This window comes from Trachurus japonicus, chromosome 9, assembly GCF_045865225.1.
Source record: "Trachurus japonicus isolate A0001 chromosome 9, Traja_1.0".
Lineage (NCBI taxonomy): Eukaryota > Metazoa > Chordata > Actinopteri > Carangiformes > Carangidae > Trachurus > Trachurus japonicus.
Genome location: NC_140915.1, coordinates 32417832 through 32478779, shown reverse-complemented (window position 1 = coordinate 32478779; position 60948 = coordinate 32417832). Strand labels below are relative to the sequence as shown.

Sequence of the window (60948 nt, the reverse complement as noted above, 5' to 3'; positions counted from 1 at the left end):
CAAAGAATCTCCTCACATTTGATATGACGGGTGAGGGAATTTTCCAGAGATATGAGGAGAATTAGAGGCAAGCACCTACAGCTTAGCTCAGAGCTCGGCCACAAAATAACCATGTGAAACAGCTCAACTTATAAGCTTGGAAGCTGTTCAACTAGCTGCAAAATGCATCTCTGGCTTGCAGAATAAGGCCAGTCAGTGTGTTTCAGTCCTCTAGCTCTGTTAGAATTGTCAATCACAGGCTAAATTAAAAGACCGTGGGTCAGAGAACCATGGAATAAAAACGATTATCGTTGCCTTGTAACTATTTTCAATGCTGAAGTTCGAAATCTTATCTGAGGGTATAATTTACAAGAAGAAGAAAAAAAACGTTTTCTTGATTATAGCTTTGGCCAACAACAAACATCTCAAAGTGCTGTACCCCTATGTTCAACAGTTCTGTATTTTTCTAAATAATAAGATTCAATAATGGCTTTCAGTCACGGTGTTGTGTTGTACAGTGCTAAATTCACCACAAGCTGCGTTTTAAAGCAGCCACATCACAATAGGTGGAGAAAAAAAATTATCATCCTGTCAAGGAAAACAACAAAAGCATTGGATGGCTGAACATTATTGACAGCACCATTTGGCTGACCACGCACACACACAGACACACAACCCACACACACATGATGGGCAAACACAAACAAAAGGCTAAGTGGGCTACCAGGTGTCAGCCAGCAGCTGTAAATTACTTCACTGGGCAGAGAAGGAGGGTGGTGTGCTATGTGTGATATACTGACCATGATGAAACCACATTAAAATCAAAGCCAACGGCCTCATTGATGGATTTTCAACACAACTGATTCCTGCATATTTATGCTTTTCTGATCAGTTATTTGTGTTGTTTGCATGAAGGGTCCACACAGCCAAATCATATAGCTATATTCAGTGGCATGCAAAAGTTTGGGCACCCCTGGTCAAAATTGCTGTTAATGTGAACAGTTAATCAAGGGAAAGATGAAATGATCTCCAAAAGGCATAGAATTACAGATGACACCTTCCCTTTACATTTCCTTTCTTTTTTTTCATCTTTTACATTTTCAAAATGCCATAAAAGTAACTGTGGAAACTATCACAGCATGTAAACAGTAAAAAGATTGTCTGATACCTTGGTCAAAGTTATCTGAGAGCACAAGTCTCTTGGGTTTCCCATTATTTTGCAAGCTGCTGCTTTGTTTCCCATTTTCACTCTCAGATCACAGAACACAAAAATAATACACAGATATTGCTTAAAATATTGCAAAAGGGTGTTCCATATTTAACTTTTATGCCCTTTGGAGATCATTTAATCTTCCACTTGCTTCACTTACCAGAATTTTTTATAAGGGGGTGTCCAAACTTTTGCATGCCACTGTGCCAGTCCCAGGTCTACTCTCTCAGAGTATTACTGATGGTCTCTTTAAAGTCTGCAGTGTGAGCAGCAGCAGCAGCAGCAGCTTTCAATTCAATCTCATTTTAAATTAAAAACAATAACCTGGTAATAATTTATTCATGACACGGGTGATTTAGAAGTCGGGTTTAGATTAATTGTTCTCCTCTAGATTGTCAAAAGCGCGTGTCAGTGTAGTTCTGAGACTGAGGTGAACACCATCAGGAGTCCTTGAAGCAAAAACGACGGAGAGTTCACTCACTGTAATTTCTCTAAATTCAATTTTAGCTCATTTGAGGATTTATGAGGACTTGTTACAGGTATCGATTGACTGGCGTCTCGGGCAGAAGAAAGAAAAAGCTCCTCGGACAAGGTTCTCCCAGACTAAGCCATGATGAAGTGAGTGTCTGCTGGTGCTGTAATGTGCTGGACGTGTGTTGTTGTTGTCGTCCTGTGAGTGTGTGTGTGTGTGTGTGTGTGTGTGTGTGTGTGTGTGTGTGTGTGTGTGTGTGTGTGTGTATAGTGAGGGAGGAGGGGTGGTGGTGGTTCACGCCTATCCCCTTCACTCAGCCGTGTGTGCCCTCCTCTCCTCTCCCCTCCTCCCCCCTCCCCTCCCCGTTCACAAGTCATGATGGCGGAACTCTAGATCTCTCGGTATGAGCAGAGTGCACCGCCCGTCCTCGCGTAGAAACTGTACATAGTTATTTATTTATTCAGCCGAGTTCACATCTTTCCGCCACGCAATGACCCGTTGGATTCCCACCAAAAAAGAGAAGTACGGAGTCGGTAAGCTCTTCCATTTCTCCAGAAGGTGTGTTTTGTTGGGGGGTGGAGGGGGGAGAGCTCGCCGAGTGAACTCCCAGCAACTTCACCAAACAACTTGAAAGGAAAAGGGGCTCGGTCCAGTTGGGAAAGAGGCTGCTTGTTACAGGCGACTTTGTTATTGTTGTTGTTGTTATTGCTGGGACATGGCGGGTAAAGCACCAGTGGTCCAACTGGTTTCCACTAACTTTTCCCTTGTTCCAGGCAACTTGATATTACTCTCCGCGTTGTCCCAGTGACTCCAGATATTAAGTTGTAGCCTATAGGAAGAAAATGCTTTTATGGCAGTCCATAATAGGTGGTGAGGAAACATGGAAACGAGCCAAGAGTTCAATGAGCATACCAGTGATTGTTGCACTTCACCTAAGTAAGCTGACTTGCTGTACTTACAGTGAACTTAAATGAATCCTCACTTAGCTGGAAGGTCCCTTAAAGCCCCCTTCAGGACTCCTGTAGGGCCCCACATGGGAGCCACTGCTATAGGCCTATTTGAGATAAGAAAATTAAATTTGCATAGCCATTGGGTTTACAAATGGTAGTATTTGACTATGCTTACACAGGACTTTGCTGTATCAATGCAATGAACTAGATCTGTTAAGCATATTTAAACTTAATTTTTCATGTTTCTAAACTTATAGTTTAGCTACATTTTGTTGTGAGATTTGACTCAGTGGCTTGTATTAAGGTGTGGCAATGATACCTGCATGTATGTGGGTGTTTATGGGCTCACATATTACTGTGCATGCATGTTCATGCATTATCAGGTAGACCTCCACGCCCTCAAAGCAAATTGACACAGCCGCTCAATCTCTGTCTGGTTTACAGACTTTATGACTTTGTAGCGACACAGGTAAGCTGGTCATTGGATACCATTCTGACTCAAGGCTGTGCTTGCTGTGGTTTAAAGCTACAGACACTTGAGCAGACAGTGTTTCCTGGTGTGCAGCAGATGTTAATAGAACGCTGCATGTGGGAATAGTGAATACACCTAGTGTGTAGCTTTTCTGGCGTAGGTGTGAATCAGAGCCCAGGACTCAGAATACCTTGCCTTTGCTCGATCCTCTCACTGACCTCACGTCAGGTTTTAAAGACAGTGTTGTGTGCCTTGCTGTTGTGACTAAGAAATCATTATGGAACCCACTGTTCGGGTAGACTGGTTGTGCAGAAAAACACTTGGTCAAGTACGACCTTGTTTTAGCAGCTGATGTAGGGGATTTTTTTCTTTTCTTTGTGTTAATCCTTTTAGATCCCCGTAGCCTACGACGTTCACAAATGTTTCTCAGCAGGATTCTGTACACTGTGCTGTTCTCTTGACATTGGCATCAGAAACAGGGCAGGAGTCACTAACACTGTACTTAATCCTTAAAATACCATTGGACCTTAGGTCTTACATTTTTAATCCGATTAGTCAACCCAGGCTGCGCTCAAATACAGGCAACTACATTTTGAGATGAAAGAAGAGATCGCAAGGTTTCTGATAGTATCAGTTATATCATGTTAGCTAACAGGGAAATATGGATAATATGCAGCTTAAGATATCACTATCTTTTATGGTGAATTTGTGACACCATAATAAAAAGCTTCTCAATTTCCTTAAGAGAAACACTGTGCTGGATGCTTAAATGAAGCACAGGAACCAGCAGGTGCAAACACATGCATCTCCGTTTGGAAGTTATTTGCATCTATAATGGCATCCTGTGGCTTTATTAGATTTCATGGCAAGGTCTCCTTAAGTAGGAGCAAATGCTTACATGAATTTAAACAAACCAAGATGCAGCTCCAATTATTGACCGCTTCCGTCACCAGCATTACACATCTGCGGTTCACAGATGCCGTCACTAATAACATAACCCAAGTTTAAGAGGAACTCTGCGGATTTTTTTGCACGTCATCATGTGTGTTGTGTGAGGTGTTGAGGAAAACTACCTAATACATAGCCTATGAGAAAAGTTGTGTAAAGCTTAAAGCCTCTGGCTGCAGAGAAAGCTCTATTAAATCATCCCAAATGCTCTGACTTGAGTCCGACTCAGTTGGGTCCACAAATGTCAAAATTAAAATAAATAAATAAAATGACCTCTGTAGCCCATCTTTAGGGTAGTGGCTTCTGGGTACACAAGCCTCTTTTAGCATGGCATCATTTTTAAAGACTATGGGACACACCTGATTTCTTTAAAATGCAAACATACTTAAATTCAAAAGTTAACCAGTGACACCCTTCAAATGTTGAACTCCTACTTCACTGAAAAGTCTGTAAAAGTGATGTGATAAATCCTCCTTGTATGTAATAATCTTAAACTAAGGTGAGGGCAGAGAAACCTTTCTCTTTTGACAGACGAATGTGAGAACATACTTCTACTGTCAAACTGGCAAAGCACATTTTGAGGGAGACTTAATTGTACCAATCATTTTTTATTTGGCTTTACTTTCTTATATATTCTATATTAATAAGCTGCACTTCTCGCTCCTATTATTACCATCAGTTTTCCTCGGGGAGCTGCCTTTCAATCCATCCAAGTCCTAAAGACTGACTTCTGTTTGAGGCTGTGTGAACTCTGTTATCACCAACCTTCTCTTGGTGACATTTATGCAAAAGGTTTTAATTTAATGAGTTTTCTTAAAATAATGCACAGCTTCAAGTTGTTGTCTGGGCGGGTGTTCCACGTCTTATTACTAAAACAAATCTGAAGCGGTTGAGATTTGCAGCCTCCATCGATCGCAATCAATGTCAAACCTGATTGCAGCAGGTGATTTGGAGATTGGAGGTGTTGACCTTGTTCTCAGTTTTGATGGACTGACCAGATGGTTGGTCAGCCGGTGACTCTTCTAAAACTTTCAGAATAATTCTCTAACACCCTGAGGAGAGGCATTTGCCCCCCCCCTCTCTTTGCCCCTGCTTCAGATAACACGGTTTTAATTTTCTTTCTGTGAAATGTTGCAGCAGGGTTTTTCTTTCTTTTTCTTTTTACCAGAATTAAAAGATGAGCCTGCACTGGTCTCATTTTGTCCCTTTTGCACTGTTAGCTTAGGACTTGGGAATTAACTTCCTGATTTATGGATAACCTATAAGGACTTATCATCTGGAGCCTAGTTTTAAGAGCTACAGATCGTTCCGGCTGTCTAGACAGTGGACGGGGAGGTGAAAGGCTTCTCTGCAGAGGTCTTAATGTTTTGAAGCGTCCTGCCTGAAGAGATTTGGCTGAAAAACAAGCTTTAATAGACTTGCTTTTATCTAATGACTTTTTGTTGAGAAACTGTACTTCTTTCTGCTTAAAGTATCACAAATTTCTCCGCTTGAATACAAATATTATAAGAAATACATGGTATATCACAGAGCAGTATCTTCCCGAGAACCTTTATGAATTCATAAATGAGTTTTCATGTAATACCTGTATCTGTTTGGTTTTAAGTACAAACTTCCAATTGTATTATTTTTCATTTTTCAAATAGTTTGGTGTGTGGAATGAAAGTGAAGGTTGCTGTTTTTGTTACATCAGGCCCTGTTTGTGCAGCATAACATATGTCTGCTCCATTACTGCTGTTATAATTCAGTTTCTTTCATGTGTTGGACTGAAGGTTTTCAGCTGAGAGTTGGACTGGGTTCAGCACACCCACCTCTTTGTACAATTGTATGTTCAAGGGTTCATTCTTGTACCTCACATCATTTTTTCAGGGTTTTTTTTCTTCTTCTCACTTGCGTTATTCGTCGGTCCGATTTTTCTATCAGGGCCATGACTTGGAAAATTTGTTTATGTTTTGCTTTTCACACTCAGCCAGTGATGAGGACAATAGATTCTCGTTGCATTGTGTTAACTTTGATGAGCTGCCAACAGCTGCTCAAACTGTTCAGCCCTGCTGTTCTTAAATTGTTGGCTAATCCACTTCTATGTTAAATCATTTGGAGTGAATTAGCCTGACTTTGATTTAACATTAGTATGCACATTAATTTGAACCTGAGCAGATAGAGGTTTTATTGGAATTTACAACACCAGCTCCAGCCTCAGTATTTCAAGTTTAAGAGGAAGATAATGCGTCTCAGCGTTGCACAGATGGGGCGGTGCTGCAAAGGCCTAAACTGCTGACTTTAGTTGAGACAGTGTGGCATCACAACACGCTCAACTGGGTCTCTGCCACTGGCGTGTTGCCATGCCGTTGCCAGGCCTCTACACTGTGTCAAGTTGGTGAATGGACCATTGTCACTCTCGGCATGACCAGAGGCAGATGTCATTTCTTCACTGCACGTTTTATTTCCTGGTGAAAACAAATACTCTTTTCAAGAGCATCCACACCATGCCAGTGATTCTTCTTAAATAAAACGACACATACTGTGTTGTTGTAGGGCTGAACTTCTTGCTCTTAAAGCCCCAGTGTGTAACTTATTTGGCTTTTTATTAGCAAAAATCAAATATGTCTTTCATAAATACGTATTCCACTGAAGTTGAATCACAGCCGCATACAAATGAAAGCTTTCTGGTACCTTAGAATGAGTTGTTACAAGTCGTTACAAATACATAAGTGGGCGACGCACCAAACCGAGGCGGCCATGTTGCATCGCCATTTTTTACGTTGAGTGGCAGCGTGACCGTAGGTAACCACGGAAACTCAGCGGAGCTGTCGGCTCGGCCTGTTAAAACTGTCACCACTGTGTAGTGTGAGGAAGGACGGAGGCACTGATGTTGCATTTAGGTGCAGTCAGGCAGACGGCCGTCAGCAAACCAACCGGATGTCATTTTACTCCACCAGAGAAAGACGGTAAAACAATACCACATCACCATGACAACTTATTGTCTCGCTTGTATTGTTTTGCCTCGTGCTGGCGGACCACTTGTTTACATAGACGCTTGTTTATCCTGTTACATGCAGCGTCTGTTGTCTGTCTGACGTCTGCCTGATTTCACGTGAATGCAACATCAAGAATACGTTCAGATATGCAACCGCACTGCTAGATGGGAGGAATTCCTACATATTATACCTTTATGGCTTCTGTTTTCAGAAATGATAACCACCATGTGAAGCAATGGTGTTTTATAAAAGTAATATAAATAATAATAAAAGTATAATAAAAAAAATGTATAGAATAATAATAAGTATAGAATAAAAGTAAAAAAAAAAAAACTCATTTGTATTGCAGGGGTATTTGTTTTCCACATCCACAGGAACCAGTTCAGGTGATCCTATCAGCACAGCCAGCATGGTTGTAACCTCGTATTAGAAGAGCCCACATGCCTGTTACAAAGCAGAGTGTCAGACTAAAATCTGATTCCCTGTGTTGATGTATGTCCGTGCAAATTTCTTTTATTCAAAGTTAGAAAAACATGTCAGCGAGGAGGAGGTCGTGGAGAGAAAATGGTCGTCGCGTTCACTGTTTTGTCAGGTTTTGGTATTCAGACTGAGGTGTGATAAGCCGAGCCAGTTGAAGCGTGCTCAGAAATCTGGCCTGGAGCAACGAGCATTATCACCATGCAAGTCAGGGCAGAGCTCTGCTCATGGTTCCTCTTTCTGACGATGAGAATGAGTGCCTTTGCGTTATTGCAGCTCCCTCAAGTCATGACAAAGACCTTTGCTACAGTATTGTTAGGCAAGGTTTGCCTTTTGCAATGTCTGTCTGGTTTTTGCGTGTGCGCTGGTCTTATCCGACCCGTGTGCATCCTGGTTGGAGAGTTAAAGAGGAAACGGCAGGAGATGCCTCCAGGAAAGCTGCCAGGTTAATAAACTGATAGAGGGAAGGGCAAGGCTGGCAGGTGAGCTGTTTAGCAGAAAGGAAACTTGTGACCGAAGGCCACAGTGGTGCGATGATGTCAGAAATATAGAGTGTGATACCGTCACCTTCTTTTTAAACTCTGCCTCTCACTGTTGACACTGAGGATACCCGCTCAAGAGCAGTCCATTTGCTGAAACATTAAACACAGCCTCGGGGCTTCCATTTCAATTAAGAGTCATCAAAATGCTTTAGAGGTTTGAGTCGCACAGTCTCTCTGCTCAGCTCGCAGTCTGCTGTAAGACAGAGCACCGAGATGAGGAATAAATCAAAGATCAAGATCCTCTATGCCTGAGAGTCCAAGTTCTGTGACAAGGCGGTCGAATTGGTTTCCTTTTCCAGGGAGAGAAGGAAAATCTCTGATCCAAAACTTTTTAAAAAGATGCTCCCTCTTATGTGTTAGCGGTTATTGAAAAGGGAATTTGGGGTTTTTATTAATCCGCTGGACCTTGAGGAGAAGGAAAACCTGTCAATCAAACTGTCGACCGAAACCTTTTTATTATCAGCTCAGTTACTGGATGTTGTGTGTGTTTCTCATAATGAGACAGCCCTGTTTTTTTTTGTTTTTTTTACCCCAGCAATCTACAATTATGATCCCAGTGGTGAGCAGGAGCTGTGTCTACAGGTGGGGGACACGGTGCACATACTTGAGAAATTGGAAGGTGAGTGTAGCTGAACACAGAACGTGCCCCGACACATCCCCGTCTTCTCTCTCTCCCTTTCTGTTGAGCTGACTCAGGAACTTAGATGAGATGTTGAATTAGCCGGCGATCAATATGCAATACATAACAATGTAAATGAGTTCCACATACACACATTGTCCTCTTGACAGGTTGCACTGTCATCACTCCTACCTTGTCCACTACGTCTCCCTCACTGTAATTCGTTTCTCTATTAATTTATTTCTCCTCAGGCTGGTACAGGGGATACACGCTACGAAAGAAATCGCACAAGGTAAGGGCTTAATTAGTGCTCCGTTATCTTATAACCTGTACTGTCTTTTCTATTTGCATATGCTAATAGTGCCTCATTGTTTCCACAGGGCATTTTCCCAGCCTCTTACATCCACTTAAAGGAGGCAACAGTTGAGGGAATAGGGTGAGATCATGTATCAGTAAACATATCATCTTAATAATAATTCATTTTGCTTTTGATTTGCTACCCTGCCTTGTCATTTGCCAATAACGTAGCGGCGTTCTTGTAATTATCATAAGTGAGGATTCAGTAATGCTTTACTTGGCCGTGTGAGGAAGCCATCCAACTATTTATCCTGAATAGAAATGCACTTGAATTTGTCCAAATAATGTGACATGATGTTTGAGCGATGAGCCACTTGTTAAGTATCTTATTATTCTCTTCTTGTGGCTGGTAGCCAGCAGGAAATAATTATTCCAGCAGATTTACCCCTGGTGCAGGAGCTCGGGGCAACTCTGAGGGAATGGGCGCAGATATGGCACAAGCTCTTCGTGGTATGTGCAGATTGCCTCTCTCTTATCAGCCTCTCTGTTTCTCCTACACACAGTCTTGTTCCCGTCTCTGATCTGCCCCACTTCTACTCAGTTTTGTTTTGTTTCATCCCTTCTGACGGTTACGTTGCCATAAGTTTATTTCTGTTTATCTGACAGGCGAACAAAACGACTCTGTTCAGGAGCGTTCAGCAGATGGCCTACAGCCTCATCGAATATCGATCTCAGATAGTGTCAGGAACGCTGCCCAAGGATGACCTTGTGGAGCTGAAAAAGAAAGTCACAGCAAAGATTGATTATGGAAACCGGTATGAATCCTGCTCCCTCATTGTGCTGCTATGAAAAGCCTTTTGACATAAACACCATTGTAAATTTTTATATGCCTGAGTCATCGCTCTGAGATTGTTGCTGTAAACTCATCCGATGCTGTTTGAACTTCTGTGCCGCTCAGGATCCTGGGCTTGGACCTAGTGGTACGAGATGAAGCAGGAAACATACTTGATCCTGACCGGACCAGCACGGTCAGTCTGTTCCGGGCGCACGAGACCGCGTCCCGCAGTGTTGACGACAGGATACAAGAAGAGAAGGCACAAAGCTGATTTATTGATTCTATCAGTCGTTGTGCTCCATTGTAACTGTGCATTTAAACTAATATCTCTCTCCACGCTCTGCCTGGGGGTTTTGTTTTCATGCAGACACGGCTGCAGAACCTGGAAATGAGGCGTCAGACACTGTTCAGCACAGTGCACACCTACAGTCTACTCATGAACCTCAAGAACTTTGTATGCAACATTGGAGAAGATGCTGAGCTGCTCATGTCCCTGTATGACCCTGACCAGTCTGAATTCATCAGGTTAGCTCCTCGCTTTTCTCGTCATTCCACATTTAAGTATCAAGTTCAAGTTGTTTGTCTGTGTTGGGTCATTACATTGACTTATGTGTCTGCATTTTTGTAGGTTTTGTTGCAGTGGTCTGTTAATCAAAGAAATGTCAAACTCCCTTTAAGTTGCAGGGCACAGAAGGCAGAGAGTGTTCACAGTTATGTAACATAGAAACACAGTGTTTCTTCCAGCATGACACAAAGAATAACATCACTCCCCGCAACAAAACTTATCTCAGTGTGACGCAAATTGTTGTTGATGTACCTCACATGTCAAGAATTAAAGGGATATTTCAACTTTTTGGAAAACCCGCCCATTGCCATAATCCCTATAGTCATAGCAGTAGGTTTGTTACCTTTAATTGTCGGTGCATGTTTTTTTTCGATCGGCGGGGCAGAGCCGTGAGCTGCTCAGAGCTACGCTACGGAGACTCATGGGATTTCTTGGTTTCCCTCATCAAACTCATCAAATACACAATCCAACAACTCCAAAACAAGTTGTGACCTGCACATTCACCACGCTAGAGAGATAATAATGTATAATAATTATTTAACATTACGACATACAAAGCAAATACTCTGAACTACTTGCACTTTTGAAGTCACTCTGCCAAGCAGCCATGTCTGGGATGTAGTTCCGGCTACGCATTTGCGAAAACAACTCCGTCTCGTCCATTATTATTTCATAGCGTGGTGAATGTGCAGGTCACAATTTGTCCACCAGAGCGTTTTGGAGTTGTTGGACTGTGTATTTGATGAGTTTGATGAGGGAAATACCATATGCCTCCGTAGCGTTAGCTGAGCGGCTCGGATCTCTGCCCCGCCAATTGAAAGAAAGCTTGCACCGACAATTAGAAGTAAAGAACCTACCCCTAAGACTACAGGGATTATGGCAATGGGTGAATTCGCCAAAATGTTGAAATATCCTTTTAACAGAGAGGCAATTAAAAAAAACACACACAGCCACTCTCATTTCTTATGCTACAGTAATTACTACTACTTTGACACTTTATAGCTCAAGTTACAAAGAATTAAGAATTATAATTAGTTGTACTATGGGGATAATGAATAATGATGACAGGAGGTTGTGCATTATTGTCAAATAAGGCTACTCAGCTCTGATATAGCAGAAATGAAGGTGTGAAGCTTGAACGCTGCTTGTTTCAGGCGTTTATTAAGCTGCTGCTGCCTCCACTGCCCGCTAGAGTAGAGAGGTAACATCTCTGTTCCAAGCTTGGTAAAATGGTGTCAGCATAAATGATGGAAGAGATTAAAAGAAACCCCTAACACATTTAAAATATTAATTACAAAGTTTCATAAATGTTAATGGTGTAAAACTTGAACACTGAAAAACGCTCTGTCACCTTGAGTTTGTAAGGCGCTGTTCAACAGCTGACCTCTGACCTCCCTGGAGGAGGTGAGGATGAATAAAGACAAAAGGTCACATTAAACAGACAGTTGGATGTTTCATCGCAGAAACATTACACATCTAACTAATACCTGGTTAATTGTGTTAATTTCAGTCATGATCTGTGTATTAATGTATATAAATAAATTATCAGCCAGGATCAATACACTCCTACATTATAGATTTTTTCCAGATATTTAACTGTCTTAGGTTTTCTTTTCCTCAGCTAAAATCCACACGTTCACATTAGTTACTTTTACATTTTTGTATTTCTCCTGATAGCTTCCATAATGTGAGCTCTAACTGTGTTTCTTATTTAAATTCATGCAGCGAGAACTTCCTGGTGCGCTGGGACAGTATGGGGATGCCTAAAGAAATTGAAAAACTCAACAACCTGCCAGCACTATTCACGGTAACCAAATCCCAACACACTCGCTGTATTCCCTGCGCTCAGGATTTAAACAATCCAAGCGTTGCCTGAAATCTGTTACAAAGAGAACAATTTGTTCCTGGATTGCTCCTAATTTACTAAAAGTTTCGCTGAATGGCTCACATTCATGGCACATCTTTGGAAATTTGAATACATTTGCCACTATTGTGTTGCTGCTGTTTATGCAATGACACAGGCAGCAGTTCCACCGCAAACAAGTCATTGTGTTAACCTGCATCTCTGCCACCAGGAATTAGTGGTTCAGAATGTGATAAAGCCACATTAATTAAAGCTGAAAATTTAGAGTAACACTGCACTTCACACTGACTTGAAGAAGCACCCAGAAAAATAAACACACACAAAGATGTTGGGAAGGTGATATGTGTGAGGATTTTACTGCATGCTTTCATCCTGTAATACTTTCCATCTGGTCTGCAGCTCCAGCACTGTGAATGCATGCACATATTGACAGGCCGCTGATATGTACAGTCAACTGGCCTTTTGTGTCCACCTTATCACTCAATATCCCGTAATAAATCATCTTTGTTTGACCTTGCATCCAGGACCTGAGCAGCAGTGACTTAATGAGGCAGCGACTCTTCCTGGTTTGTCAAATCATCAGAGTGGGCAGCATGGAGCTGAAGGAGGGCAAGAAACACACAGGCGGGCTGAGGAGGCCGTTTGGTGTGGCCGGTGAGCAGCTTTCCTAATGTCCTAATGTTTGTTGAAGCAATTCAAAAGTCAATTCAACAAAAAAAATGCCACTCCTCTCTGGTGGCGTAGTTGCATGAATAGTCCTGTCGAGGTGTAAAAATGAAGGATCCAAGTGCTGAATGAAATGGGAACACCTGCTTTCTGACCTAGAAAATGCCTCCACTCTGCCTTGGCAAAGTGAGTCGGTGGAAATTGGTTTAGCAACGGTCTTTTTGTTTTTGGCCAGATGATTAGTGGATTTGATGAGAAATGGTTTCCTCTGGTGTTCGAGCAAATGGGCTGAAACCAGAGTCAGAAAGAACGTTTAACTCAGAAGTCAAATCGTTCTTAGCCAGGAAAAAAAAAGAAAAGAAAAAAGTAGCAGTTTAGAAAATGAGCTGGGTGGAATGAACGATCCAGAAGCATTTGCAAGCTGGAGATCAAGAACCCTCAATCTGTCTTATTATCCTGGCTGTCTGCTGTGCCAGGCAACAGGTGAGTGAGAGCCAACACCTGGCTCGGTGTCTGTTTCAAAAGTAGAACATATAGTTTCTTAAGTTACAACCAGTAAATGAACTTTTATTGAAAATAGGAAATTCCACCATTCACTGTTGCTTTGGCAACAACCAGAAAACTGCATTACATCTGTTGAATGAGTTTACCCTTGAGTGTGTGGCCTCACTGTGATGCTCCTCATGTCTTTATCATTGCAGTGATGGACATTACAGATATTGCCCATGGCAAGACAGACGATGAGGACAAGCAGCATTTCATCCCCTTTCAGCAGTAAGTCTTTTGATGTTGCAGCTCTTGTTCTGCTGTTAACAGGCTCGGTTTTGTTTTCAATTTAACACAGTCCAGTAATGAAAAAGAAAGGGAATAGGACTCAGGTTATATTTACTTAGAACATCCCATCACATCTTTTTCAAGGATGCATTTCAGCTTTTTCTATGTTGCATTTCAAGGGCAAACATAAAAACTTTGTGCAAGAGCTCTTCACAAAGACAGGCTTCAAGGCCATAGCACCTGCACACAGGGGGGATGAGGACAATAATACATTCACTAGGATTCTAGATAGAGGAGGCACAAAAATATCTTGACTGATTCCTGACGTCTAAACCAAATTCTACCCAAGGTTTATCCTCTATTTGTCTTTGTGTCACAGTTCATGGTGTCTTCTTGAGGAGGTACAGACAAAAACACATTTTTAGAATTCTTATCAGGCCTCATAAAACATCTGGATGATTGTTTTAAATGCACATTTTTATGACATTTATCCAGCCTGAAAAAGAGGACTATATATTTATCCAGGCCTTCAGCATAGTTTCTCTTCCTGAAGTGACTAAAGGTTTCGTGTGCATGCCATTTTCTACTGTTCACTAAATGCCAGTTGTCTAACTGTCTTCCTCACGAAAACCAAATTGTACCACAGAAGAACTTGTTATGATCTGTGGCCTTGACAAATTAATTTAGATTTTATTAACACTTGGTGACTAATCTGCCACCAGTAAATCATGAAATAGATAATTACAAGATATACAAATTATAAGATACAAAAACCGGAAATGGAAAAAATATACTCTAAGGATTTAAATTCTAAACACTAATATTGTATTTGACATTCTATTTTAAATGTTCGTCCTTTCTGAAATGTGCAATTACCACTTCGGTCCACACAGTGCAGCACAACACTTAATTTGTACCTCAGAAGGTCGTCATTGAAAATGTTAAAGTCATGAGTAAATAAGTAAATAATAATCAGGTTAATTACTGTTCCTGAAATGACAACTCCTCTAATTGTTCCTCAACAAAAGAGGTCAGCTGAAGACATTTCTTTTTCAGTATTGTGCAGCCAATATTATCCCTGCAGGGAGCTGAATGGTTTTCATCAAGACTCAGATCAGCTGTACAAATATTCATAGAAACCTCCTCAAAATAATGAACACTAGTAGTAAAATATATATATACAAACATGATATCAATGCACAGAAACCTTGCCTTACATGTCTCTGCTGTGATGTCCATACAGGCAACATATAGACTCTGTCCTCTTTCCTTCTTTCCCCCTGTCAACCTCTCCCTCCTACCACTCCACTGCAGCTCACTTTGATATATTCCCTTTTGTTGTGAGTTGTCCCTGTTTGATGTTTGCCTCATCCTTGTCCACTAACTGTGGTAGAGAAAACTCAGTTTCACCCCATTTAAAGTAAATTTGAATTGCATGAGTTGCACCTGTGAAATATATATTTTTTTAAAAACACATAGAAACATGTGGAGTAACATGCAGCTCAGATGTACTCTGTGTTAAGTTTGCAAATGTTAGCATGAGCTAAAATTGTAAACATGGCAAGCATTTTGACGTTTAGCATTTAGCTCAGAATATAGCCGATCAGAGCCAATGATTGAAAGGTTACAACAACTGGCCCAAGCATTTTGCTCTTGGTTTTGAGTATTTCCACACGCTGTCTTTCTGGCTCCTCTGTCCTTTTGTCCGTCACCTGTCAGAGATGCTGGCAGCTGATTGTCTTTCCTCTCGTCCCAATGCTTCTCACTCAGGATAGCTATGGAAACCTACATCCGTCAGAGGCAGCTCATCATGTCTCCGCTCATACCATCTCGAGTCATTGGAGAGAATGAGCCGCTCACTGCTGTCTTCAACAAAGTCATTGCCACGCGGGAGGTCAATCACAAAGGCCAGGGTAAAATGAAGTGCTTACAGACACTGCCTCCCTCCCCCTGTGATTTCAGTGGGCTGCTCTAAATTGACCTTTTTGTTTTGAGGGGAATAAATGATGTGTGAGGGGTCTATAGGGTGTATGCCTTCAGTGTCTGCCTCATTGAATTTCTTTACATGTTCCCTGGCAGGGCTCTTTGTGACCCTGAAGCTCCTCCCAGGGGACCTTGCCCAAGTCAGGAAGGACTACCCCCACTTTGTAGATCGTAGCACAGCAATCGTGAGGAAAATGGGCTTCCCGGAGATCATCCTCCCAGGTGGATGAAAGTCTTTGTTGCTGGGCGCGGCTCCGCATACACCACAGTCATGTTCATTTGACTCGCTTACGAAGCCATGAGCAGGGTTCATAAGTTGTTAGCTCACCCACCTGATTATCTCTTGTCCTTTCTCCAGGAAACGTGAGGAATGATATTTACGTAACCTTGCTGCAGGGAGAGTTTGATCGTGGTAAGAAGAAGACCCCTAAAAATGTCGAGGTCATACTGACAGTGCACGATGATGAGGGCAATCCTATGGAGGTAAAATAAACCAGTGAATGCAACAAGTTATCCTTTTATTATTTTTAATTACACTTTATGTGATTAACTGTGTTAGTGTTTTCTCATAAAACGTCTTGTAATTTTGCTGTAGCGTCGCTCCCAGCGGTTCAGGAGAGCAGTATCAGGCAGGGTCATAGCTTACTGTAATACTTGATGAACTCCCATGAAATTCTGTACCACCATTCAGTTTCCAGAGGAGAAATCCTACTGACTTTTCTAGTCTCCCCACGTTCCCTCCAGCCCTTCCATGATGAAGTGTTTATTTCGAATATGAAAATAAAATAATTAAAAAAAGAGAATAAGACAAAACATTTAAACATGAAATATAGAATACATATTCGAAAAGGAAAATTCTTACAGATTTTGGACTGTCATTGAATTTCACAGGCAGATCAGTTGTTTCACTAGATGAATTATAACTTTGATGATCTTATAACTTCTCATTTTGTTTTTGACAAAATATCAGCAAACTCATTAGATAGATAGATAGATAGATAGATAGATAGATAGATAGATAGATAGATAGATAGATAGATAGATAGATAGATAGATAGATAGATAGATAGATAGATAGATCGATCCCCACACTGAATATGTGGAGAATTCAGATAATGTAAAATTTACAACATTTTATAACATTTGGGGGAGATTGAACTGGCAAAATGATAAGACGTACAAACAATGGGGCAGTTTTGGTAGATATATGTCGGGAGGAAAAAGCCAGACCATGTAAAGATATTGATGATGCAGTTTAGGAGTCTCAGAGTGTATCGCGTCAAGGCCTTTTTACACGTTGCCTTGAATAATGGACTGCCTTTCATCATACTGATGTCTGTTGGTATTTGTTGAGTCACCTACCTGCCTGTCTATTGGTACAATAATGAAAGCTTTGAATTACCAAAAAACAAAAAACTACAGGACACAAGACAGAAGCAGAATAACTGAAACTTACAAAAAAACAGAAGGCTAAAATGTCAAACACTGGCACAAGGATAGGGGAAACAAAAAAAGGGAAGGTCCATACACTAACCACCCATGACACTGCAGAACAATAAAAAAAAAAGATCATGAAGCAAACCACCATCAGGGACTGAATTGTCACTTTAGTTCCATGGCACCTGTTTGATGAGGAGAGTTAAAAACAAGCCACAAAGTGCAAGACATGACTGTGCAGACAATAATCCATATTGAAAAGGAAAAAAGAAAAAAACTTATTCAAACGGTTGCAAATACCATGAATACCAAGACAAAACTCAAACTAAACTGATAGTACATGCATGTCAATATTTGAAAATTCACCATTGATTTTAGACCAGCTTTCCGTTGGTCAGTTGCATCATTTTCCACTGCCACAAGATAGAGAGGCGCCAACAAAATCCTTGACTACACCTCATTTTAAAACCATGGGAGCTCTGACGGGCACAACTGTGTTTGCTGTTTTAACTTGGACTAATGAGAACTGTGTTTGATAGTAGCATTTTGCTTGACGTTGCTTGGCACCAGTCGTAGGATATGGCCTTTGTTCTTGTCCTCTGTATTCCTAGGGCTGTAGGACTGGTCAGGACTGGTGACTGTGGTACTTTTTGATTGCAAATGGATCAAAGAACAAATTGACTTTCTGCTGATCTCCATTCTTTCATTTCTGTAGAAAGCCATATTTCCTGGGGCTGGCTATGATGGCATCACAGAGTACAAGTCTGTCATCTACTACCAGGTGAAGCAGCCTTGCTGGAATGAAACGGTGAAGGTAAGCTAGTGTAAGCTCATGTCAAGGACCCACATTGGCTGCTCTGAGCTTGGAAACATGATATCTCATGGTCTCTAATTAGTTCTTCAAATGGATTTTGTGTGGCTCAGTATAATGAAATAATCTTCTGAGGAAGATACCAGTGCAGAATGTGCTACTCATACAAATTCCTTTACCAGATAACTTTTCTTCCATGTATAATCCTGTATTCACACTCCTGTTTTTAATTCCCCTGACTTTTCTCCTCTGCCTTCAAGGTGACGATTCCCATTGAAGATGTGTGCCGCTCTCACCTCAGGGTGATGTTTCGACACAGATCCTCCCAGGACTGTGAGTGACTGTGCCTTATTTGTATGACAAACACCCAGATGTAATTCTTCTACTATATTAAATACAGCTAGTGAGCGGATATGTTCCTGTCTTACGCCCTGTGCATTCCTCAGCTCGGGACAAATCGGAGAAACCCTTTGGCATGGCCTTCGTGCGGCTCATGAGAGGAGATGGGACCACACTTAAAGATGGCAGGCACGAACTTATCGTCTATAAGGTGCGTCCACAGGATGTTTGCGTATCTTTATTTTGTATGAAATTGAATTCATTGTGCTTATCTTTAAAATAAGGAGGAGATTGTTTATTGCTTTTATCTAATTACACAAGACCTGGTGTCTTGAATAGCTGACGGCTAGTAGACAGATTATGCACAAATCCCTCCTCAGTCAATAAATATGACATTAGATCTCCATCGATCAATATGCTTCATGATTCATCACATACTTTATGCATTTCTCAGGTTGATGTGAAAAAAGCTGAGGATGCAAAGGTTTATCTCACCTTGCCAGCAACCTGGGATGAAGTGGAGGAGAAGGAAAAGCAAACAGGGAAGCAGTTCCACCACTCTGGGGTGATTCCTGTGACTAAAGACAGCTTCCAGCTCGCAACGCTCACCTGCTCCACTAAACTCACTCAGAACGGTACTGCAGGGCACGTTTCTGTTTTTCCCAATCCTCCAATCTGCTAACACTGTGATAAGTAAATGACATCTTTAAGAAATGAAGCTGATTCTACAGCAGATAGAGGTCCTGTGACACCATTGTTTCCTCCCCTCAGATTGCCTTGAAATTAATTAAGCCCATCTGTGTTGTTAATATTTTGCTGACATGCTCACGTTGATTGATGCAGTTTTAATAAGGTTTATATTGAAATTTCAGGCTTGCAACACAATTATCATAACTAATGTTGTGAAAGAGGAGGTGTTGCTGCCACCGTGTTTATTCTGATGTGCTTGTGTGTGTGTTTTCCAGTGGATTTGCTCGGCCTGTTAAACTGGAGGTCTAACCCTGAAGATCTTGACCAGATTCTGCAGAGACTGATGGAAGTTGAGGGAGGGGAGATTGTAAAAGTGAGTTCTGCTCTGTTCTGCACAAACGCTGCACTACAGTGAATATGTAATTTTCTGCTAGATTTTATAGATGTTGCATAATGTCCTTATTAATGGCACTTTTTAAATAGATTTCTGTTTTATGGACAGTTTCTCCAGGACACTCTTGATGCCCTGTTCAACATCATGATGGATACCTCGGAGAAAGACACATATGACACCCTGGTCTTCAATGCCTTGGTTAGTATTTGGTAAATCCAAATTGTCAGTGGTGATACTTGACGTGATGACATCACACTACACAGTGCATTCAGGAAGTATTCAGACCCCTTCACTTTCTCACACTCTGTTATGTTGCAGTGTTACACTAAAATAAATTATTTTTCCTATCGCCAAATGACACAATGACAAAGCAGAAACAGTGAAACAGTGAAAAATTGAAAAATCTCACTGATATAGATATCCAGAGCCTTTCCAAGACCCAGCCAAGATAATGCAGTAGTCGCTTTTGGACCACTTTGTCCTTGAGTGACCCAGCCCAAACACTGACCAACTGTCCCCATCTGACTCGACAGAGCTTGAGATTATCTGCAGAAAATCCTCAGATCCAGGTGTTCAAAGCTTGACAAGTTTTACCCAAGACAGCTTGAGTCAAGTGCTGAGTTAAGGATCTCGATACTTATGTCAATATGACATTTGTGGTGGCTTGTCTGCTGAATTCTGTTCTTACCTAGCCATTATGGGGATATTGACTGTTCTTAAATTAGGAGAAAAATAATTTTGAATATTTTAGAATGAAGTTGCTACATAACAAAATATGAAAATAATGAAATGTACATACCTGTGGTTCTCAAGGTGAAGAACCCCGGTGACCAACTCAAGATTAACCTAAAAGAAAACTGAATTCAGTTTTTTATTTTTGTTGTTTATCTTGTTTTGTTTTTCTAAATTCTCCAATCTAATGAAATTCAGAAAATTCAGTTACAATCAGCACCAACCCAAGCATCAATAATAGTAACAATAATTATAATAGAACGCTGTGTTTGGAGCATTCAATGCTTTTAAACTCAGGATTGCTGCTCAGATGATTGAACAGCCTCGTCTTTGATTGCTGCCCTTCAGAATAACTGTAACCGCTTTGCCTTTGTATGCACCTTAACAACATGTTGCACAAACTTGTTCTTTTGTGGAAAAACACAGCAATTAATGTGAAGTGGTGGAAGAATTATAAACAAGATGAATGAGGCTGATATCAGTTGCATAGAGTTATAAACAGTAATGCTGAAATAATTACATACTGCACATACATGGCCATCTAAAGCATCAAAAATGTATTTCATGAAAATATTTGAAGGTCCCATTTTCACACTTATCCAGTGTGTCCATAGAAGATATATTTGTTGAAGAAGCAAAAACTACCTCAGTGTAGTTTCAGATCTCATCTCTAGGCTCTCTCTCTCTCTGGAACTCTAGCATTGAAAGGTCAATGAGTTTTCTGAGTGATTGAATAAAAATAAAGCAGATCTCAAAGAAACAAAATCCTGTAAAGTTGGATGTTGATGTGATATCACAAAGGTATAGAAGTCCTGACAGCTCATTTTAGGCATAGTTTCTGAATACATACTGTACATTTTTCTCTGTGGACTTAGCACTTTGAGACTTTCACAGGATTTCTATAGAACCTAGACCTGCTTATAATAAAAAAAAAATCTTACTTGATACAATACAGGACCTTCACGTCACCGAAAAAACTGTCTGGAAGCACTGACATACATTATTCAGAAGACAGTGATTCAGCATCGACAAGGCCCTGATTTCATTTCCTCCTCTTGTTTATACAGGTATTTATAATCACACTTATTGGCGACATCAAATTCCAGCATTTCAACCCGGTCCTGGAAACCTACATCAACAAGCACTTCAGCGCCACTTTGGCTTACATGTGAGTCTCCGTTCTGTATTTCCCATCTTTGATGACTTCACGCTGTTTATTTTTAGAGCTTCTTTTGCTCCTCTTCTCCACCTACACCCAAATTACCAGCAGACCTTGATGCCTGACTCACTCCCTTTTTCAGGAAGCTAACCAGGGTGCTTAACTACTATGTGGGCCACGCCGAGGAGCCCCTCCTGACTGAGAGGCTCTACGTAGCACTCAAAGCCCTCAAGTACCTGTTCAGGTTCATCGTGCAGTCCCGGGTCCTGTATCTCAGGTATCAGAAACGCTGCCATCTAAGAATACAATTTGCACTCTTTTATTCTAAGGAAAATTTCTTTTGATGCAATTCCTGGCCTTTGATTCTCAGATTCTATGGCAACAGTGAAGATGGGGATGCGTTTTTCAACTCCATTCGCACCCTTTTCTTATCTTTCAACACTCTGATGGACAGACCACTTGACGAAGGAGTGAAGATAAAGGTAACCTGCATACTGTAGTGGTAGTTGTACCCTAAATGTTTTACAGTTTCACCACTTTCTTGCTTTTTTTTTCCTTTTTTTAGCTTGGAAATAAAACTAAATTGCACCCAGTCAGCCTTGCTTTAATTTTCAGTCTTGGCATTTGTCAGAGTATGCATGTAAATGACTGCAGTAGTCCAGCTGTGAAAATGAGTTCCACTATTTCATTGACAAGTTATTGAAAAGTTTTACAAATGAACTGCAGAAAAGGTGCAGGCTTCCTGTCGGCAGTCTCACTGAGGTGAGGAGAAAGAATCTGGTAAAAGCTTGTTTTACCAGATAGTGGAAAAAACATGCTTCAGTCTGATGAGACCAGATTCTTCTCTTTTTCAGGGGGCAATATTGAAATACCTGCCCAGCATCATTAACGACATCCAGACTGTGTTTGATCCCGTGGAGCTCAGGTAACTCTCCAGAGGCTCTGCGCAGCAGGAAATGATAATTGCCTGTCTCAGTGCAAATTATCGTATTTACTTCAGAGTAAAGGAGGTGTTATTCTCAATTCTCAATGCTATAAAATTAGCCCATCATGTGTGCTGCTCATTAGTCCTCTGTGACAATAATTGCTAGATGTGAAATGTGAATAGGATTAAACTTGTTGGAGCTACTCCTTTACCGCTTTCCTTACATTCTCTTTTCAGCGTCCTCCTCGCAAAGTTTATTGAGAGCATTCCTGACTCTCAGCTTGTGCGTCAGAAGCTGGGCTGCATGTGTAAAATGGTGGAGAGTGACCTTTTCAAGCAGCCAGGTAGGAGTCCTCAAGGCTCAAAAACCACATAATGACATTTTACACAAGATGAAGGGGGAAAATAAGAGCCCTGCTTGGCATGACACCTACATACAAGTTTGTCAGGTCAGCTCCATTAACAGAAAATGTGATGTTTGATCCAGCGAGCTCTGTGTTTTTTTCCCTCTGTTCTGTTGGCACAGATTGTCGAGATGTGCTTCTGCCACTTGTTACTGACCAGCTGAGTGGGCAGCTGGATGACCACTCGAGTAAGCCTGACCATGAGGCCTGCGTCCAGCTGCTCAGCACGGTGTTGGACAATTTGGACCGCAAGGATGTGGTGAGGAATTTACCCTTAGACACACAGACACAGAGATAACGAGTGCAAAGGGTCATTACATCCAAATTACAGAAAAAGAAACATTTAGTCAGAATGACATTGTGGATATAAGCTAAGAAAATGAGCTTCCTGGGCAGGGATGGCACGACTCATTTGAAATGAGGTGAAGTGCTCAGGCATCCGTGGGGAGCTGTTTGCAGCTGTTTGGCGTTGAAAGAAGCCAGTTGAAGTGATTGGGGCCTCTCTCTGTAGAGGTTGTCCAGGCATGTCCGTCTGCAGGAACGCCTCAGGGCAGACCCGGAGCGCTCCGGGGGGGCGTTTAGCTCCCATCTGGCCTGGGAGGATCTTGGGATGGCCCTGAAGGAGCTGTAAAGAGAGGAACATCTGGGCTACTCTGCCCAGGCTGTTACCACTGTGAACAAAACCCAGCTAAGTGGGTCTAGGTCACAGTGGATGTGAAACTGAAGTAGGTGAAGTGGGTGGAGAATCTATTTATTTTGTCCATACTTTGAACCGTCTCTCTTGGACATTTCTGCCACCCAGAGGTCAATGGAATCCAATTGACATTATCATTTAAAAACAGCAAAAAAAAAGTCATAAAGTGCATCACAATGATATGAAGAAAATCAATGTAAGAATTAAAATAAAAATACATTCAGACAGTTGGTTTGGTTTGCTTGCAAAACATTTTTCACTTCCATCATCACTTAAACCAATTAATTTCTACCACTAAGTTTTAATTAATGCATCAGAAAATGGCAACCCGAAGGAACACCATTTCCTAAAGGGCGAGGTGACATGTCAGAAAATTATTCAACTATCATCGAGGACAAGGGAAAAATATTAAATCCTCACAAATTAATTAGAGGGTGTTTGTTTGATACAGATGTGATTTGTAGTTGTAAAATAACTCAAAGAAATAATTTATTATCAGGACAAGTTATTTCTATTCTAGTTTGTCTCATCTGTCTGCTGATATCCATGGTAACTGATACAATCTTTCTAAGAAGACGTGGCACAGTTAATTTTTAAGTGTTAAATGTCAGATATGTCAGAAAATTGGCAGCACTTTAAAAGATGTGAAAAAAATAGTGTTTTTATATTTTTTTTTTATAATTTATAATCCCTTTAATAGTGACAGTGCTGTGCTGTCTGTCTCTGGCAGCGTGTTTCAGCTGGTTATCATACCTGAGGCTGTTCTGTCGTTGCAGGGTCCAACCAGAGGCCACGTTCAGCTGATAATGGAGCGGCTGCTGCGCAGGGTTAATCGCACTGTCATCAGCATGGATAGATCCTCCTCTCTCATCGTAAGACAGTGTGATGCTACTGCCCAAATATGTCCCTGACATTTACATTCTCAGTATCAATTCTAATATTCATAACAGTGACATCAGCTACAGCTAAATATAGTATTATCCTGATGTATCAATAACTAAAATACAACATGTGCAGGTTTTTTGGGGATATTTTACTCTCAAATCATGAGAGTAATAGAGGACTTTTTTGTTGCAGGGCCACTATCTTGCCTGCATGACAGCAATCCTGAAGCAAATGGATGACTTGCATTACGCCCACTACATCGGCACCTTCAAGACAAGACAGGATATCATTGTAAGTGTCCCCGGTCCTCCCCTGTTGGCTACATCTTGTCCTGGAACATCTCATCAATAACAGGCATTAAACCACCCAGGCCACTTACTGCTCCTTAAGAGAATATTGATTATAGACATTTCATGCAGTGGATTGGAGTGGCATGATGAGGATGTCACAGAGCCTCCATTAAGCTGTAGGAGCATTATGTGTGTGTCTGATATGTAGCGGCATGGCTGTGGATTGGCTTCGTTTGGTTTAAACAGATATCACTTACTGTGTTTCTTCAGAGCAGCAGTGTGCGTGCACTTTGTCTAAAGCTGCTACTTTCCCCTCAGGACTTCCTCATGGAGACATTCATCATGTTTAAAGACCTCATGGGAAACGTCTTCCCCGCTGACTGGATGAACATGAACCTGGTGCAGATGCAGGTCTTCCTGAGGGCCATCAACCAGTACTCAGACGTCCTCAATATGTATTTTCTGGATCAGGCACATTTTGAACTACAGGTGCGTCTCATGTCCTCCCCCGCCTCGGTAGAGGTTGCATTTTTTATTAAACACAAAATCAAAAGCTTGTGTTATGAGAAGTTAATTATGATATTAATATTTGAAAACCCTGCTCCCCTCACAGCTGTGGAATAACTACTTTCATTTGACCGTGGCGTTCCTCACTCACAAGACACTGCAGCTGGAATCCTTCTCTCAAGAGAGACGAAATAAGATACTGAACAAGTAAGATCATTTACGATTCATCAAAAAGATTATTTAAATGAAGAAAAGTAAATTCGAAAGTAATTTGGTTTGACTCTGCCACAGATATGGAGACATGAGGAAGACGATTGGATTTAAGATCAGAGATATGTGGTACAATCTCGGTGAGTCCGATAATGCTGCGATTATCATAAGAGTTTGAGAAATTGTTTATTTTTACCTGTCAGTTATGCAAGTTGAATAACAAGACAATATTTTTATTGTCCACTTTCACTGTATGTTGTTGTTTTGTTTATTACATTATTAGATTTGGCCTCTGTTTGTTAAGAGATGAAAACGCCTCTTATAATGCAGCCTCTCAAATCATATTATGATATTTCTGTGTGATAATATTTTGTTGTCCCTCAGGCCCACACAAAATGAAGTTCATCCCAGCAATGGTCGGACCCATGCTGCAGGTCACACTGGTGCCTGAGCCTGAACTGAGGAAAGCTACCATCCCCATATTCTTTGATATGATGCAGTGTGAGCATAACTTCAGCCCTGGACGAACATTTGAAACGGTAAAAAGCTATCTCAGAAGTTCAGCACTTTCTTGTTTTCTGTTTGAGCCTGACAGAAGCCGCTCCTGGCTAAATATGACATTTGTGATGTGTATGATGGTGTTTTTTTTAATTCCCTTCTTATCTTTGCAGTTTGAAAACGAACTGATAACAAAATTGGATCAAGAGGTAGAGGGGGGCCAAGGGGATGAGCAGTACAAAGTCCTCCTGGAGAAAACGTAAGGCAGAGGAGCAGATCAAATAGAAAATGTTCTTTTATTCTAAGGGTTCTATAAGTTGTACAACGCACGGATCATAAATCCCTAACTCCTGTATAATGGGGAATTCATAAAGGATTATTTCTCAAATACAACAAAGGATATTCTGATTGCCCTCTAGGTACTAGAAGGACAAGAGGGTCTGGGTCTGTTAGTTGTGAGCAACCTCTTATCGATAGTAAACACTTGAGGACTGTATGTACGACCCCAGACAAAAACATCAGATTTTAATGTTCTTGTCAAGAGAAAAAAACTGGCAAACTAAACTAGAAATAACCTTTTGCAGCCAGATAGCAGTGTGTGAGGAGAATGTGTTTGGATGTGCAGGTTACTGGAGCACTGCAGGCGCCACAGATACCTGTCCCAGTCAGGAGAGGAGCTGGCTCTGCTGCTGAGCAGCCTCCTGGAGAATCTGCTGGCGTATCGCACCATCACTCATGACGAAAGTCCAGAGCACCGTATGAGCTGCACCGTCAATGTGTTGGTATGCTCTGGGCCCTGTAACCAAAGGGTTAACACTATTTGTACATGCACATAAAGCAAGTGCAAATTGCCTGAGGGAGAATGTTTTCAGAGAAATGCTTTTTTTTTTTTTCTCTGCAGAATTTCTACAAAGAAAAGAAGAGGGAGGACATTTACATCCGGTGAGTGAGATAGACACAGTGTGTGGTGTGTGGACCAAATTGCTACCTTTATCTAACTGATGTCCTCCTGCGACCAGGTACTTGTACAAGCTGAGAGATCTGCACCTGGACTGTGAGAACTACACAGAGGCAGCCTACACTTTGCTGCTACACGCTGAATTACTGGAGGTCTCTGACATATAAGTCTTTTTTTCATTTTAAACAAGATGGGATTTTATTATGTTGTAGCTGTTTCACCTTCTAAATGTTAATGTGAGTGTTGATTTAATGCCTCATACATTTGTATCCACAGTGGTCTGACAAGCCCTGTGCCCCTCATTTGATACCTCGAGACGGGGAGCATGTGTGGACCCAACAGGAGCTGAAAGAGAGGCTCATCCAGGAGATTATATGTTACCTGGACAAGGGAAAGGTGGGTTTTCACTGTTCTGCTGCCGGCCTGGCCCCAAATAAATCATGAATTACCCCAAATAATGTATGAAACCTTGTCAGTTAACATTGTGACACTCCAGAGGAAGTTACTAAAGCTCACACCCCAGCCACAGGTTCTTCTGCAGCTCATTGGCTCCTGCAGACTGACAGTTTTCTCTCCAAGCGGCGAGGTGGAGAATTTTGTAGAGGACAGCCGCGGGAGCCAGATGGCAAAGTCTAGCATGTGCTCCTGTGTTTTTATGTTCGTGTTTTTTATATCCCTTTTTAACTGAGCGATGCACATGTCTTCTCAGATGTGGGAGAAGGCCATTGAGCTGGGCAAGCAGCTGGCCAAGATGCATGAGAGCCACATGTTTGACTTCATGGAGCTCAGCCAGCTGCTGGTAAGAGGATATGTACATTGTAATTCAGTGCTACACAACACAAATACTGTCACTGCCAAATCTCTAAAATACCCCTGAAAGAAAGGCAGAAGTGGTTATGAAAACAACTTGAATGCAAATGATTTTATTGTTCCTGCCTGGTTTATGCTATTGAAATGAGTGGGATGAGTGTAGTGGACAGGGATTGTGTGCTGGTTTGAGTGTGATTTGTTGAAAAAAATAACTCAATGCTTGGAAGAGGAGATAAGTATTTGTTAGTCTGTTTACTGAACTCATTTTTACCCTGATAGTGCCTGCTGATTCTGGATTTGGGTTGTATTATGAAGGATCTAATTCTCTAATTGCTCAGTATGACTGTGCTTCAAAAATCTACCCACAAAAGAAAATGAGTAACCATTTTTTGTCTTTGCTTTGTGTTCTTTTTATTCTCTGAATTGTTTAATTCAGTTTTTCCAACTACTAACAGACAAATTACAAGAAACTGTGTGTGTACAACAGCCTTGTCATCTCCCTTTTGCTCTGTCACAGAAAAAACAAGCCAAGTTCTATGAAAATATCATGCATGCGATGCGACCACAGCCGGAGTACTTTGCTGTAGGATATTATGGCCTTGGATTCCCTTCTTTCCTCAGGGTAAGAAAATGATTACCAGTTTCAATAAATAGAGACTTAGAGAGACCCTCATGTGTCTGTGCTTGTGCAGTGTGCTGGGTTTTGAAACATTTCTCAGGGCAATGTGCAATAATGCCGATAAAGGTTATTGGCTTTTTGATGACACAAAAGAATGTCAGGATGAATACCGACCTGTCAAGGCGCTGAACAAGAACACCTCTCATGTATTATGGAAAATGAGCTCCATCATAATTCTAGCTTTTTGTTCCGTTTCATTCGTTGTATTACGTGCGTCCACTGCAGAACAAGATGTTCATCTACCGAGGGAAAGAGTACGAGTGGCTGGAAGACTTCAGCTTGAAGTTGCTCTCTCAGTTCCCCAACGCGGTGCGGATGACCAGCACAGCCGCCCCTGGAGACGACATCAGCAGCTCTCCTGGACAGCGTATCCTCAATTAATGAGTCGCACCAAGGCTTTTTAATTATCAAGATTTCTTTAGCCATGTTAGCCACACAGCTCTGGGGAAGCACGTTCAAGATGAATTGTAAGAACTTGTCATCTAGCGACCTCATCAGATCAATATTTAATTTGTCCAGCAGGTTTATGACCAAACACCCTACAAAACCAATTCCCATCAGCCTCAGCTGTAATTATCTGTTTATTGCTAATTAGCAGCTGTTAGCATGCTAATACACCATACCAAGATGGTGAACATGTTTAACAGTGCGCCTGCTTAATATTAGCATGTTAGCATTGTCACAATGAGTGTGCAGACATGAATATTTAGAGTGCAGCCTGACAAAGCTGCTCACATGGCTTTAGACTCTTGTTTGACAATTACAGGAAAAAAAAAACCTCATCCTGTACAACTTGTCGTTATCTGCTCTTCCACGCTGTTTCTGGTCTTATCCTTAGCTGAACTCCACAGACATCCAGTGCTTTACTGTCAAGCCTGTACTCACTGTGCCGCACCAGTTTAAAGACAAGGGGGTTCCAGAGCAGATATTAAAGTGCGTAACAGAACACTTAAAGGCTGATTTATTTTCTCGTGAACACGCTGGGATTTATAGTTCTCTGGTCAAACCACTAACTCATTGCTGTCCTTCCCTGTTCTATTGCAGCTATTACAGAACCAATGAAGTGGACCAGTTCCAGTACTCCAGACCCTTTAGGAAAGGTGAAAAGGACCCAGACAATGAATTTGCAGTGAGCACTTTTTAAATTTACTTTTAATTACTAATCTTAAAAAAAAAAAAAGTATAAACAACCCTGTGTTTGCACATACCTCACTCTGAAGACTAATAAAGACATTAACAACAACAGCTTTTATTGTGTTATTGATATTTACTCTGCCCTGCAGACAATGTGGATTGAGAGAACAACCTACATTACTGCCTATCGCTTCCCTGGGATCCTGAAATGGTTTGAAGTCAAATCAGTCTCAGTGGTAAGAAGCAAGCGGGATGCTCTAACTGTGTATTTTTTCCCTGTGTTTTTTCTCTTTAGTCATTCCTCTAATTCATATTATTCCTCATGTAATTCTCCCGGTGGCAGGAGGAGATCAGTCCTTTGGAGAACGCCGTAGAAACAATGGAGATGGCCAATGAAAAGCTGAGTAACCTTGTCCAGCATCAAGCCTGTGATCGCTCACTGTCCATCAACCCGCTGTCCATGATGCTCAGCGGCATCGTCGACCCAGCTGTCATGGGCGGCTTCTCCAACTATGAGAAGGTCTTAGTTCTTTAACATGATTACTTGTTTGTCTGTTCCTGCACTTTGCTAAAAAAAAATCAGTCAGCGTTTTTAATCAGGTCATTTTTACTTAGATTGCAATATCCTTGAAGCGAACACATGCAAAAAAAAATTACAACAACAATTCCCACTTTACTTGCTACATGCAGAGAAATAAAAATAATTACATCTACCATAGCCATCAATCACAAAAATTGTGACTATCGCTCCACAGACTGAACCTGCTAAATCAGCTTCAGGTTGTTTGCACAGTTAGTTCTAAAGTCATTGATTTGGAATAATGCACTGATATAAAATGTTGCAAAGCTAAACTAATAACATATAAGTAAAACAACTGCAATATTACATGAATTTGTGGATTCTTTTTTTTTTTCCATTAATGTGACTTTTAGCTGGCCTCAAGCCTCTTATGAGCAGCAAAGTTTTATTCATGAGGGAGCCACCGTGGCCTCTTTTGTCATGCTGTGAAAACCTTTTCATTGTTGCTCGCAGCCATGTTTAAAGCAAAAGCGTGTTTAAAATTTCCATCCTGTTTTCATCCTCTGTAGGCGTTCTTCACAGACACCTACATCCAAGAGCACCCACAGGACCACGAGCGCATCGAGGTCCTCAAACACCTCATTGCTTTACAGGTAAATCCCCTCTGCTGTGGTCCTCACTTACCCTGCTCTGAAAGTAGAAGATGTTCTCGTAACGCTCAAGTGCCCGTCTTCCCCTTTTCAGATCCCTCTCTTGGCAGATGGGATTCGCATCCACGGGGAGAAGGCGACGGAGCAGCTGAAGCCCTTACACAACCGTCTGGTTTCTTGTTTCCAAGACCTTCGGGAAAAAGTGGAGAAGCATTATGGCGTCATAACCTTGGTGCGTTGCCAGCCGCAAACTCAATTTAATGTAAGAGGGTGCCAACTTAAGCTATTGGCCCTCTTGCCTTCCTATCAAACGCTTCTCATTCAAAGCAGAGTGTACATTATATTAGCGCAGGACCATAAATCTTCCTTTAGCCAGCCCAGTGCGACCCGTGTTGTGCCTGTCATTGTGCTCCTCCCCTGCCAAGATTCCCCGATGACGCTTAATCCCATTTGTGTGTTGCAGCCCTGCTCTCTCACTGAGAAGAAGAAGAGTCGCGTGGGCTCGGTGGTGATGCCCTACATCATGTCCTCCACCCTGCGCCGCATGTCCACCGTCTCAACCCTCTCCAACGCCTCCTCAGGCCTCTCCAGCGGCTCGGCGTCCTCCGACGGGCCCTCCTGCATCTCCTCCCAGGAGTCAGTCCCTTCATCTGTCCCCTGCTTCACTTTTCCCTCCTGTCTGGTTTTGGAGTTTGTGTTCCTGTGTTGTGTCTCCACCGGGGAGACCGTTTACTTCAAACACTGATTTTTGTCTTTGCTCAAATCAAAAGCTCTGTATGTCACTGATTGTACGTTTCTATCTCTACCTCTGATTGTTCACGTGCAGTTCCTTGTTGTCCCGTCCCACCGATCGCAGGGCGTCTGTCCTGTCCCGCTCAGAGGAGGACAACAGGATCGCCAGAAAAAACAGGAAGGAATGGAGCGTGAGCAAATCCCAGGTCTTACTGGAGCGACAGTCAGACACAGATGAGGTACAACTTTAATGTACAGGAGCTATTTTGATACAACTGTTTTCAGTGCAGTGTAAAACATACAGTACCTCAACTCAGGTGATTATATAAACTGAGACTAGGAGACCTTATTTCATCCTAATAATACACTTCTATTTTATAGCTGTGAATTGGGAATAGCTCCATTTCTCTTTTACATGGATTTCTTTGCTTTCCACTTGTATCCAGACGCCTCCGGAGAAGCAGCAAAGGCCCAAGAGTTTACAGATAGAAGGCCGACGAATCACCCTCTCCCTGTTCCAGGGTGTTTCATCCCAGCTCAATCTGTCCGGCCCTCTCAGCCCGCTGCCTGGCTCTCCACACACACCACAGACACCACGCAGTTCCAGTACGTAGCAAACAAAAAGTTACCTTGTGACAAACAATACAGCCTTACTGTTTGTCTTATTATTATTTTCTTTAAAAAAAAAATAAAAGGAAAAGAGGACTGCCATGTCTGCTAACTGTGTGTAACCGCCTCCTGGTGTATAGCACTAATCAGGTCACACAGCCTGAAAAGCTCTCATTTCCTTTCTCCTGTGGTAGGCTACTCTTCGCTTCTCAGTGACAATGATGTCAATACGATTGACACCCCAGGGACACCACCACCCATGCCTCCCAAGAAACACCCGCACGAGATTGACAACCTCAGGATGTCTTCAGAGGTACGGCTGCTTGCAGAAAATAGCACACTCACACTGTTGCATATTTAATGGCATGTAAACGTTAAAATATTCTGTTTTTATTTCTATTTGAAGTCTTAGCCTGAACTCCTCTTTTCTCACAGTTCACTCCACCGCTGCCAATGAAAATCGAGAGCAAGCCTCCTCCACCCCCTCCGAAAACGCGGAAGTCGATGTTCCCCTCGTACGAGCACACCCCCCAGTAAGGCTATACCTACGCACAGGCCTTAAAGATTTCATTAATTCTCTGATTTGGCTGAGATGAGAAGTGCAGCCTCATTGGTGGCACTGTGCAAACGCCACAGTGGAGCGCGGATGCAGGGCCATCTACGTGGGATGTATACCAGATACTCAGCAGGGAAAAAAGTTCTTTCTGATGCAAGTCAGTAATAATTCCAAACAGGCCTTTTGTTCTCGAGTTTCAGCAGTTTAGTTTTTAAGCCGCGAGGCAGGATGTGTATCGGGTTACTGTTGTATTAATGTACAACTGTAGAGCAATGATTCTGGGTGCATAAGGTCATGACAGCCTTTGGATTCAGTTTTTGTTTTTTAAGCAGTAACGAAACAGTGATTAGATGCTTTTATTCTGTATTCTTATTCTTGAAGAGAAGTCACTACGGTGTTTTTTTGTTATCACTAGCAGGGAAAAGGAATGACCAATGTTGCAATGTAATATTTTGTTTTTATGTGTGGAAGTGACACTGGATGACTTATCCCCCCACCCCCCACCTCCCACCTCCTCGCTGTGTACTGGCATTCCATATCCGAACAGGAAAAAAAAGCTGCATTAGACACAATGTCAAACTTGATCAAGAGCAGGGAACACAATGTACAGAATGTAACTGATGTTTGGAAACGTGGTTATTTTATGTTTGACGGTGGTGTCGAGTAACAACACTATGATCAAACCCGATTTCTCTAAACCGCAAAGTTTCAGAAACACTGGATGGCAATATTGAATGTGGTACAGATGACATGTTTGTTTTGATGTGTACGATGAACTGAATACTGTAACTGATGCTTCCGAACTGCATCACATTGATGTTGATGCTCAGTGGATGTTTCTCCTTGAAGGAATAGTTCAGCATTTTGGGAAATGGCCTGATCTGCTTTCCTGTCCAGTCAGATGATAGATACCACTCTTGATGCACAGATAGCCTACATGTGTCTGGATGGATAAATACAGAGCTGGAGCCAGCAGTTTGTGAGCTTAGCGTGGCATAAAAACGGGAACGGAGGAGAACAGCTAGCCTGGACAAAAACATTTCAGCGGTGTTGATTAGTGAGCTCTCATAACGCTGGATTTAGTTTCCAGTGGATGGAGACATGCTAGCTGTTCCTCTCTTTTAGCCAAGCTAAGGTCAGGAGCTTTCCCCTTCATCAGCATATTTACTCCACAGACATGAGGTCGGTACCTGTCTCTGGACCAGGAAAGGGATAGTTCAACATTTTGGCAAATTTGCCTATTGTCATAATCTCATAGGAGTAGGTTCATTACCGTTAATTGTTGGTGCGTGTTGTTGTCTGCAGGGCAGAGACAGAGCTGCTCAGTGAACAGATACACAATCCAACAACTCAAAATTGCTCTTGTGGACAAGTTGTGACCTGCACATTCACCACGCTATGAAATAATGTAACATTACAACACATGAAGCAACTTCTGCGAACTACTTGCGCTTTTGAAATCATTCCACCCAGAAGCCATGTCTGGAATGTAGTTCTGGTTACGCATTCCATTCCATTCCATTGTCCGCCGCATTATCCGGAGTCGGGTCGCGGGGGCAGCAGTCGGAGCAGGGATCCCCAGAAGTCTGGTTACGCATTTGCCTTAAAAACAACTCTGATCTCGTAATGTTACATTATGATTTCATAGCGTGGTAAATATGCAGTTTGCGTTTTGGAGTTGTTAGATTGTGTATTTGATGAGTTTTGAGTGACAGGGGACCTGCACCGATCACCTCCATTGTGTTAGCTGAGCAGCTCATGTCTCTGCCCCGCCCATCTCAAAACAACATGCACCGATAATTAAAGGTAAAGAACCTACTGCTATGACTATAGGGATCATGGTAATGGGCAAATTTGCCAAAATGTTGAACTATCCTTTTCAGAAGCACATTGACTAAAATTTTGAGCTGGTCCTAAAGGATGCTAACCGCTGTACGGTACAAATATAAATGCCTTTGAAGTTCACTTTAGTTTTATATTTCAGGTGTAGATAGATTGTCTGTTCATTATTGAAATTTAAATTATTGCACCTCATTAAAATTTTAATATTTCCATTGTTTCACACCCAGTGTGTATAGAGATGGTTTATTTGTATGCAGAGTAATTTGGGTCTAATTTCAGCGCAGCGTTCTAATGTGCTCTGTTTAATTTTGTATGTGCCTTCAGAGTGCTAAATCTATGCATGCAAGCTGTTTTGAAAAGGATCAAGTTGAATTTATAATTAAGCTGTCAGTATTTTAGATATATTTTTAAATTTTAAATTGTTTTACAAGGGATAAACTCTTTTCTACAATACACTTTTCCTAATAAGGATCAAAGAAACTTTATACAAACAATGCCTCAAGAGATGTATAATGATGTTTTTTTTATGAACAAACTGTTGACTGAACACAAATAAAGACGTGTTAATAAGAGCAGAAAATATCTGTGGTTTTTGGTGTCGCTCGTTAATTTCGAGGACTCTTCATCTCTTAGGTCCAATCCCGTCCACACAGTGAAGACAGGTCACTCCCTGTGGCCTCACTGAAAAATTGCCGCTCCCACAGTCATTTAGATGCTAATGATGGTTTGAAAAACGATCCATTCAAGCTCAAAACACCGAACAAACTGGGATGAAACTGTTATGTATTTTAGATACACTTCCAGTAGGTATGGGAAAACGATGGCTCTTTAGCTCACGCTGATGCTCATGCTAAAGAGTCCGCAGGGAGGAGTTTATGCAATGTTTATAGGAGTTTTGTGATGGGTGCTGGTCTTCCTAATCTGAGTTGTTAATGGCCTGTTCCTTCCTGTCAGATAGAGAGGTAAAAGATATCACTCTCCCTGCAAGTCTCAGGAGAAATGACTATTTGAAGCGATGTTCACCCATGCAAGAAGAGCAGCCCTGCAACTGGCAGCTTTAGCTGGATGCACAGGGGCATCTCCATAGAAACAATCTCCTTACTGTAAACATGTTTACAAATTCATGCTGTATAGAAATATGAGGACATCAATCATGACAGCTTCCCTCTTTTCCATTATATTACAGATATCTGTCCAGCCAGCTTTTACTGACGATCAGCCACTGACACATCTATGTCTAATTTTAAATTGTCATAGTCGGACATTTCCCCTACTTTCAGACAGACCTCGGTGGAAAGTTGTACTCAGTTGGAAGTTGTTTTTCCCAGCAGATGGCTTCAAACTCTTTAAGTATCATTTCCCTGTGGTGCGCTTAAGTGCAGTTTTTATATGCCTGCACTGCCCCTCTACAATTCAGAGGGAAACATTCCTTAAACTCCACTACATTTATCTTGCAGCTGATTTTCTGATGAAGAATTTACATGAAAACATGACACACAATTCAAATCACCGTTTAGCGTTTTGTGAGCCCTTACAGACAGACAGTGTCTAAGTTAATACGTTGCACGTCTTTCAGCTGCTCCACCAAAGAGATAATCACTCGCAACCTTGTCGACGGTTTAATTAAAGAAGCTTTTCACTCTAAAGAGGTGAAATTATCCAATAATTCACGGAATAAATATCCAAGGTTAAAGAAAAGCCAAAAAGTTAAGAACTCAAAATTGTATCAAAACAAATTTGAAGGGGACTGGACAAGAAAGAGCTGAAACTCTCCCCATCTCTAGCAGCTGCACAAGTAAAACGCTGCTTAAACATGAATGAAACAAAATATATTTTTTTGGATTATGAATAATCTACCTCTTCAGACAGAAAGAGTGAAGAGTAAAGTCAGCGACTAGTGTTCCACCATTGCGTCCATGTTGCCCAGTGTTTGGAGCTGCTCTCCCCCTGTTATGCTAAAGCCGGCCCCCTCCCCTACAGAGAGAGACAGACAGGAGGGGTCGAAGCTGCAGGAGGCCTTGGTGTAACTTAACTTCCTGCATCAAAGGATAAAATATGCCCTCTCTTACTTTGTCCATTTAGTTGCTGGAGGGATCCGGCGCCTGTGTGTGCAGTGGGATTAGCTGCACTATTGTATCTCTGCTTTGAACCTCACTAGGTGGTGCCAGAGGGTGTGAACTAATGGAGCCTCGCAAAGAGATCTGCTGCATTTTTTAAACCTCTATTTACACAGGGTAGGTTTGCTGGGCATGAGTGCACTTTTCAGGAACGCCCAGCTTCACACCCACACACACACACACACAAACAGAGCTACAGTGATACAAAGTCACACCTGGGAGCTGTCAAGTGTAGGCGCACACACCTCTGTTGAGGACCAGTGAACAGACAAACAAGAGAAAGTGGTCATTATACATGCATTTCCACCATCAAGTCCTTTTTTTGTGTCACCTCTCTTGACTGGTACAGGAGTTTGGTGCAGCAACTCTCCAGTTACAAACACACACACACACAGTCAGTCAGGTTGCAGCTTTAAACCATCTGCAACCTGACTGTGGAAAAACCTCTTAAAACCTCTGTGATGATAGAAAAAAAAAAAGAAAGAATCCAGGTTGTGCATACTTTCTTGTTTTATTAATATGCTCTGTACTCACACCAAAGTCACATGTATTTTTCAACATTTTTAGATGGGTCCTGAGTTGCATCATGTCCTGGAAAACATCCTTTTGGATCTATTTTACAGCCTCTACTATTATTTGTCCTAATGAAATATTAATATTCATAGGTGAGATGAGTTTGTGATTTGGGCGGTGAGGAGGTTACCTGGCTGCGATCTGTGTCTTTCCTGCTCCTACTGACTAACAGCTGGATTACCTCGTGGATAATCCATTAAAAAATTGTAATAAATGGTGATACATCAGGACAGTAGTCATTACTGAAATTGCTGGCACAAAAGATAAAAGAATAAGTTACCTCAAAGTTTTTAATAAATTCGAACAATGACCAATTGATTTGAGCAAAAAGACCTCCACTGCAAAGCAATTTGGCTTTTTCATTTTTTCACTTTTGCAGGAGAGCTGGGTTTAGCTTTCTGTTCAGGCACCTTGAGACAGGACAAACACGGAAACTCATTCAGGCAAATATTAACGTTGTGTATCAGAGCTTTCCAGAAAGTCTTTTTCCCGTAGATCAGCACCATGGCGCTGACGGTGGTGTAGATGGCCGTGAAGCAGAAGGTGAGCGTGAGGATGTTCTCGTGGTTCACAGCCATCTGGTAGTTCACGTACAGGTCGACCACGAGAAAGAGCGCGAAGACGGCCACCAGGGACAAGGCCATCTTAATCACCCTCATCTGAGAGCCCAGCTTGGGGGCGTGGGCTCCGTTGGTGCTGGCTTTCATGTGACGCAGATGGATGCCCAAGTGGATGGAGATGGAGATGCAGCATTTGGCCATGAGAAAACCTGGGAGAACGTCAGCCAGGAGCAGGTAAATGATTTCGTAAACCTGGCCGGAGGTGGTGTCAGGCATCAGAACCCCACAGTCTCTGTTCACACTGGTGTCGTTGTACGTGTGGAACACCACCAGCATGGGCATGCAGGTGCCCAGGCCACAGAGAAGGATGAGGAAAACCGCTAAGGTCACGTGCTTGAGGATGATGGCCTGGATCTGCGTGTAGCAGCGGTTGGGTGTGCTCACCAGCTTGGTGCTGTAGTAGAAAGTCAGGAAGCCGGTGTCCCACATGATGGTGAACTTGAGGCTGTAGACGACCAGAAGCAAGACGGTGTAGAACATCTGAGCGATGCGACACGTGGTGTCCACCTCATCCATGGTCATCCAGAAGTAAGAGAGCAGCTGGTGAGCCACGTTGGCCACAGACAGAGCCACTATGATGGTCTCACTGGGACTCCACTGTTTCTTCTCTCTGTAGTTCAACAGACTCCTCAGGAGGATGTATGTGTTAAAGAAGACAGTGGTGACACTAAACAGACCTGTCAGTACCCACAGCGCCACTTTATTTGCCCCCAACATAATGCTAATCGTTTACCCTGTACACATTGGCAGTGTAAACTTTTATGAGAAAAACTTAATCTTTCTACCTCTGTGCAGCACTCAGCAGTCTGTGTGGGGCTCTGAAGTGTTTTGTTTTGGCTGTGTTCAAAGAGATGACAAGAAGGCAGAAAATTATGCACACACACTCCAAACCAGACGATTCTTCATTTCCACCACAGAATGGAATCAGTCACAGTTTGTCACTGGGGCCTAGGGGAAAACATTCACACATTTAGCTTTTTGCAATGTGTAAAACAAATCCAAATATTCTCAATTAAAATATTCTATTATGGCTCCAATACATTTGAATTCTGCAGTTCAGGTGGCCGTACGCAAGGAGCAGCTGAGTTAAGAAGGTTAGAGCGATTAATAAAGAAACATCTTCCGTCTTTACCTCAAAGCTCCCCCGGGTCGGACCAGGCTTTTTATCACTCTCAATCCCACTCAAGCTTCCTGCTTACATTCTGTCTGCCTGCTCGTCTTCACAATACGTTGTCTGACTCAATACCTTTGTTTGCAGCTGAGGAATCCTTTGTTTTGTTTATCCAAGCTTTAAGCCTAGCCTGGAGTTGTCTGCCGGATGCACACAGCAAGGTGAAGTCCTTGGATTTAAATGTTTCTTGACTGGGATTTATATATAAGCATTAGATATGATTTGCATCAGTGCAGACCGCAGGTGGAGGTGGAGGTGTATTTGCATTGACATGATGTGGGCAGGATATGTGCTCATTATGGATCTCCAGTGACTTTACTGTATGTTGATCAGTGCAGTGTGACACATGCAAATGGCTGTTCCTGCTTGGTCACGAATTTACAAACACCAAACCACACACACACACACCTATTTACCAGATAAGAAAAGCAAATCACCTTTGAATCACCTTCAGCAGCCTGGTTGTAGTAATGTAACACCTTATCACTGTAGTTTGTGCCGCGGGGGACGCTAACTTTGTCAACAGATGTCATGACTCTGACTTAAATTATATTACACTCCTTTGTCTGATTTACCTACACAACTATCCCGTCAAAACAAGGTTTTATAAACTAATCTAATATGGCTTCATGAATAATACTTTAATTTAAATGCAGCCTGTTAATGTTGTGATTAGCCAATTTTATAACAAACGAGTAAGAACCAAATTGTATGCCCAGATTTTTTTGCCTTTTTGGACAATAGCATGAAACAATCTCTTTTTTATGCAAAAAGCTCTTTGAATCTGGATGTGAAGGCAAACTCTGCAGTGGGAGCCCTTCAAATAATTACTCTGCTAATGCTGTTAAAAGTTCTGCCTTCTAAGAAACTTATTAAAAGAAGAGATTATATGGTTTCCGACTGAGGTTCTCAGACAAGTATTTGTAATTAATTATTGTGTCTATTGGCCCAGTTCAAGCATGGATCAAAGGATGTGTTAGCACATAAAACAGGCTTTTGTTCACAGAGAGCTGGTGCTTCAGATGGATGCGAACTTTGAAGCAAAAAGAAAGATTCAGACATGGATCTGTACACACAGAAAATGTGACTAGTTTTAATTTGTCTTTATGTGACACTTATCTTTTGTGTATGTGTGTGTGTGTGTGTGTGTGTGTGTGTGTGTGTGTGTGTGTGTGTGTGTGTGTGTGTGTGTGTGTGTGTGTGTGTGTGTGTGTGTGTGTGTGTGTGTGTGTGTGCGCTCTCACTGTAAAAGAAACACAACAACAACAACAACAAAAACCTCACTGTTTAGAAATAAGTGAATTTTATATGTTAAATTTATTTCCAGGGGCCCAACAAACCTCCACCACTTCTAGCAGCTCCTATCAATTCAACACAAATACACCTTTTGAAGATAGGTCCAGGCCAACTGAGGCTCTTTTGAAGCGAGGCGGGGGCCGCAGGCACAGTGCTGACTCTGGCTGCTGAGGGTGGCAGCTGCAGGTTGGTGCCTCAACTATGAGCCACTCCTCTATTAACTCCTTTACTGGCTGCTTTGCAAAAGCTGGAGCAATGCACCGCACAAACGAGGCAATTTTGCAGCGTGTTGTTCTGCAAATGGCAAATTTTCCAGGAGGCAAACTCACATGAAATTCAAAATTGACTTCACTGTTTCCAGATATTGTGACTCGGGAGCAGCTCTGGGTTTGAATTTGTATTGATCCAATTACACAAGAGAAAAATATCCAGTCTCCTCGCTGCGAGACACCAAAACAAGATCTGCTTGTCTGGCCATGTTTATGCAAAAAAAGATCAGACTTCTAAATCAAAGTTTTGCACCAAGTTTATTTTTTAATGATCTCTCCAAACACTCAAACATAACTACCCTTTCCAATTAAATTCTATTTGAACCTTTGGCCATGTAAATAATGTGACAGTTTAAATTCTGAGTGTGGGAAACATGTTTCTAATGTTTTTCTATTGTGTATCCGTTGTTTCATGGAGCCAGGACACAAATATCCAAACAGACGACATCCATCAGTTCTCCCATTGTAGAATAATGTTTTTAATTTAAATATTTAATATATCAAAAGGAATCAAATTATTCTGCTATGCATCATAGAAAAGAATTAAATAAAAATATGTAATTCAGCTATATACATGTACACATTGCTTTAGCTAAATTAGGTTAGTAATGTTAACAAACCTGTTCTTGTTCACAACAGTGATGTACTGTACCACAGTGCAACCTGAAAATCAGCCATTTGCTCACGTTTGTCCAAGGGCTCGGGTTAGATTCCCCCAATATGTACACTATATACCAGTTATACATATATACCATTGTTCTGCAGTTAAATATATGATACTGTACCATTTGTCACAAATATACTGTACATTCTTTACAAAGTATTTTCTCTTCAAAATAAAAGTCTTTTCTTCAGAGGGTGTTTGATACGGAAGATACAGAATCAAACTATACCCAAGTAAACAGTTAATGGATTTGCACTTATATAGCACTTTTTTAGTTGCTTTACATTCACAGTCACTCTCACACACACACACACACACACACACACACACACACACACACACACACACACACATTCATACAGCGCTAGTAGCTATATTGCGCTTGGTATGGCATTCACACACTGATGATACATCAGGGGGAAGTGTGGTCTATCTTAGCCACATGTGAACCAGCGAGCCTCTGGTCAGTGAACAACCTGCTCTACCTCCTGAGCAACAGCCAATCGTCTTTCTTTCTTTCATGCTCCTGGATTGTGGCTACACAGGGTATCCATACTTATGGTCGTATTGAAGAGGAGCAGGATTCTGTCCTGATGTCCTGTTACTCCCGCCTGTGTAGACGGAACCACGTCCAGATTCATGGATACTGGGCAGGTGGTTCCCCATCGTGTAGTGCACCCCTGGGTGGGTGCGGTAGCCCATCACTGAGCGGAGGCTGGAGGCCCTGCTGGAGGGGCGGCTCTCTGGGGCCGGGGCGTCTTCCCTGAGGAGACAGAAATACATTTTTGTTTATATATATATACATATATTTTAGGGGCTTTTCCGCCTTTAATGTACAGGACAGTTGAGAGAGACAGGAAATGGGAGGCAGAGAGAGGGGGAATGACACGCAGGACAGGGCCGCTCTGCGCGGACTCGAACCATAAATACATTTTTAATCTTCCTGAAAAAAATTGAGAATATTTTGGAGTCGTGGTTGATGAAGTTTGGCAAATATCAGAATTTTATCACAAAAACTGAATTTTCTAGAACATTTTGAATTCTGCTCTCATGGGAACAACTGCAGTCAATGTAAGAGCGACATTTTTAAACATCAGATTTTCTGTTGTGAAGCAAAACACTTCAAATCGTTAAAAACAAATCACCAGCATTTCCATGCTGTCATGATGCAATTTATGTTTTATCAGATTTTTGTTTAGTTACCAGAATTTCTGACATTTTGACCATTTTTGAAATCTTGACAGCTGTTGCCCAGACAGTGACTCCCTGAGTCGATATATGAAGCTACACAGTAGGTCTCACTACCAGACAATTAGCTCAGGGAGTTAGGAGCTGGTTCTTGGTGTCAGAGGATGTGGGTTCAAGACCCAACAGAGGGAATTGATGGTAACACATCAAAATACCAGATGGTCTTTGTTAAACAACTGTACAAAATCTTAGAGTCATGGTAGATGATGTTTGACAAATACATATCAGAATTTCACCTTAAAAACTGAATTTTCTCTTTACACTGGTTTCAAATCTGCCTGCATGACAATGAATGGCTTACTCAATTTGTGAAGCCACTGTTGAGCTGCTACTTGCCAATTAGCTCAGTGTGATAGACAATGGTCTTTGGATCCAGAAGTTGCAGGTTTGATCCTCAACTGGTACACTGCGCAGCAGCTATAATGTTAGTTTGTAACTGTTTCCAACACTGATGCACCTTATCTCATTTGCGACCTCTTTCTGATAGCGGCGCTTATGGCAACAGCAGACCAGGAGCCAGATGAGAAGCAGGAGGAGGAGGAGGAGCAGGAAGGCCCCTATCACTGCTCCAGCGATGACACCCGCCCTGTTGGTGGCTAAAACAGAGGACATGGTGGTTTAAGATCAAACAGATGCTGCTCTTATTCTTTACAGTTATGCTTTCCAGTTTCCTCAAAAGGCTTCCACGTGATTTTGCCACTTGCATCACACTCAAACCATGCAGATTTCGATTTAACCTCCTTTGAAAAAAAAAAAAAAAAAAAAAAAAAACCATGCAGAAGCAAAATAAAAAGGTTATTTTAGTATATAAAAACATAAGAGTAAAATTAGATGGTGATATAATAGACTTACGGTTGTATGCATGCAGTACATATTTACACTGTGCACTGCCAACAGCATTTTTCGCCTCACACATGTAAGTTCCAGTGTAGCTGTCGGTATGGTTACTTATCAAAAGCTCCCCAGTCTGTTGGTCTGAATGAAAGAGGAGAGCATTCAGCGCAAGTATATTACACAAATACAGCACCATGAATGTGTTTTGGATGATTATAGAAAGGCCTTTTTGTCCGATAGACTGCTTCCTTACTATTGGTTGCAGTGGCTGGTATTGCACCTCCGCTCTCTCTGATCCATGTGTAAGAGAGAGGAGTAGATCCCTTAGAGGATTTGCAGCGGAGGGAGACTGTGCCGCCTCTCTCCTCACCACCTTCCACCCAACACTTTGGCTTTGATGGGGGAACTAGAGAGAGGAAATAAAGAAACACATGGCACACAAAAACTTCCTTTTTTTGAGAGTAATGTGTCAGTGCTCTGGCTCAGGGGGAGTTATGGGTGTGAAGGACCAGAACAAGTCTGGGGCCGGCTAGAGGGAAAGGTGTGATCACTGACTGTGAGGGAGGAGAAAAACGACAAAGAAATCAGACATTCCTTCTGAATGACAGCAACGGTTTGAGAGAGGACCGAAAGTGTGCTGAGAAAATGAACAAGTAAAACCAGTATTAAGGAATTCCTCCTCACCCATCACCACCAGAGTGACTTTTCGTGTATCAACACCCGGTGCTTTCTTGACTTTACACTGGTAGGTAGCTGTGTCTGAGAGCCTCACGTCGGCGATGGCAATGGAAGCGTCTCCCATGTTGGGATCTCCTGTGAAGCGGAGCCTTTTGGAGAGGCTGCTGCTCCCGTAGTAGTACGTCTGCCCCCCTGTATATGATAAGAGCTGAGATGCAAAGACAGCATTCAGTGATCTTCAAAGCAGATTTCTGCAGAGCCGAGAGGCAAAAGATAGCCCGCCCCCCTCTGAATGAATCCATGCTAAAGTTGACCTTGTGCCTCTGTCCTCTCAAACACCTACCAGTGTGTCTCTCTGCGTCATGTCTGGGCTGACGTTGAACCACTCCACATCCAGCTCTCCGTTGTCTCCTGAGGCGGGGGTGAAGGTGCATCCCAGGTTGACTGTGTCCCACTCAGGTTTTTGAATGGTTTGTGGCCCTGAGGAAGTTATCTGCAACGCCTCTGACACATCTGATGGGCCAGAACATTTTTTTGGTCAGATCTCATAATAGAGGCGACAGTTCATCCTCCCTCTGACTTTCAGAATCATCCACCGTGGCCAAAAGACAAAACATGAAAAAAATAATTTCTCTCTCAATGCATTAATATTTTTTTTCCCACTTAATGACATTCAAGCTCTGGGCCTGTGCTCATAAACAGTCTCAGAGTGGAGTAAGCCTGCTGATCTGTGTCTAATTGGCCTCTTAAGTCAAACTGAAGATTTGAGCGTTTGGAGCTGAAATAAGAGTAAAAGTGGTATTTTGGTTGAAATGAGTTAGGTATTAATTTAAAAACTCTCCGGCGTCATTAATTGTCAGAAATGTATTGGTAAATGACGATGAAAACTGAATAGATGAGCAGACATGAAAAACATACTTGACAAGTGGCACAAACCCTGCTGACTCACTGTTTATGGCTGAATTAATTATTCCTGATAGCTTGTCGTTTATAGAAAGGACGCGATGCTAATTATTATTATGCAGAAGCACTTTTCCACAGATCTGAGTTATTTATCTTGATAATGTAGTCATTCAATTTTTTAGATGTTTAACCCTCACTAAATATCCAAATGGAGCATGTGGATAAATCAAATCAGCTTCTCATCATTAAATCAACTAGAACGCTGTGAAAGCACTTTAATGCTGCCGCGACAAAACAAAGTATGTCAGAGGTATTTATGAAAGCGTGTAAACCGCAGATGTGATGAAGGGAGTCTGAAAAAAGCTCACATTAGTCACTCAAATGTTTACACTGTGAAAGCCCTCCTGGGCAAAGCACTGTGATCTACAGAAGACGTGTTTTGTATGTGCAGAGGCAGCTAAGCTAACTTGCCAAGTGAACACAGCCACTAAGCTTAATACAAAGAGCTGCAAATATTCAAATCTTGTGCACCTCCTCAGCAGCACAGACAGCGCGCTCGGTTACACTTTGCATTCAAGAAAGTCACACTACAAGAATCAAAGAATCAATCAAATCTTTAAACACGAGCAACAACAGCACCAAACCACTGATCTGATGATGGTGCAAAATGAAGAGTTGAGAGGTTTCAGCAGGATGAGAGTTTTGCAGGTAGGCTACTTACATGTGTACTTTCTTTCCTCTACATTGCATTTGCTTTCACTTTTGTATTTTATGCTGTTTGTCTATACAACTGAGCCTAATTATCCCAATAGTCTAGTAGGAAGGAGGGGTCCCAATGTCCCCGAGACAAACATTTTTGAAACATGGTTTTTAAGGACCCTTAAGGTGTCTACTTAAGATTTTTGCTTGTTGTCAACTAATGTCCCATGGGGGTTTTTTGGCGACCATTTTGAATTTATGTCCGCACGAATGGTGAAAACATGGAATGAGTGACAAAGCTAAACATGTGGGAGTGACCAGTTTAGAATTCTTAGAATGACAGGTTTGTCACTCATTCCATGAATGCACAATCCTTACAAGTTGTACCTCGTTGGAAAGGTGACATCAGGCTTTCCATCAGTCTAAAAGGCAACACCAACCGGAATTATTAAAAGGGAGAAATTATGGACTGAAAAAACATTTCCGAACTTTTTTTGAGTAATTTATACTAAAATACTACTCAGAGTTCATTTTTCTCTGATAAAGAGTGGTTTTATCATCCCAGTGACCTTTCCATTTAATTCCTGGTGTCAAAATGATCAGAAAAAGTGTGTTCATTTGTCTTTGTATGATGTCTGGTTTAGGAGTTGTGAAAATTGGCGTTTTCGCCATTGGTGCGGACATAAATTCAAAATGTTGACCTGGACAACAAGCAAAAATCTTAAGTAGACACCTTAACGGTCCTTAAAAACCATGTTTCAAAAATGTTTGTCTCGGGGACATCGGGACCCCTCCTTCCTACTCGACAATGGAGACAATAGAATTTCTCAAGGTCTTATATTTTTACAAATAGAAACGCCATTTAACCCTTATCAACGGCAAAAGAGATATGGATATGTTGGATATATACATATGTAATATATATCCTATGTGTGTGTGTGTGTGTGTGCGGCGTGCGGGTGTACGTGTGTGCTACATGGTTCACTGAGTATCTGCTATGCAGTTCACTCAGTGAACTCACTCAGATGGTTGTCACAGAGCCTGTCAGGCGGGCTGGGCTATCGCATGAATAACTGATCCAGGAACCACCCAGAAAAAAACAAAACACCTGTTCTGTGAGTGATCGCATCCTCTCCACTTTGCATGTTTAGCATATTGAAATCAGATAAAAGAACAGTGAAGGTGCAAATGAGGTCAAATCAGAGTAGTGTCAGGCGTTATAGTTGATTTGGCCTGCGATACGAACTAAGACTCACCTGTCCCCAGCTGGGTTGTTAACAGCAACAGCACAGCCAGTTTAAGCTTCACCACTGCCACTACCGGCTCCATTATGACCCTGAGAGCAAATATAACATGAGGTGAGGAAATTACTCTCATAACGTCCTCTCAGCAACTGTCTGATATACAGTATATACTGTATACATTTTTTTGTCTCTTATTTGATTTCATACTGGTGAAGAGTTCTGTGACAGCATAGTTGTCATCCACCTTCCTCAATACAGTCATATTAAATCTAACATGCACCCTGGAATGGATGAATATCAATGGGAAACAAAAAGTACTCACACAAACTGTTTCTGTCCTCAGCCCACACTGATAATTTAATGGAGTTCTGTAGAGCAATAAAGAAGTAAAGGGAGAAATAAAGTAGCTCTGACAAACCTTCAAATGAAGAAATAATCCAAAGTATGTGCTTCAAGCCCAGTCAGTGTTTCAGTACTGGTAAAGCTAGCTTATTTACCTCTCAGGTGAAACTCGGAAGCAGTAAGGGTGGCCCCACCCTCTCAGTCCATAGTGCAACTCTATAGGCCACTCCTTAACATGTCAAACCTAATGCAGTATCATGAAAGAAAGGTTTCGGCCTTAGAAACTTGTGTCTGTTGGTTGGGAACATGTTTTTATTTATTAAAAATAAGAATCAGAAATCAGAAGAATATGCTTTTCTTGGTCTTATTCTGATACAAAGTCTTTTACATATTGAAAAAAGGAATCAGAAATCAGAAGAATATGCTTTTCTTGGTTCAGCTGTGGAGATAGTTTACATATTAAAAATAAGCATCAGAAATCAGAAAATAAGATTGCATTTGTCTGTACTGGTGGAACATGTTTTTACATGTCCAAAATAAGAATCAGGAAAATAGTTTCCATGGGCTCAAACTGTGGTAAACATGTTCCCTAATCACATGAACGGTACCCGATGACAGAGATTAATGATTAACTTCTCTGTGTTATAGTTAAATAACTTTTTTTGCTGTGCTGATTTTTTTCTTCTTCTTCTTTTTAAAGAAATACAGGTCAGTATCTCATTGTTCAGTCATAATGCAGATCATGACTTCTTGTGTGCAGCTGTGCTTTAATAAAACACGGTTTACTCTGGATTTAATGTGGTTTGGATAAAATGGAATTTATTTCTCAAACTGGTGTTGTTTTTAAGGAGATATTCTTCTCTAAAATAAAGCCACCTTCATATTTGAGAACACAGATGCATTTCCTCCCAACCCTTCTCACAACACACCCTCCTGACACACCCATGGAAACAAACTCTTTGTTATTTTTGTTCAACAGAGGGATGGATGACAATGAAACGTGTGTTGATTTGTGCATCAGTGGCAACATAGTGACAGAGCTGCAAACTGCAGCACAACTGCTGCGGCACTCAGGCTGTAAATTACGTATTTTTATGATTCATAAATAATCTGAGTTATATGAACCAAGTCACAAGTTCTTATCAGCTGTGAATGATTTACCTACATGGAGAGTTAAAAGGGAGTTACATGGAGTGACTGGTCATAGTTTTTTTTTTTTAGTTTTTTTCATATATGCATCATGATGATCCAAAGACATTTTCAGTGAAGTTAGATAGGCCGGTGAAATGATTCAGTATTGACTGTGTGAGAGTGTACAGTATGTGATGTGAGCATGGAGCATGGCGTTAGCCATTAGGAAATTTAAGTGCTGGGTTAATGCGATCCTGGCAATAATGTTCATTAAGGAGATGAGCAAATTTGTAACGCTCAGGATAAAACATGATCAGCAAGCAAATTTGAGATCAGCACCACCACCTCTTCTGTTGGACCAGCTTCTTGCATGAGTGACAGCATGTCTATAAATCTTTGTTTTCACGAGTGATCCTGCAAATGTTAGGGTGTGTGTCAGGCCGAGCGCTGTGGCTGCTTTACCAGCAGGTGGTTAATTGCCCCACTCCTACCCTCTGGTGTAAGAGGAGGATCTGGCACCGGAGCTGAACAGACTGTGTGACAGGACAAGGCGGGACCGAACAGACAGTACTGGGACACTGCACAAGACCACCATTAAGACTGAAGGAGAGAGAGTGTGAACAAGCATGATGAATGCACATGTGACTACTGACCTAAATCTGCTGAACTTGTTGCATCTCGTTCACACAGCGCCCTCTTTGTTGCCCTTTGTGTTCTTAATTAGCCTACTAAACTTGGTAGATGAGAAGTAGCCAAACGCTGGCTTTGTCTTTACAGCCAAGATTTGCTATAACCCCCATCTATCTTCCCAGATTTGGCAAAGGTAGCCTAATCACACCACAGGGTAGCAAACAAACCACCTTGACAGATGTCCAAATTACAAGTAAACAGCCTAGCAGGGGAGGCAAACAAATGACCTAAGCACGGGAGAGGAGAGGCGACAGAGAGGCTGGGCTTGCCAGCAGCCATACTGAAATAGCATGGCAGCGTGAGTCACGGTGTGTCAATGTCAGGCAGCCAGTTAGACACATATATTCGTCTTTTTAAGGTGGAACGCTACTGGGACAAGGATGCCGCTTCTGGCAGAAGGAGGCAGTCAGCCCCTCAAAGAGCTACGTGAGAGGAATACAGCCAGCACACTGTGGGACGCGCACAATATTCACGACCCCCTGAATCTCTGCAATTAAATGTCCACTCTTGACAGGCAAATTGATTTTTTGTCACCTTTACAACAATCAGTTGTTATTCAAAGATGTCCCAACCATCATAAACATACACCCTGCAGCCGGGGTTGTGCTACTTGGAGCATAAGATAATGAGAACAGGGCTAGTTTCATTGTAAGTGTTGTTAACTGTTGTCTTGTTATCTAGTGAAACTGGTATGATTACTTCCTCTCTCCGAGCAGAGCGCGTTTTCACTTGCTCCTGCCCTGCATGCTCTCCATGTGCCATGCTGCAGAATAAATAATAAAGAGGCAAATGGAGGGATTCCTCCCAGCCTCTGCAACTCTTTATCTCAGCACTGAGGAAAGGGCACATCTACCATCAAAGCATGCTTGAACGATGCTGGACACAGCAGGACAGAATCCCATTGGTTGCCTACTATGCTTCCATTCTCAAGCATTAATGATATTGAAGCCAGAGCAGCTAGTGACAGTGTTATCGTGACTTTATTTCTTTGTCTACAGCATTGACAGGGGATGTTAAGTGAAATGAGGACAAGGTAGAAAAAGAGAGGAAAAGATTAACTTGGGCTTGAAAACACAACATCCCACACTACCTGGGCTGAAATCTGTAAAGGGGGAGCTGGGTTACTACATCAAATATACACCAAGTACACAAATAAAGAGTGTTTTTGTGCCAGTAAATCACTTCCCTTGTGAAAGTCTGTCTGCATGTGGACAATTATCATCAGCAGACAGTCTATCTAAGGAGAACGTGTGCCAAAACGTTATCCTGCCCGTGCAGACGAAACACTTCCTGAGGATTGAAATTAAACAGGTGCTGTTACTAAATCCACTTGAAACAAGACAAGGCTTGTCGGTCCTGCTTCATTTACTGTACTGTTCCTCCGGCTTGCCTAAACTTCTAACCTCTGAACATGAAAAGGTAGAGCTCTATTAGAAATTCTGTACATAAAGTAGAAAAGTAAATGGGAATTTATTATGTATTTACTACTCCATCCCTCCCTCAGTTCAGGAGCTGCACACCCACATATTCCCCTGCACACACAAGCACATGCACACACGCACACACATGCACACAGAGCCTCCAGCAATAGGAGCATAGACGGTGGACCCCATAATCCAATAAGTTGTGCTTCTTGTGCTAAACCCAGTGAAGTCTGGCACACAGAGAGAGTCCATGGAGAGTACAGTCCCCTAAGCCTCGCTTGCAGGAGTGGGATGGATACTGTATTCTCTGATAAAGAACTTCAGATCTCTCTCCCCCTCTCTGCTACTACGAAAGCTCATATTTCCCACACACATTAGGGAAATATGATATGATGATGTAATTTAATGCTGACTTCTTGCTAAAATAGGGGGAAAAATTAAGAAAAAAAAATATTTTTAGAAAAACAACCCAATCCACTGACTGTTATAGCAAAACAAAACAAAAACTGGTGACAGGAGCGTGATGTTATGCTGTGTCTCTTGAATCGCAGTCAATAAAAAAATAAGCATTCATTTAGAAAGAATAGAAATCTCTGCAGAGTTACAGTAAAAGTCAGCTGAGCAGATTTGAACACGTACTTGGCCATGCTTGAAAGCAACATAATAATTCATAGAGTAATGGAAATTTTTATCACAACTCAAACAACAGTTTGTGGAATAGAATTTACATTCTTTGATGCTGTTTATTCTTGTTCAATGTCACAGCTACAAATAAGTGAACACAATTTTGAATTCATATTTGACTTCAGTGCAATAGATAGATAGATAGATAGATAGATAGATAGATAGATAGATAGATAGATAGATAGATAGATAGATAGATAGATAGATAGATAGATAGATAGATAGATAGATAGATAGATAGATAGATAGATAACATAGCATGGAGAGGTTCTTAAAATACCACAGGGCACAAGACAGTTTCTGTCCGAGAGAAAAGAACTTTAATTAACAAAAAGATTCTACAGAAGGCTAAAATGTCCAACTCCGAATTAATTGGAATAATATGGTGACTCAGAATTTGCACTTTACACTGGGGGACAAGGATAGCATATGGGTTGGACAATTGCAAACCAAAAAAGGGGAAAGTTTCATAAACTAACCACCCATGGCACTGCAGAACAATAAAAGTCATGAGGAAAACACTGAGGTCCACAACACCTGTGTGAAAAGGAGAGTTAAAAACAGGCCACAAATGCTAGACATAACTGTGCAGACAATAATCAATATTGAAAAGGACATAAAAAGGGGGGGAAATTGCAAATAAAATGAACAAGACAAAATGTAAACAGAATTGATAATAGGCTTCAAATCAAACAAGATTATTCAAATGTACTAAAGCCAAGTACATTCATTTTGAAGGCAAATTAATACAAACAATAATTTAAAACAGAGCGCAGTATTTAAAGGTGGGCAACTTAGAGTTAGTTAAAAACAAGAAAAAGTCAAGAATTAGAAGAACAGAGCAGTTGAAGGAGTGGTGGCCGATGGTGGGTCAAATAATTCACTCAGGCTTATTCCCACACAGCGCAGCCTCATAGAGAACCGGAGGGTGAAAGAATCCGAGGTTCGGTCGCACAAGTGGACGCGCAACTGCACCTCGGTGGATCTCCAGTGGAGCTGTCCCTCTCCCAGAGGACAGAGGAGGGTGTGGGTGGAGGGCTGGCGCAGTGCCACACAGCGGCAGCCAGGGAGCAGGACCGTTGTATAGGGGAGAAAGGTGATGATAATTCTAGGGGCAGTAGTCTAATCTTTGTATGACTGACTTATTCTGCATATGACCTCTAGTTCTTGCATTGTTGCACCCCCATTTCATCCATCCATCCCTGACAGTTTTTTATTGCGCACTGTATCACTTTATCACACTGTACTATATTTTGGTTTTGTTGTGTTCCTATTCTAGCACAAGTCCATCAAGAAACCTTGTCCTGGTCTTGCATTGTTGCATCCTCATCCATCTTATCCACCCATAAACAGTCATACATAATGCTATTTCAGTGAACGTCCTTTTTGGTTCTAGTAGTATTTACATAATCACAATTATGTATCACATCTTTTGCAATATCTACACACTCCTGCTTGTGCAACTGTGTGTACGGGCATAGTGCAATACAATCTGGCACTCTAAACCGATGTGCACTTTAGGGCACCTTGCAATACAACTTGGTACCCATGCACTCCTGCACTTTAGCACTTGTCACTTTGGCCTGGCACCTTTGCACTTTTGCACTTTATCTCTCAGAAACTCTTTTGGTCCCCCTACCAATGGAAGCGTTGTCAAAATGTCAATGTTTTATTTCGTTGAAGTTGTGTGTTGTTGTCTGCATTACGTTTGTTATAATACTATGTTGTTGTTCTGACACTGTACTGTTTTTATGTTTTGGGACTCCGGATGGAAACTAGCACTAGCTGCTACAATCCGGCACATTTACATGTTTTTATATGTCCATTAATGTGCATTGTCCCACCCAAATAAACCAATGAAAAAAATAAATAAATAAAATAAAAACTCATAATACTCATAGTAATTCTGCATTAGCATCAAATCAAAGTAAATAAAAAATGATAACATATGTACAGTAGTCTAAAAAAAAGTGGGAAAGTCAGGGGACGGGGGCCCACTTTAGTATTCTTTCAGGGGGCCCAGAATTCCTAGCAACGGCCCTGCGAGGGAGACGGCCTCCGGCTACAGGAAAGTTTTTCTCTGTGACATTTTCTTACTCGACCAGATATAAACATGTCGTGGGGATAAATCATTCAAATGTCAAGTCGCTGGCACAATGTCAAGATTACATCAACAGGTCTTTTCCCTTTCTAAGACCAGTAACTCAGCAGTAGTGTGCACGGCAGTGAAGCAGCATCTTGGTTTTCATTTCAACACAGTATCAACAGGTTAGAGTGGATGCACTGCTTGTCTCGCTGTGAAATGTGAAACAGAAATTCTTCTAACGATCACTTCCTGATCTGACCAACAGGGTTACAAACTGTTTAGATGCAGTCTTGGTTCAAAGCACCTCTTGTCAATAATATAGACTAGTGCAGGGGGTCGTTAATTAACTTAATTCCCCAACCCCCCAAACATCTGTGATGATGGTACGAACAACATCTGTCCAAGTGGGATGGTGGTCTTTCAGAAAATCAGTAGGACCCCTCCTCCTGCAGACAAATGGTACAAGACTGTCACCATTTTATATTATACATTGAAATATTGGATATTTGATTGATTTATAGATCACTCAATGGGGATCAAACCAGCTGCTGTTGCCAGGTCGACAGGTGAGAGAGCAGAGAGTTACAGGAAACACTAGTCACATGTCCTGACCCACATCCCTGCTAGTTGATGAGACTGGTTCCTTTTATATAACATATAAAATAATGGCTGTCTGAATCCATTTTTATTAGACTGTATTTTGTTCCTCTGTGGAACTATGCTGTCATGTTGACTGATTATTTCCCTCATGCTATGTCTTGTATTATATAAAAAAACAAAAAACAAAAAAACATCATATGGACATGGTTAAAATGTTTTCATCAGAGAGGGGCTTTAAGTGTTGTAAGACAGAAGAAGAAGAGTAAAGCCTCAGCCTATAAAATCAAAAGAATGAGCTGAAAGATGCGGAAATGCTCTGTAAAGCTTCTGGGAACTGCAATGCCGGGTGACAACCCTCTGTGGGTCTGTCATTATGAGTGACCTTTTACATTACACACAGTCGTTTGATCAGTTGTTAATATAAAAATATTGAGTAGAACAGTTTTAACATATTATCAATCCCAGCCTTATCCTGTCTGTAACATTAAATCAAACTGCAAACCATAAACCAGCCTGTTAAGAAGCAAGATCAGGCCAGAAGACATTACAGAATGACCTCACATAATACTCTGAAGGTCTAAAACATTCTCTCTTTCTCTCCTTCCCTCTCTCACACAAGCATAGCCACCCACGCCATCTATCCAGATGAGTGAGTGGTGTGGATGGACTGCCTGCTCTTAACTGAGCTGACAATTTGAAACGGAAAGAAAAAAAAACTTGAAAAGAGAAAAGAGAAATAAATCAAACTGGAATACTCAATTTTCAATTTGTACTGAAATGTGGATTCCAACTGGAGGAGCTCTTGCTTTACTCTAGTTTGGACACACAGATGACTAATCTCACACAGTTCAACAGGGATTAGGTGGGCAGCAGCACTGCCGGCCAATCTGTGCAGTTTTCCTCTCCATTGTTCAAATGAATAGTTGGAATCAATAGCGCAGGTTGGAGAACAGGTGACGGAAAATAACATAACACTGCTTTAGTTGGCAAAATGTTCCTCAAAATAAATTATCACCCATTGTTTTTCTAGTAATCTGAAGAAAATATTTATATGTTAGGCAGTCTGTCCATATATTTTATTCTTTCTGTCATTTAAATCAGACTATAGACTCTCATTAGAGCTACAATTTGCCCACATGTTGGAAGACGTTTGTGTGCGTTGTATCCTGTCATAAGGCTTTGACAAGAACATGCAGTCTCATTTGTTATGCGGTTGTTGCATAGAGGAGAGTTCAATATCCAGAATGTGTGTGTGTGTGATAAGATACTGTATGCTCCAGCAGCCGTGTGGGTCAATCCTCATCAAGATGTTTAATGAGTGTTTTAATGACTCACAACGGAAATTAGCTGAGAGGCTTTGATAAGGTTATAAACTTGGAAGGAAAGGTGGACAGAAATGTCCAGCTGTTTGAATCCGACTGTTACTCATCTTATTGATAAATCTTTGCCTCTGCAGTTATCAGTATAAATTTGATATTTAATTATGTTGCATTAAACATTTGACCAGGTGAGAGGTTACAAATTGTGCATTAACAACAACTTTGGTGATTAGTCTGTAGTGCACCATTTCATTACAAAAAATTAAAAAAAAAAAAAAAAAGTGCCTCTACCCATATTTAAATTATTTTACATGCAAATTTAATTAGATGGGTTTAGTTTAATTATAAATGTATTGAATGAAGGCCTGATTTTTAATCAGGACTTTGTAAACATAAGATTTCTCAACCATGCTTGAAAATATCTGCAGCCCATTTAACGCATGGTTTAAATAGAAGCCTAGTGATATTCTATATTTGCCTTATTATAAACAAACACTTGCCTGTGTCGCCAAAGCCTGATAAAGCTTATTCTTCTCTGCTATTGTTGTCTAAAAACATATTAATGAGCTATATGCTGTTGTGCTGGGTGACATGTTCCTTTATTATAATAAACAAGGGAACTTTTTTTCTTTGGAGTCAATCCTACATACACTGTGTTGGTGCTGTTAGAAGTGAGTAGAGCTCCAAATCCACTGAGCAGCAACAGCTCCCATCAACTGCACTTTTTTTGATTAATATAATAAGAATTACAGGCAGTTTTAGGTCACTATCTGGCCTTTTCAGCCGTGTTAGCATCAGTAGGAAAGGCATGTCAGTCTTCTGGCTACAGGATGAATCTTAATGACACTGGTGATCCCCTGACTTTTCCTCTAGCAGAACCATGAGGATGACATTTGTGGTTTTGCATAAAATGTCTCAACAACTATTTGATGGATTGCCATGAAACTTGGCTCAGACACTCATGTTGCCCACAGCATGAACTGAGATACTGTAAAGCCCATTAAAATATGAGTGTTTAGGGCCAGACTACATGGGGTTGTGTTATTGGTTCAACTCCTGCCCCCCTGGACATTTACTGCACTTCCTTATGCATGCTTTCTCTATGTCCTCATTATCTCTAGAAATAAAGCCCCCATATGGCTCCAAATGTTGGCATGCTAACACTAAACTTAGATGATGACCATGGTAAACACTATACATGCTAATTACCAGTTATTAGCACTCTGGCATTAACATTTAGCTCAAAGCAATGCTGGCCTCAGATACAGCCCAACAGAGCTGCTAGCTTGGCTGCAAATTTTACGCCTGTATCTGGAACAAAAAATAGCTTCTGTAAAGATCTGACAGCCACAGAAATGCCAGAGATGTCAGAAAAACAAAAAAACAAAACACAACTCCTTTTTTTCACGAGACAATAACAGAAGTGATAGCATACCATGACTCGTATAACGACTGACTGTTGTAAATATGCAGATCAGTGCAGCTACTAATTTATGAATTTATTACACACATGTTTTATTTATTTGAATGCTGGGTTTGAAATTCAAATGTATTGTAGATGTCATGTACAGACAACAGCACATTACAAAGTTATGGTAATAATTCCTACAATTCCCAGCAACTCCCACACTCTAAAGTTATCTATACCGACACAGTCATGTCAAACACACATAGCGAAGACATGATGTCAGATAAGCTGCTGTTCTCACATGCAAACCTGCATTTTCATTGCATGCCTGGATTCAAATAAATAAATAAATCAGTTTAAAATGTTAAAATATCTTTCTAGTGTAACCAGGCAGAGCAATTTACTATGACAACACTCGTTGCACATCACTAGACAAATTAGCATATTATAGAGATGACTGCATTAAGGACAAAATGCATGAATATTGCAGCAATGTTTTAATAAGAAATATTTACATATTGCATAAGCAATTCAAATGGAAATCATGTCAATTGTACCCAAATAAAATAATACCATACCCACCCCACAGTAATAGGGAGTGGTATTTTGTCTGATTAGGGCACTGAAGTCAACAAAAGAAATTCTCATCAGCTAATTTAGCCACCTATTAATTAATTTACTATTTGTCGTCACGGTAATCACTAGACTCACGATGATCAGCAAACGCTCACTCCTGTGTTTCAGAAGCTCAACAACACCAGACATATGTCATAGCAAAGCTCTCGTTCATAAATATCAGGAGTTATAGATTAGACTGCAGAAATACAGAGCAATCATTACTTCAGCTGATTACTGTGTTATTGACCTTGATGTAAGCACAGCGCCGAATTGTGGAGAAGTCTTATATAGATGGTCTGGATGACATACAGCATGAATTACAGCCTCACAGGTATATGACTCCACCAAGTCATTCTGTTAATGTGTGACTTCTGGATTTATGGCCAAAAGCGTGTTTTGATCACAGTGACCTTTGACCACCACAATCTAAATAGTTAGAGTCCAAGTGAGGCATGTGCCTAATTTGAAGACATTTTCTTAAAGAGGAACTACTGTATGCAGGATTTGGTAACACTTTACAATAAGGGTCCCTTAATTAACGTTAGTTAGTACATTATTAAGCATAAACTAATGTGTTAATTAATGCTGAGTAATGCATACATAATGATAACTGATTACATTATTCAACTTTTACATTTATTAACTAACTTTGAGTAAACATTAATTAACTGCTTACTAATAGGCTACATTAATTAATGTGTTTCCTAATCCTAAGTAATACATAATAATGATTGTTAATATATCTGTAAACAGTTAATTACTGCTTAATAATGTACTAACTAACGTTAATTAAGGGACCCTTATTGTAAAGTGTTACCCAGGATTTTTACCTTAACTATGCTACATTTTTACCTTACTTAAACAGCTTTGGAGTAATTGTGATGGTTAAATAAATGGCTGGTAACTTACAGGGAGAATGGAGGCTCTCTGCCTTCCTGTCTCTAGGTTGAAAATCAACCTTGCAAGATCCGCACCACCAGCACCATGACAGAAATGCACCCTATAACCCGTAATCTCTTGTTTATGACAGATAAGACTACACAAATATACACATCGTAACTTCGTATATGATATATAACGTTATCTACCGCTCTATTGATTGATTTCTCCCCGGCATCGTTGAAAACAAATGCACACAGCCAGGAGGAGGGTTAGCAAAACAGCAGAATAGCGACCGGACTAGCATAGTTCCCCTTTAAATGTAGGGTTGGGGATCTTATTCCGTGACATTTTTTACTGAATTGCTTGTAATCCTCCCCACACACAGAATGCAACCAAGTAATTTAATGCTTTTTCACAAAAATGAAAAAAGTCAGTCACCTGTGGAACGAACAAGCCTGGAAAAACAGCAATGTACCACACTCCAGTCTGTGACAATGTAGCTCTAAGCTGGATGGTTTATGTCAGGTGTTTTCTTTAAGGTGAATGAGCCATGAGAATAAGCTGGAGGCTGGAGGCTGGAGGCTGGAGCTGTCGCGCCACGAAGGCAATACTTTGCAGTGCGACCCACGGTAGGCTAATCCTAATATGAGCAACGCGGCTGTTGGGTACCGTCGCATGTAGCGAGGCTTCACCTTGATGTGAACCCAACGCTGAACAAGCGCTGCGTGCTCCTGAGCTCTGGAGGCGTGGCTTCAGAGAGAAGTCTGAGGAAAGGGGCTTGGACTTTTCACATGTGTAGTTTCAAAATGTGATCTCCAACCCTACCTTTAAAGGAGAATTCTGGTCATTTTGACCCCTAAATCGTTTTCCTGATGGTCACCCAGTGTTGGGGGGAGCAAAAAACGCCACTAAAACTGATGCAGGCAAACCGGAGTTACACCATGGCTAGACAGCGCTAGCGCTAGCGACAAACCCATGGGGGCAATTCTTTCAACCACAACAAACACTCAGAAAACAATCAAATATCTCTGGTAGATGAGTGGAATCCTTATGACACACCACTGAACTCATATAGTGTACAGTATAAACAGTATAAACTTTGTGTTTTTGCATGTAGTCCCTCACCTCAGATAGCTGAACTCTGAAACATCCTGGAAAGACATTACTATCTGATCACAGAGCGCTTTCTCCCCGCCACAGAAACAAACACTTTTTCCTTGTTGTGATGATTTCTTTACAAAAATAAACGGTGGAGCAGTGGTAACGTCCAAAATATCTCTGACCGTTTATTTTTGTAACTCCGGTTTGCCTGCATCCATTTTAGTCACATTTTTTGCTCCAACCAACACTGGGTGACCATCAGGACAACGATTTAGGGGTCAAAAATGGACGGAATTCTCCTTTAAGGGGTCCCCAGATACCACATGAATGATGCCAAAATGTGTTTTGAGAGGTAACAGTGACCATGACCTTTGACCTTTGGCCACCAAGTATGATCAGTTCTTCCTTTGGTCCAAGTGAAAGTTTGGATGGATGGATGGATGGATGGATGGATGGATGGATGGATGGATAGATGGATGGACAACCTGAAAGCACGACGCCTCCAGCTCTGGTTGTCACTGTCCTGCAGACAAAATGATCCATATCAAATCACAGTAGCTCTCACTTAAAGGGATAGTTCACCCTAGAATGATATTTCGCTCATTATCTACTCACCCTCATGTTGACTAAGGGCTGGAAGAAGTTTCAGATTCCTCCGTGGCTTCTCTGAGTTACAGGGGGTCTCGGCATAGCAGTGCATGTCCATATAACGGTTGCAAAGGGACACCGGAGCTCTTCGTAAAAAAACACACACAAAAAAACATCCAAATACCTCCATGCTGCTCGTATGTAATGTCCGTCTTGTGCTGAAGCCCCAAATTGCGTAATTGTCCCGAAAAAAATTAAATAAGTCTATATTTTAAGCTTGTTTGTAGCGGAAGCTTCTCGAAGCTCCTCTTCCTGGTCCGTCCAAATCTCGCGTGATTTGCGCCGGCGTCAGTATGCGTCAGTGCGGTTACTGCGAATCACGCGAGATTTGGACAATTACGCAATTTGGGGCTTCAGCACAAGACGGACATTACATACGAGCATCATGGAGGTATTTGGATGTTTTTTTGTGTGTGTTTTTTTACGAAGAGCTCCGGTGTCCCTTTGCAACCGTTATATGGACATGCACTGCTATGCCGAGACCCCCTGTAACTCAGAGAAGCCACGGAGGAATCTGAAACTTCTTCCAGCCCTTAGTCAACATGAGGGTGAGTAGATAATGAGCGAAATATCATTCTAGGGTGAACTATCCCTTTAAGAGTTAAGATACATAATCACCTTCAGCATTTACCATGATCAGCACTAGAAAGATGTTGTCCTTCTGCTCTTGCAGAGAAAACCTGAAAACACATTAAAAATTAAAATGAGAACAACGGTTGTGATGAATGATGATTAGGAGTCTCTGGACCGTCACACCAAGGACATCAATCATGTAAATACAAGATTGTCCTGTTTGTCAACGGAAATTATTTGTCAACAAGTGAGAGTTCTGCCGTCCCATTGGCCAAAGCATGCGAGACACTGCGGATGGACTCATAGAGGACACAGCTATGACAACGTCTTTCCGTTCTCAAGCCAAATAAATGTCAGATGACAAAACAGGATTATCATGACACTACTTTTCATTATAATATTCATCCACTTGTGCTGATGAATCTTTGCTCTAATTAGCAAACAAGCTCTGCTGAAAATGTGCTTTTATTATTTATGTCACACTGTCAGCTCTGCCAGACCGATGCTGATGTTGTCAAGGCTCTGCGGTTGCCAATAGTGGCCAATAGATGACAGGAGAAGAATCTGCTGCAGAGGGATCAGACAGGGCCTTGTCTGGGAAATCCCAGGCGTCACAAGTAGCAGGTTGTTAAAGGCAGTCAAACCCCAGTGATCCAACAGCAATCTGCCGCCCATTCATTCCTGTCTAACCTATGTTTTTTTTTCTGCCCTTTAACAACCTTCACTGTGGAGTCTCTGTAGTAATAAAGATGGCTTTGGTACTTTTTATCTTTATTAGGGTGGTTCAGAGCACCATGGCACTGGATGCCTCTGCTGTGCTAATGCCGCCATCATTCATGCAGTAGCAGAGAAGCCCACAGCGTTGAGCCTGAGGGACTTCTGTCAAACAGAGGCCCTAAGCAGAAAAAAAACTAATAAGAGTAATATTTTACAGCCATTTATAACGACAGCATTTGTGCTTGTGCTTTTAAATGCAGTAAAGTAGAACTAGAAAATTTCCTCTCAGGAAATTTTGAATGGGCCACGGCTA

General features: G+C 41.4%; 3 protein-coding genes across 5 annotated transcripts; 1 reads left to right on the top strand and 2 right to left on the bottom strand.

The window, feature by feature from the left end:
• Window positions 1-2010: 2010 nt before the first annotated feature.
• Window positions 2011-33469, top strand: dock5 (dedicator of cytokinesis 5). Of its 2 annotated transcripts, XM_085787449.1 has the most exons (51): window positions 2011-2194; window positions 8564-8647; window positions 8899-8939; window positions 9028-9083; window positions 9358-9454; window positions 9611-9759; window positions 9903-10038; window positions 10147-10304; window positions 12070-12151; window positions 12733-12862; window positions 13576-13648; window positions 15419-15561; window positions 15728-15853; window positions 15990-16114; window positions 17784-17882; window positions 18140-18212; window positions 18326-18429; window positions 18673-18853; window positions 19184-19281; window positions 19411-19500; window positions 21102-21202; window positions 21336-21470; window positions 21564-21675; window positions 22048-22118; window positions 22356-22462; window positions 22645-22781; window positions 23993-24088; window positions 24294-24392; window positions 24710-24880; window positions 25005-25105; window positions 25190-25248; window positions 25493-25647; window positions 25780-25865; window positions 26232-26388; window positions 26508-26548; window positions 26626-26716; window positions 26841-26960; window positions 27274-27363; window positions 27892-27996; window positions 28279-28420; window positions 28905-28986; window positions 29098-29182; window positions 29337-29423; window positions 29531-29707; window positions 30277-30360; window positions 30452-30589; window positions 30821-30993; window positions 31184-31328; window positions 31536-31695; window positions 31893-32011; window positions 32134-33469. In XM_085787449.1, exons 1-51 carry the CDS (start codon window positions 2152-2154, stop codon window positions 32233-32235), a joined length of 5616 nt encoding a protein of 1871 aa, XP_085643575.1. In that variant the 5' UTR covers window positions 2011-2151; the 3' UTR covers window positions 32236-33469. The 2 variants fall into 2 exon arrangements, with proteins under 2 accessions (XP_085643575.1, XP_085643574.1); XM_085787448.1 differs by having other exon boundaries at window positions 28905-29182.
• Window positions 33470-37034: 3565 nt separating this feature from the next.
• On the bottom strand, window positions 37035-38123 carry tas2r202 (taste receptor, type 2, member 202). Its single transcript, XM_085788214.1, has one exon. It carries the CDS (start codon window positions 38121-38123, stop codon window positions 37146-37148), a length of 978 nt encoding a protein of 325 aa, XP_085644340.1. The 3' UTR covers window positions 37035-37145.
• A 3189-nt stretch (window positions 38124-41312) lies between these two features.
• Window positions 41313-46935, bottom strand: vsig8b (V-set and immunoglobulin domain containing 8b). 2 transcript variants are annotated; one of them, XM_085788212.1, is made up of 8 exons: window positions 46831-46935; window positions 46425-46504; window positions 43910-44079; window positions 43573-43774; window positions 43142-43294; window positions 42907-43029; window positions 42512-42650; window positions 41313-41569 (listed from the first exon to the last, which is right to left on the bottom strand). In XM_085788212.1, the coding sequence occupies exons 2-8, from the start codon at window positions 46495-46497 to the stop codon at window positions 41344-41346; spliced, it is 1086 nt and encodes a 361-aa protein (XP_085644338.1). In that variant the 5' UTR covers window positions 46498-46504; window positions 46831-46935; the 3' UTR covers window positions 41313-41343. The 2 variants fall into 2 exon arrangements, with proteins under 2 accessions (XP_085644338.1, XP_085644339.1); XM_085788213.1 differs by having other exon boundaries at window positions 43573-43758.
• Window positions 46936-60948: the final 14013 nt, after the last annotated feature.

Coding starts and splice junctions, on each gene's coding strand:
- dock5 (XM_085787448.1), top strand. CDS start 2,152: ATGACCCGTTGGATTCCCACCAAAAAAGAGAAGTACGGAGTCG. Junction 9,084..9,357: donor GCAACAGTTGAGGGAATAGG/GTGAGATCATGT, acceptor TGTGGCTGGTAG/CCAGCAGGAAATAATTATTC. Junction 25,648..25,779: donor CTGGACGAACATTTGAAACG/GTAAAAAGCTAT, acceptor TTATCTTTGCAG/TTTGAAAACGAACTGATAAC.
- tas2r202 (XM_085788214.1), bottom strand. CDS start 38,123: ATGTTGGGGGCAAATAAAGTGGCGCTGTGGGTACTGACAGGTCTGTTT.
- vsig8b (XM_085788212.1), bottom strand. CDS start 46,497: ATGGAGCCGGTAGTGGCAGTGGTGAAGCTTAAACTGGCTGTGCTGTTG. Junction 44,080..46,424: donor AACAACCCAGCTGGGGACAG/GTGAGTCTTAGT, acceptor CTGGCCCATCAG/ATGTGTCAGAGGCGTTGCAG. Junction 43,775..43,909: donor TGACGCAGAGAGACACACTG/GTAGGTGTTTGA, acceptor TTTGCATCTCAG/CTCTTATCATATACAGGGGG.